General features: G+C 47.8%; 3 protein-coding genes across 6 annotated transcripts; all 3 read right to left on the bottom strand.

Annotated features, from left to right (window-relative positions):
* Positions 1-14958: 14958 nt before the first annotated feature.
* Positions 14959-19600, bottom strand: tnfsf13 (TNF superfamily member 13). 2 transcript variants are annotated; one of them, XM_029247103.1, is made up of 6 exons: positions 18878-19600; positions 18048-18119; positions 17357-17404; positions 16683-16801; positions 16382-16520; positions 14959-16238 (listed from the first exon to the last, which is right to left on the bottom strand). In XM_029247103.1, the coding sequence occupies exons 1-6, from the start codon at positions 19083-19085 to the stop codon at positions 16129-16131; spliced, it is 696 nt and encodes a 231-aa protein (XP_029102936.1). In that variant the 5' UTR covers positions 19086-19600; the 3' UTR covers positions 14959-16128. The 2 variants fall into 2 exon arrangements, with proteins under 2 accessions (XP_029102936.1, XP_029102937.1); XM_029247104.1 differs by lacking the exon at positions 18878-19600 and adding an exon at positions 18567-18777 and having other exon boundaries at positions 14960-16238.
* A 2121-nt stretch (positions 19601-21721) lies between these two features.
* Positions 21722-51258, bottom strand: LOC108920349 (calmodulin-binding transcription activator 2-like). Of its 3 annotated transcripts, none has more exons than XM_018729049.2 (23): positions 51199-51258; positions 46566-46677; positions 46285-46388; positions 45445-45512; positions 44282-44417; positions 43641-43712; positions 43290-43440; positions 42931-43077; positions 39933-42382; positions 37826-37952; positions 36633-36767; positions 35308-35447; positions 34601-34797; positions 29924-30002; positions 28601-28853; positions 28151-28521; positions 27866-28056; positions 27256-27466; positions 26719-26790; positions 25426-25446; positions 24832-25025; positions 24260-24334; positions 21722-24156 (listed from the first exon to the last, which is right to left on the bottom strand). In XM_018729049.2, the coding sequence occupies exons 1-23, from the start codon at positions 51247-51249 to the stop codon at positions 24093-24095; spliced, it is 5421 nt and encodes a 1806-aa protein (XP_018584565.2). In that variant the 5' UTR covers positions 51250-51258; the 3' UTR covers positions 21722-24092. The 3 variants fall into 3 exon arrangements, with proteins under 3 accessions (XP_018584565.2, XP_018584563.2, XP_018584564.2); XM_018729047.2 differs by lacking the exon at positions 51199-51258 and adding an exon at positions 50579-50836; XM_018729048.2 differs by lacking the exons at positions 25426-25446; positions 51199-51258 and adding an exon at positions 50579-50836.
* A 2404-nt stretch (positions 51259-53662) lies between these two features.
* LOC108920237 (uncharacterized) lies at positions 53663-60029 on the bottom strand. The gene is made up of 7 exons (XM_018728853.1): positions 59947-60029; positions 56797-56863; positions 56594-56701; positions 56081-56159; positions 54823-55043; positions 54316-54502; positions 53663-53812 (listed from the first exon to the last, which is right to left on the bottom strand). The coding sequence occupies exons 2-7, from the start codon at positions 56859-56861 to the stop codon at positions 53663-53665; spliced, it is 810 nt and encodes a 269-aa protein (XP_018584369.1). The 5' UTR covers positions 56862-56863; positions 59947-60029.
* Positions 60030-61143: the final 1114 nt, after the last annotated feature.

The raw sequence follows: 61143 nt of genomic DNA on the forward strand, positions 1-61143 counted from the left end.
GGCGTTTACCCTACTTTTACCTTTTCCTTGGGTTTTTACACAATCTACCCTGTGTACTAAGGGGGGGCATCACTACTGTGTACTTAGTGCTAAATGTGGGTCGGAGACAGACTTTGGGTCCCGGTTGTGTCTGTGAGGTGAGAAGCCAGTGGTTCCGCTTCCCAACAGTGGTTCACTAGTGTAATTTGTGGGCTTGCAGCCCGGACTGCCGTCACGTGATCATTAGCCTGTAAACACACGCAGTCTCAAGCAGGGTTGCGACAGAGGGCTCAAGGCTGGAGGGGGAGAGGACGCACCCAGGGCAGGACGCCAGTCCATCTCAAGGCACCCCAAACGGGACTCGAACCCCAGACCCGCCAGCGGGCAGGAGCCGGTCAAACCCGCTGCGCCACCACACCCCCCTGCTCTAAACAAACACTTTCATATTATTCAGTCATAAGTCACCTTGGGCCAAGGTGTCAGGCACATCAATCAATCAATCAACCAACCAACCAACCAATCAGGGTGTAAATAGGAATGCTGTGTTTGATTTATAGTTAAAGAGGATATTGCCTTTTGGACCAAAGGTCCAATATTGTCTTTTACCATAAATCAAACAGATGTGTGGGCTGGTAACACTAGATAGCATCCATCGGAGGTCGCTTCGGACAACGCGGAATCCCGCGCTCTCCGGCGGCTCCGTGCTGCGCCGCCGTGTGGACCGTTTGCTACTGGCGTCCCGTGAACTCGCGGAGCGTGACCAGGCTTTTCACGTTTCTCCTCGTTCTCAACCGCAGGCGTCTCTAACGATCGACGAAACGGAACCGAAGACCCCCCAGGAGACAGAGGAAGCCCTCAATAGAAGCGTTCAATCGGTTCGTTACGCCGCTCCGGTCCACGTGAACGGCGTTTGTGGTCCGTGTCGGTGTCTCCCAGCACAAAGCACCTGCATTTGAATGTAAACATCATAAAGCGAAACACCGGAGCCCCGCAGACAACTGGGAAAACGAGAGGCCGCCGTCGAACCGGAGCTCCTTACGCTGTACGTTTAGTTTCCTACAGAGATTGAGCATCTCGGTGCGAAGCGTGTGCCGTGTATGCGACTGGGCCGCATGTTCACCTGCGCCGGGCGTTCGGGATTGTGGGAAGGCGACCGTTTCTGACCGAGAGCTCGAGCGGAGGTCAAAGGTCGGCGGGTGGTCCGACGGGGTCTCGGCGGGTCACTCGCACAGGCCGGCGCACAATGGGCGCAGCTGGACTTCCAATGGGCTCCTTGTCCCTCTGCTGTGAGTGCCACGGAGGGGGGGCGTGAGCTTCGCTACAGAACGGCCCCTTTGTGTGTGTGTGTGTGTGTGTGTGTGCGTGTGCACATGTGCGCGCTCGAGTCCAGCGCTCTGCCCCGTCCATCTCCTAATTGCGGCCTCCTTTGTCACCCAAGCCCCTCCTTCCTTCCACATTCCAGCCCCGCCCTTTGCTCTTTCTCACACTTTCTTCTGCACGTTCACCCCCCAACGCCCCATCCCTGCATCCCTCCATAATGAATCACACGATTCCTTTAGTGCCGCTCGTATCTGCGGCTCGCTGCAGACACATCACAGCCGCTCTGCCCGTAATGAGATCGGGGTTGGAACCCAGGGAGCCCCCCCCCTGCTGGGAGAGCGAGCGAGGCCCCCTTCGCTCAGCTGTGTCTACGGAGCGTGTTTCTCGCGCCGCCCTCCGATCGCGGCGCCGCAGGACGAGGCCCGACGGGCAACCTGGGCAGGGAGGGACGCTCGAGCGCATCGCTCCGGCTGATGAATGTTTGATCTGTAGCGAGATTTTTTAGCACTTCCTCCCCTCAAGACTCTACCCCAGTTGATGAGCATCAAATGTGTTACAGCGAGGAAGTTACCGCGTTATTGCACGGAGGAGCTCGGCCACCCTCGCGCCACCGGCGCTCGCGACCTCGCTGCGGCTTCCGCGCCACGGGAGACGCGCATTTCCGAGCCGATTTTCCGCACCTTCGCAAGCGAGGCAGAGTCACCGTGTCCCGGTCGGCAGGACGGAGACCGCGGAGGACGAACGCGACCGCAGAACGGGGACGCTGTTGGTGCTGGAGCGAAGGGCCCTGCCCGCACGTGCTCGGCGGACGACGACCTCGCGTGGGGAAAAGACGGATTCATCCTCGCAGCCTCTTGCCTGGTGCTCCGGGGTTTGCGGCAACCGCTTCCCCCAATTAATGACCCGCCTCCCTCCTTTGAACGCGTTCGACATTCGGTCCGAAGCAGTAATTGCATCGGAAGGACCGAAATAGCGGCAGCGTGTTTGAGAGATGCCTCATTAGGATGCTACGATCTGGGAAAAGAGGGTCGGCGCAAACGGCGGAGACGGCGCAGTAGCGATCGCACCAGTGCGGCGAGAGGAGCCGACCCCCCGCGGACCCTGCGGGACCGCCCTCGACCGCTGCGCGCCGCTTCCGGGAAAGGAGGCCCGTTGCGCGGCGCTCTTCTCCCTCTTCTTTGGCCCCTTCGCCCGGTTCCTCCTTCCATTTGTTTGTCGGGCGGCTTCTTTGCAGCACGAGTCTCGCGTTCGCTCTTTGCTCCCCCCGCCCGCGGTCCACTTCGCTCCGCGCGTGGCTCCCGCCAAAGGCCCTCGGCCGACAGACGCGGCGCGTCACGCTAATTCCCCCTCATTAGGGAGCGGGCGCCTTTCGCTCCCCCTGCCCACGAGGGCCGTCCCATACGTCTCGCTCGGCCGATCGACGCATCGCACACGCGCCTGCCCGCGCCGTCGCCGGGGGACGTTCGCAGTGCCGCCGCTGGGGCGGGAGGGCCGTCCCGTCGGCCCGAAATGTTAGAGCCCAATAAATCTTGATGCAGACCGCACCGATATTCATTTTCTGTCTCTATTCTCAGTCCAGCTTCCCACCCCCTTGACGTATGGACACACACACACACACACACACAGAGCTCATATGCGCACAAGGACCCCATGCAGTAAGCAAAGGATTCGGTTACTGATGATGGAAACGCTATAGGTAATCTAGTGCAGGTGTGCTGTTCTATGAGACTTCATCAGAATGGAAAGTCTGTGTGTGTGTGTGTGTGTGTGTGTGTGTGTGGGTGAGCGAGCGAGCGAGCGGGGGGGGTGCACAGTTAGCAGGGAGCTCGGTCTGTTTTCCATCTCCCGGTGACAGCTCCCCCAAACCCTTTGATTGTTGTGAACGCGATGCGCCCCATCGCTGCGCAAACAGAGACCCTCTTGTTTTCGGAATCTTTCGGGTTTTACCGCGCCGCTCTGTCCCCAAACGCTTCCATCGCTGCTACGTCCCGGGTTCGGAAAAAAAACGCCTTGGGGTACGGCGGACGTGCACGCCAGTCCCGGCTGCGGTCGTCCGCCATCGTATTTCCCGGCATTTTAAAAAAAAAAAAAACTCTTTAGTTAAAATAAATTCAAAAACAGTCATTATCTGCAGTTTGTTTTTACGGTTTAGGCCCCGTTCTTAGGAACCAGTTCCCCTGTCCGCTCAACCGTTCTATTTACTTCCATCCAAAACAAGTTATTTTGCAGCCGGAGACGTCGGCATCGGAAGCCGAGAACGTGGGAACGGGCGGAGAGAAACGCACGGATACACACCCCACACACACCACACACACACACGAAAGCTGGTGTGTTTGGATTCCTGGGCACAAACACACTCATCCGCATGACCACACGTTTCTGAAGCGCTCCGGGAAAGCGAGCCGCGTGACCGGCTCTCGGAGGTGGCATCGCATCCTGCGTGTTGTCGCCGGCAACACGGAGTGCCGCAAAGTCGGGCCGACGGTTACGCCGGAGCCGGACCGGGGCTCCCCGATTATATCGGCCCGTTGAGCTCTCGGCTCCCCCCGCCGGTAACCGGAGCGGCCGGCGCTTTTCGAGGCCTTCGCTACAAAACGGACGCAAACAGCAGACGTTCGCCAAGCGGAGAGCGATTCTCGACCTAAATCTAAAAATACAAAGGTATGTTTACAAACTCTGATGCCCGAAATAACAAGAAAAACACAGAGGGAAGTTTCCTGAGGTTTCGCGGCTTTAGGAAGGAAGGGCAAAAAAGCGCACGACCGTCCGGCCTCGACGGCGGGATCATCCGAGCGCTCGAACCGTGGGACTCTCTCTCTCGTCCCGACACAAGGATCGTTCCGGAGCGCGGCGAACGGCGCTGTCAGGGAGGAGGGTGGGAGACCGAGGAGTTGGTGCGGACCCAAGGGCGGGTTCGATTATCGCGCGAGCGGAAACAAGGAGTAAGCGTGGATCGTAGTCGGGGAGAGAGGCGGGGCGATCGAGGCGCGGACGTCGTTCTCGGGACGGGACGGGAATCCAAGTCGATCGGGCGCAGCAAGAGATCCGAAACCGGGAAGGCGGCAAACGGGGAACGAAGAGGGACCGGAAGGGCGAAGAGGCAAACGAGGTTCTTTAGCCGGTTGACTCGACGAGGTTCCGCGGCGAGGCGCGCAGGCTCGGCTCCTTTTATACCCCGTCGTTCCGATTCGGCCCAGGTGTGGGCGTGACAGGAGCGGAGATGGGAAGAGGCCTCGAACGACACGACGGGCTCTTCCGGATACGAGTCGCCGCGTTCGACCGCAATCGGGTACCGGGGTTCGATTAGGGCTTCGAAAGGGACGATACAGAGGGACACGGAACCGTTCCTCCCTCCTCCTTACCAAACTGGATGAACTCGCGCCTTGGACTCATTGTGCATTTTTCCCAAGGTTAATATTTACCCAGCAGGTTCAGCTTCTCCCTCCCAGGAGCTCGAGGGCAACTCGTGACCAGCGGATCTAGAGTCACGAAGCAGGCGCTGAAGCGCTTCGCCGACAAACCCCACCGCTTTTCCTTCGTGAATTAGAGCGGAGCACAATTTAAAAACCCATATTTCTCTTCACCTAAACGCATCCCGCCTCCGACCACACCCAGCCGTGGCCTTTTGCGTTGCTTTCTATTCCTTTAAATTAAAATCACTGCGATTTACAAGGACTTCGCGGTCCCTTCGGTGCCAGCTGTCGGAAACCTTATCGAGGCTCGAGGAAGCCGTGGCTCGAGGCTGCGGTCGAACCGGGGACCCCAGAAAGACGTACGTGATATATGAGACCTGGAGGCTGGGAGGTGGAGATCAAACAGATGGGGCCGGTCGCCTGCTCTGCCAGCAGCTCTTCTCCCGTCCTCCTCTTTTACCGCGTGTCGCCGGGCCCGCGTCCGGGCACCGCCGCCGCTCGTTACTCGTTTCGGGGTTTTCTTTTATTTCTCTGCTTCTTCACAGGTGATGTCACAAAGGGCGGAATGCGACTTGCCGCCGGGGACGCAGGGGAAGACATCCTGCGCCCGCGTCCGGCGGCACTGACGGCGTGACCGAAGTGGAGATGGGATACTGGAAGCTCCCGATGAGTCACGCGCCTCCCGGTTACCGCCTCGGACGGATTCGGTGGTTCGGGGAGGAAAGATTAATGGGAGAAATGAACCCTTCGGAGTTATTTCACAGATGATATACGGCCAAGGGCCACCGATTTGTATCTCCGGATAATTATATATTTGTTTAAGTAACGTGTTCATTAGTTACGGACTACGGGGTGCCATAGCAGTCTGTCACAATGGGAATGGATTGTGTTCTCGTACACCGTGTGTGTGTGTGAGATACTGAATATTGCGTGATGGCAAATCACTCCAAGTAATGAAAAAGATGGGAGCGCACAGGAACGTTCAGTGACAAGACTGAGTCTGAAGAAAGCTGCCAAGAAGTAAGAAAAAGCACACGATCAACAAGTCACTGAGAGCGTTCGGTAAAAGAAAAGATCTGCTGAGCACTGCCCGGGGTGCGGTGGTGTGGCGGGTTTGGCCGGGTCCCGCTCTCCGGCGGGTCTGGGTTCGAGTCCCGCTTGGAGGTGCCTTGCGATGAATCGGCGTCCCGTCCTGGGTGTGTCCCCTCCCCCTCCGGCCTTACGCCCCGTGTTGCCGGGTTAGGCTCCGGTTTGCCGCGACCCCACCCGGGACAAGCGGCTTCAGACGGCGCGTATGTGTGTTCAGTTAGGAGTCCCTATGTTTGAAGGGTCCTTCCTTCTGGTGAATTGTACCTGCAGAACGCCGCGCATCCCGGGTCACTGCAAAGTTCAGGGGAACCTTCCGGACTCGTTAGCTCCCTGTGCAGAGAAGCACAAAAGCTGCTTTATGCAGGACCACCAGTCGGGCTGAGCCGCGTCCAAACCGCGGGATCCATGTAAACAGGCGCTTAAACGTTTCAGCGTGTCGCCCTACTGTACCGCGCCTCAACAATGCGCCTGAGCCCAGCGGGCCCCGCGGAAACGCCCCAGGAGGAGCGTGCGTTGGCTCGGACCTCCGGCGCAGGAAACGGGCTTGACGGCCGCCCCGGTTCCGCAGGCGCTCCGGCTGCTGGCCGTATGATTTATAACGGCTGCGAGTGCCAGGGCTGGGGGGGCGGTGGGATGGGGAGGGTCCTCACCCAAATAAATAAATAAATATGTAAAGAGGGCAGCCAGCAAACGACACAACGTGTTGGTTCCGTGCTGGTCCGGGGGGTCGGCGCGCACCTCCGGCGCGCCGGAACGTTCCGCCCCGTTCCACGGGCCACCGAAGGGGTCCGCCGCAAACGCACGGGGGGCACAGAGGGCGCTCCGTGTGGGAGGTCAGCGATCCGCACTCATTTACCGCTTGTACCGGGGGCTGAGAGGGTAAGAGCACAGTTCGGGGGGGGGGGGGGGACTTAATTACGTGCGGTGCCCCTCGCGGGCGCTGCTGCGTTGGACACAAAACCCCGGCAAATATTTCAGCAATTCGAGGCGCTCCGGGGGGAGGACCGGTCGCAGAAGGCTCACATTTCACAGCGATCTGTTCGCTCCATCTGCGCGTCCCCCTCCCCCGTCCGCGAGGCCTCGGCCCCCCGCTCACGGACCCCCGCGTCCCCCGCCGGCACCGCGAGCGCCGAAGAGCAGAAATGAAAATAATAACAAGAAAAGGAGCTTTCTGTTTGACCAATCGACAGGGGCGCGGCCCCCTTCTCTCACACACACACACACACACACACACGCACACGCGCCACTGCAACTTATTTCACCACACACTGAGTGCTCCAAGAACAGTATGTGTGTCAAGGCGCTTAATATTTAATTTTAGTTTCCCTATTAAGCTCCAGTCCCCCAATCTGCGCTCATTAATTATGGATGAAATCTCCATGAGAACAATTCCCGACACACCGCCGCCGCTACACTCTGCGCCTCTAATACGCGCTTATCTGGGACCTGTGCGGTGCGCCGCCGCTAAGTACCGGTGTAACAGCACGCGTGAGGGGTGTAATGGCTGTGCCGGGGTGAGCACCCCATATGCGTGCGCGTGTGTGCGTGTGTGTGTGTGCACGCCCAACAGGATTGATTTTTGGGAGGAAAGTGGTGAACAAACGGGGGTGGGGACGCAAGGGAAGGGCCTGACTACAGCTGGAGGATATGAAAATGTCCTGATGGTGAGAGCACAACTGTGTGTGTGTGTGTGTCTGTTTTTCCTCCTTTTGGAGGGAGCGGTGTGAAGGAGAGTGACCCTTTTCACTGAGCCTCTGTCAGCCGGCCAGCGCGCGGTCAACGGTCGGCGGAGACGCCGATGCGTCCCCCCTGCCGTCTGCGGCGTGGAGGACGGACTGGGGGACAGGGGGGGGGGGGGGTGCAGAGCAAACAGAACCTCAACCTTCTGTCTTCTTCCTCCTCTGCTTCTCCGTCGTTCCCACACGCTACGCACATCTTCAAAACCGGCTCACGCACAGAATAGCTTGAGCGCGAGCAGCCCGAGTTTGGCTCCAGTCCCACTGCAAACACACAGTTTTCATCCTCGCCGTCATCGTCATCGTCATTATTAGGATTATTGTCGTCGTCGTCATTCTTTCCCACCCTCCGGCTCTCCTCCCTTTGCAAGCGTCACCTGCGGTTTGGGACGCGACTCATCCGGCGCTCGCCCGCAGGGACGGCGAGATGCCCGCCGTCGAGGACAATCCGGCGTGTCCTCTGTCCTCCCCGCAGAGACACGTGGAACGTTAAAGAAAAAAGGGCCTAAATGTCATCAAGAACTCCCATTTATGCAAAAGCCTTTTCCAGCTCCGTGTCTCAGATGCCGAGAACCCCCCCCCCTCCCCCCTCGTTTGTCCACAGTGACTTCACATACCGTATCTCTGTGTTTCCAGAGGACACGTCACTCCCTTTGCTCCTATTGGATGAGAACGGATTGGGTGTTGCTGGGCCCAGGAGAGTCACGAACACATGTCCCGCCGTCCCACGTGAGGACAAACGCATTCGGTCCCCGGATCCTGGCGGCTCCCACCAAACACACTTTACGCACACGACTGTCGAGCGAGACGTGGCTCTCAGAACTGGAGCTGCATTAAATAATAAGATGAACAATGAGGTGCAGCTCCCTTCAACACCCCCCCCCCACACATGAAACAGTTTCAATACACCAGGAAATCAGGAATGAGCTTTTCCCAAACTGTTGCTTTTTTTTTTTTTTTTTTTAACCAACAGACCTTTTTCTTTTTGGAAAATTGTCTCTCCAGCAAGAATTACTGTAAAGTGTCCTGCTGCTGGACGCAGGACAAGAAGGCCAGAGGACAGGGGAGGGGAGGAGAGGAGAGGAGAGGGCAGGAGGTGCAGCAGCCACGGGACCCGGGTTTGAGTCCACGCTTAAGGTGCTGACATTTACTTTGCTGACTTAGCCGAGCCTTTCTTCCAGGGTAACTTACACCGATTCACCCATTTGCACAGCAGGGTCATTTTTACCGTCTCATTTCAGGGTAAGTACGTGGATCAGGGGTACTACGGTGGGAGGTGGTACTCAAACCCAGGTCCGTGAGGGCTGACGTTAATGGCCCTGACCAGCGCACCACCTGCTGCCCCTGAACTGATAGTGTAAAAAATTACCAAGCGGTGTAAATCGGTGTAAATAGCTTGGTGCACAAAGCTAGCAGTGCAACTGGCTTCGGAGAAAAGTGTCAGATGAATGAAGACGTGTAAGAGTGGAACGCGAGAGGTGGGAAGGTGGGCAGGATGGGATCGGATCCTGACGGCAACACTTTGCGTCCAGTACAGTTTTTGGATGCGCAAGTGTAAAGCGGAGACAAAGGAAACACTTTGATGTGTGATTTGGAATTATATAAGTGGCATAATTCCGCCAGGGGTGTGTATGAGTGAGTATGCATGCGTGTGTGTGCGCGCGCGCAGACTAGGGGATCGGGCCTGACGAGCAAGTCGGGCTGCCTCGCAACGCTGCCCCCTATAGGCCAGCTGGGAGCCTGCAGGCGCACTCCCCATCTGCAGCTCGACGCGGCGCGGCGCGGGGTGTGTGTAGTCAGCGGCGCTCAGCTTGGACGGCTGTCTGACACAATGTACAAAGCAGGTTTTTAATATATCTCAAGTGGTGGGGGTTCGAATGTGGGGGGGGGCGTGTAATATGCAAATGTGTCGGGTTCTTCTGCCAGGGGAACCACAAGCTTATATGTGCTGCCAAGGCTGTAAGAACTCAGTGCCAGAATAACAATGGACAATGGATGGAGGGGCCACTCACACAGCAGTGTGTGTGTGTGTGTCTGTGTGTGGAGGACAGCGAGCTAGAATGAAAAGCCTCAGCAAAAGACCCTTGAGAATGTGTATGATATGTGGTCATTTCTGAGACTGTGTTCACACTACATCCATGTGTCCGATCATCCCTACTGTCTCCCCCTCTCACACACACACACACACACACACACACACACACACACACACACACACACACACGTACCCTTCCTTCTTCTATGAAAAGTGCAGAAACTAGAAGCCTGATGGCCTTTCTCCACTGGAGAACAAAATAAAAAAACAAAGTCTCCTCCCAGGCCCTGCAAGGTGTGGGACGCAACCCCATAACCTTGAGCTGTAAACATCCCGTCTGTGAGGGGGGGGGAGGTTCCCCGTCCCCTTGTTAGTCCCCCTCCATCGTGTCCTCAAGGGACTGCAAAGACGGTCGCTGCGCCATCGCGCCCTCCGTGTTCCGCTGCGCCGCTGCGGTTCGTCTTTGCATCGCGTCGAACCCTTCGCGCAGGTGGCTGGTCTAAGTGGGGCAGTGCAGGGAAGAAGCCCCACTCAAGGGTACTTGACCTGTCCCCTGGGACTTGAGCCAACAACATTCAGGTTGTAAGTCACTGTCCCTAAGTGACCAGCCTCCCCTTGAGCGTGCCGCTCAGGCCCAGTTGCCGCGGTAACGAGTCCAGCTGTGCAAAAGGGTGAAAATGAAGAATGAGAGGTAGCGAGAGCAAGTGGCTTTTTATTAATAATAGAATAACCCCCCCGCTGCCCCCCCCCAAGGTCGAGTTTGAGCTCTTCACCATGAAAGGGTGTTTCTGTGAGGCGAACGAGGGCAGCGCTCCCCAGAGGACACAGCGCTCCACACGCAGCGCCGAAGCTGGACCTGAGCGACACCTTCATGTCTGCGGCTCGAGGTGTGGGAGGAGCTTCTCGCCTTTCATCCCGACACACACACACACACACACACACACACACACACACACACACACACACACACACACAGAGCGCCAGCCAGAACCAGACCCATCTGCCTGACCAGGAGCCGGCTACTGGGCTCAGTCCTCACCCCACGCTGGGTTTGTACCGGGGCGACATGCGTGAGCCCCCTCTGGGGAGAGACCCACCGGACATGTGGTGTTACTACACACTTTACCCACTTTACCCCAAGTACCTTGGGGGCTGCACTGATGTAGTCGACCTAGTTACTGTGTTTACTGGGTACTTTCCTGCTGCAATTCAGGTTACACACCTGGCTCAAGGGGCATTGTTTTGGTGTCAGGTCTAGATCCATGTGGTCACTGTTCTACCTGCTGCCTGGTGTCCAGCCCCACTTCACAGCCTCCTGCTGGGGGGGGGGGGGGGACCTTGGCTCACTAACAGTGGACTGTAACTGTCCTCCTGCTGGAAAGCAGATGGGGATGGCACTCGTGTCACGCTCCCAGTACACTGAAACACCACACTCTGCAAGAAAACACTTGTGTGTGTGTGTGTGTGTGTGTGTGTGTGTACGTGCTGGAGTCCCTCAGGGTGAGTTCTGCTTCTAGAGTTTAGGACAATAACCTCAACTCAAATATAGCTGTTAGAACAACCTTGAGCACTGTAACCTGTCCAGGGTGAACACACACACACACACACACACACACACACACACACGAACTACAGGCAGTTCAGGGTAAGTCGAACCCTCAGCGCAGGAGTTGTGGGGCCCTACTGAGTAACGGAACCCTTCCTTCCTTCCACTTCTGACACCACAAATACATGAGCGGCATGGGAACGAGGAGCCGGCTCTCGCACTGCCGCTCGCAGGTGCGTCTCCCGCTCGCACGTGGGACGCACGCCGAATTCGGTGGGAATCGGCGAGGGATGCGACCCCCGTTCCGGCCGGTCGCTGCGGTTAGCGAGTCTTCGTTAACAAAGGACGTCACAGATATGTCACACTTGTGTGCGTGTCATCTATTCATCCATTTATTCGCTCCCCCATTCACTCCTTCCTATCCTGTGATCCTCTCGCTCCTCCCAAAATTCCGTGTCTTCTTCCCCACCTCCCGCGATGATGCCCTGGGTCACATGTCCCACCCCCCACGTCCCCCTTCATGTTTTTTACATCTAACAGCGGAACTTCACAGTGAATGGGGGGTGCGGTCATTATGTGCCATTGCTCGTACCCGACCCCAAAACCCACCCAGTAGAAAGGGGGGGGGGGGGGGATGAAGGAGAAGCAGCGTCACCATAAAGTCATAAATCCAATAATTATCACAAGTCCCATTAGAGCCAATATCTGCTCCTGTCACCAGAGGAACTGAGCCAATGGCAGATGTGGACAAAGGCATCCCTTCAAAGATCGACTGTAGCGTTTCAAAAGATCACACACACACACACACACACACACACACGGAGCAGCGCAGTGACAGGAACCAAACGCATCGCCGCCAAAATGGCTTCTTGCATCTTCTCCGTTTCGGGCCGAACGATTTGGTGTGTGGAGCAGACGGGTGGGTTGGTGGGGGGGGGGGTTTGGGGTTTATCACCCAGAATACAGTGAGATGAAAGCGGCGAAGGACAGAGCATGACGACGGATCTCCTGAGAAATGCAACACCTCATCTGCTCCAGCCTCTGGACCCTCCAGCCAATCAGAAGGTTCTCCCTCAGCCCCCCGATGTCTCCTTTTCTCCATACACAAGTGTTCTTTAAACATTAGGCTCAACAGTTCTGAACTCAACCCCTACAGGACCCGGTCACTCCCTGCAGCCCTGCAAGAGCACGGTGCTACTCCGCCCCTGGCTGCTTGGTGGTCAAACTTATATGGGCCAAAATTAAAAGCCCAGAAGGCCCCAATGTGCTGGAATGAGTTCCCCGCATCCCTCAGAGGAGCTGAATCCCTCCTGCCCTTCGAGAACGGTCTCAAATCCATCTCTTCGAGAGCCACTCCTCTCCTGCCAGCTCCATAAATGATTCCAACACCATCTGCTATAATTATCTATGTATTTTCTATTTGAGTGTCGCTTCTATAGGAGCTACTGCAGGGATGTGAACCAGCAACGTGGCTACATGGTATCAGACGCACAAGCTGTGCGTACATAACCCTGGCCGTCGATCCACTTTGTTGACTCGGCGCTGTATGTTCGATAAGCGAATAAATGTAGATCCTCACTCGCTCGCCGTTTTTGGCTTGAGGTCCGAGACAAGGTCATCGTAGTCCAGAGCCTATCCCAGAAACACAGGGCAAATGGTCACATAAGATGGAATGTCAATCCATTGCAGCATCATCACGCACGCTCACGATCGCACTTTAGAGCCGCCAGTTCACCTCAGATTTATCACTGGAGAATGGGAGGAAACCAGAGCAGTTAGAGGAAACCCATGTGAACATGGGAAGAACACAGACTGAGATGGCTTCGAAGATAACCCCAGACAGAGCAGATGCTGTGAGGCAGCAGCTCTACCCGCTGTGTCTCTTTGCTGCCATAAATGTAGGTTCGTACCTCCACAAACACGGCATCCACAGCAGGGGGTGTCGTGGTTACGGGACGTTCAAGAGTTGGACTTAGAGCAAAGCGGTTGTTAGTTCAAGTCCCAGGAAAGGCCCAGTACTGATGGGCTGGAGTGAGGTGGTCTTGCACAGGGTCTGAACTAGCACCCGTGCTGCAGGCTGCACGTTTGGAGCTCTCGAGACAGATGGAGAAATTCCTGATCAAAGGAACTGGCCCGCAGGAAAGGCTCACACTGCCCCCTGGTGTCCGATCCGGGAACTGCACCAGAGCGCCTCACCGAAATGACGCCGTAACGGTTCACAATCGATCGACGGTGTAATCGATGGTCCAGGAGAATCTCAACCTGCTTGTCAATGCGTGATGATGTTTGTCAGGGGCCTCACAGACCGCCCAGTACTGCTGACCGCACCGCTTCCTAATCCTCGAGCAGCAACATTTGATGGTCAAAACGAAGAGCAAATTGTCAAGCTTCATCTCCGAGGCAAAGACTGAGGAGTCAGAACTTCATGTAAAATAGATGCGCTGTAGAACCCATAACCCTCCACGACGGCGACACAAGGTCGGGCCGTCGAGCCAGAGCCTGAGCGCGACGCGCCGGGAACGGTCACGGCCGTAGGCCCGAGGCCATCCAAAGTGGTCTCCGATCGTGAAAGTGCTGGGTGACAGTGCTGGAGTTCACCGGGAAAGCGGTCGAGATACAACGTCCCTCTGGCTACACGGCCATACGTCACCACGGTTGCTATATACATGATGGCACTGGTTAGACTACTCGGTCTGCACAGCCTTGGGATTCTCCCTTGTCGCTCGAGTCTCTTCTCCCCTCAAGAGGGGCCTAAGGAACGCCTGGAGTGCTGGGTTCAAGGAGCAACCAGGCATGAGGCAGGATAACGCGGACTTACGGTATTTTATCAAAACCTCAAAGAAACCATGAAAAGACGGCATAAGGACATAAACCGGAACCGCTGGGCAGCAGTGTGAGATCGGGGTGACGCTTCTTGTCCTTTGCCACTCTACTCATTTAAATAGTAGTGCTGCACCTGGTTCTCATCAATCAGGTATAGCCAATGATGGCACAGGTGGGCGTGGCTACACTGCTGCCCGTCACAGAGCTCGTCCTACCCCTGAACTCCAGTATCAGGAGGGAGCAAAGCTGCGCTCGTGTGTCCAAAACGGAGCACGCGGGGGGCCCTGCTGTTGCATCTTAATCCATCTGCCGATGACCATCGGTGACCGTTCCCTCGGTCCCTTGCAGAAACACCGCAGACCCCACAGGTCTTCGAGGAGCCGACCTGCCGGTGGAATCTCGACGCAGAGCTTGAGGAATGCCACCCTACTCCCCTCAGGCGATCGTTATCACCAGGCCGAATGTGACCGAGATGACCGTGACCCCTCCAACAATTAGGGTCAGGGCTCTGGACCTGGAGCCAGCGAAACAGCAAAGGAAGAGCCCTTTTCCTTTCGCAGACGCTTCCTCCCTACGCTACAGTAAGGGTGAGAGTGACTATGTGTGTACCTGACTGGCAGGCGCCTGCGGTCGACCTTAGACCCCACACCCACTTGCGTGTTGAACCATATACCCCAAACGCAAGCAAAAGGCCTTCCTGAGGACGAACTCCAGGGATTTTCTCATGGGAACCCGACAAGCTGGGATTTAAATATCGACCTCATGCGATTTGCCCACATCGCACTTCCGACCGCTTTCAAACCCCGCGGTCCGGATGCGTTTGATAGTAATGGGAATCTGCTGGCGAATTCCGTAAGAAAGGGCTCTTTCGCTGATTACTGGAAGAAAAAAAAAAAAAAAAAGAAATTGCAAAATACACAGCATTACAACAGTTCCTGACAGCTGTCACCACCGGACTTGCTGAGATGGTGCGGTTTCATGCAGGAAGCCCACAGTCAGGATGCCGTCTGGTTATAATATATACGCACGCACGCATGCACGCACGCACACACAGAGGAGAACTACGACCAGACTACGGTTTACTTTCACCCTCCAGCTCTGTTTAATAAGAGAACCTGTGCGGTCGTTCGGAGTTGAGAAGCAGCGCCGTTCATAAGAAAAAGAAAAAGAAAAAAATCATCACCACACTATTTTCAGAAATCATTAACAGGCAGGAGACTGGGAATTAACCCCCCTCCCACGTCTATTTTTATGGGACTTCAGATAATTCCGCTATTTGTGCATCCAGTTCGCGCGAATGTTTCATCACTCGGCATTTCAAGCACTCCGTTCATTAGTTCGCTCGCAAGCTGCGATCCGTGCGACTCCACGTGCACAGCTGGCACGTGGCCTCGCTTCGCCGCAGCACGGAGTCAGTATGTAGCTCTCGCGGCAACACTGGTTGTTCGGCCTGCGGGTACAGGTGCGAGCACGGAGCTTGTTCGGACGCGCTGAGGATGCTAGGAATTAAATGGACAGCGTCTGTCCGTGTTGACACGGAAGAGTTATTTTTCTGCGCACATCCTTGTTTCACCCATTTCGGTGCGTTATTTGATTTTATTTGGGTCTCATCGTGGGTCCACAGCAAGTATTAAAAAAAAGGACATTACTGGCAAAAAGCAAAACCCCTAAAAAAAAAAAAAAAAAACAGTGCGCACATATTCATATAAGGCTCACATAAAATCGTCTTTACACCTGCAGGTTCCAGGTTCGAATCCCACTCCAGCTATGGTACCACTGAGCAAAGTCTTTACCCTGAACTCCAGACAGAGTTTCCTTTCGTGTAAATAGGCAAACAGCTGCATGCTGGTTAGTCAAAAAACAGCAAGTGGTTCTGGACAAAGAGGTGGCAGCTAATTGAAGAGCAAGAACTGGTGATCCACTCGGGCTCTGGCCGCGGTTACGCGTCACATACTGTAAAGCACCACTAGAGGGCGGGCGCGTATCGCTTTATGATGCTACGTACTGTATTACTCTTCCAAGTCCTTCTTCACGCCCTACACATTGTTGCCATTTCAAACAGTTTACTTATAAAACTCTCTTCTTCGTATTAAGACACACCGCAGTCAGAGTCGAAAGTTCCACCAGTGGCGTTTCCCCGCGAGTTCTCGGTCTGAGCGATGGGTCCCGTGCGGAGGGCCTGCAGGGTCAGATCTTGTAGATGCCCAGAAAGGTACTGTGGGGCTGAAGGATCACGCCCGCCTTCTTACGTGGGATGGAGAGCTCCAGCATAGACCCGGACTCCAGGTTCTGCACACCTGATGCAGAGAGATGTTGGGGGGGAGGGGGGGATGTCATCATATGGATTTGTGTACATTTCATGAACCCACTGGAGAAGTACTGTACGTGCAGAGCACTGAGGGCCCGTACCAGCGAGATGGTCAGCGTGCTTCACACCCACCTGCAGTGTAACACGTGTTCATCGCCAGGTCGATGCTGTCCGCCATGCTCTTCATACACTTCATTAAGCTGGTCTTGTTGTTGCCCAGAGACTTCTTGATCACATGACCCATGACGAAGGTGGTGTCCTCATATAGGACCTGCCGTAAAAACCCCGGTTTTGGGAAGAGGGAAACCGCGGCGTGCAGCGCGGCTGCATTTCTGGACATCGACATCACTCTTATTGTTTATGGTGTGTCCCCATGTCTCATTCATAAACATCACTGGCTGCTGATTGTCACAAATCCATCGACTTTATCTACCTGACTGTAGATGAAGTAAAGCCCTCCTCTCGTCACGGTAACCGTGTGCCCAGAAACCTGCAGTCCCTCACCTTGACTCTGTCCCACTGTCCATTTCAGCAGCGTCTTGTCCTCTTCATCTGACAAAAAGAAGACAGCGAGACAGGCCCTGTTTGTAGATCGTGTGTGTGTGTGTGTGTGTGTGTGTGTGTGTGTGTGTGTGTGTGTGTGTGTGTGTGTGTAGTCTGTATTATATACTGTACGGTATTTCTTTCACAGGGTGTGCAGTGGCACAGCAGGTGTGGCCGAGGCCTACTCTGTGGTGGATCTGGGGTTCGAATCCTGTTTGGGGTGCCTTGCGGAGGACTGGCGTCCCGTCCTGGGTGCGTCCCCTCCTCCTCCAGCCTTGCGCCCTGTGTTGCCGGATTAGGCTCCGGTTGGCCGCGACCCCGCTTGGGACAAGCGGTTATGGACAGTGTGTGTGTGTGTATTTCTTTCGCTCGACACATACGATATTTTGATGTAACATTTGCTGAATGGAAGCAGAAGGAATATTATAAAGGAGATAATAGCAGACACATAGAGGTATAGAAATGAGAGGGGACCCCACAGGGTGAGATGGAGAGAGGGGACCGACCTCGATAGACTGTATCATTACTCAGATAAACGCAATGGCTCTTTAAAAACGGACTAACCATCAGAGTGGGAGGAAAGTGGGAGAAGGTGCAGAAAAGTGCGCCGCCCTGTAGGACAACAAAACAATGACAAGCAGTACTTACGACATGAAACAGCAACTTTCTGAGTTTGAGATCTAATATTACATGTCAGATATTAAATTCATGCTTAACAGATTTTTGCATCTATATTACTCATTTAGCTGACACTTTTCTCTAAAACAGCTCACAAAGATTAAGCTACCTACAATTACTTGCCACATTTGTACACCAGGGTCATTTTACTAGAGCAATCAAGATACTTACTCTGGATAAATTGTACTACAGCAGGAAGTGGGATTCAAACCTGAGACCTAAACACAATGCCACCTTTGCCCATTTTATCCAAAGCCACTTACAGCTTTGATTTTTTACACAGCTGGGTATTGTACTGTTACAGTTAAAGATAAGTTCCTTGATCAAGAAGATTAGTCATCAGTTCCTCCTTAGCTGATGTTTTAATCCAAAGCATGTTGTGAAACTGAAGTTTATACAGCTGGGTATTTTAGCAAAGCAATGAAGAACAAGTACCCTGCTCACTGGCGCGACAGCAGTAGGCATAAGTGGCTTGAACCAGCAACCTTCAGAGGGGATCTTAACCCCTACGCTCCTCAAAGATAGTGATCATTATTCCTTACGGTGAGTTGTAAACGGGTGAAGTGCAGTGACTCACGGTGCCCAAGCTGGCGTTGTTTCCGAGGCGCGTGGCCTGGCAGGTCCCTCCGGGTCCGAGTCACGTCCTCACCTGGCACGCACCGCCCACACAAAACATCCTGTATTCATCCAGAGGCAAAGGGCATCACTGCCCCCACACAGGGAGCAGCAGGAGCGGGACAAAGAATTCTGTCCCAGGTGTCCATCATGAGGACAGTTAAATCACAGCACTGACAGATAAGCCCAGGCGTTTGCTACTAATGACAACCATTTGTTACTATTTAACAAAAAAAAAAAAATTAAAAAAAAACTCGGAGGCTCTACTTCCGTCCAGCTGGGAATTGAAAAGGGGGACCGACAGCAATGGATGGTGAAACGCGGGGACGCGAAGGAGAAAAACACACATTTCTCAAGTTACACAAATAAAGCAAAGCGTGCCCACTTCCAGGAATGATTCCAGTCCCTTGGTTCACACACACACACACACACACACACACACACACACACACACAATCGATTATCCTGAAACTCTGCTCACCGGCGTGCTTTGCGCTGGCGGACAGAGACGTGGGAAATAAAAGTGTCCTGTTTATTAGACGCAATCGGCTGAGCAGCTTTTCTTCGTACATGGAAATGGGCACCGTTGCCCGATTTACGAACGATCTGCGTGTTCCAACGAGCAGTCCTTTAAAGCAAAGAACACGGTTTTATTTACACTACATCTGAGTGTTCGGAAAGCTCGTGTCCGATTTCCTTACGTTATTTCATGAAGACAGAGACAGCCTCGCGAGCTCATCGCGCAGTTCTATATTCATGAACCAAGACACGTGGTTGAAGCGCAGCTCTCACCTGCGCGCGTTCCCGCGTCCTCCTGCCCCCCGCCTCGGACCTTCAGCTCCCGCAGCTCCGCGCGCAGCTCCTCGATCCGCACCCACTGCACGAGCAGCAGACCGAGGCACGTGGAGGCGACGGCCACCGAGGCCGCGCACAAGGACTGCGGACCCACGCGGGGCACCGGCTGCGCTGGGGTCGCAACCCGGGTTCTGAGCCTGGCCATGGCGGATGCGTGCGAAACGTCACACGCACACACACGCACAATCACACACTGATCCTCAAAATCGCGGACACACACATTCGTGCTCGCGCGCACAGCCCGCGGTGATGCGCCTGGGTCGGACCCGGGTTCTGGAACATGTTAAACACCCCGCTTTGAGGCACTTTCACTTTTGTTTGTTGAAAAAAAAAAGTCCTGGGAGGAGGGAAGACGGGGGAGGGAGCGGGGGTGGTTGGTGGTTGGTGGAGGAGAGTCATTGCACCCTCTTCTCTTATGCTATCCGCCTCTGCGAGGGACTCGGGGGGACGAGACGCGACAAACGCGATCGGGCTGGAAATCGCGGCGCAACTTTGTATCAACGCTTTATCAACCAATCAATTCAAAAAGGAAGAACAAGCCAGATCAAAGTCAATACTCAAAATCAACTTAAAACTCACCTACACCGATCAGCAACAACATAAAAACCACTGACAGGTGAACAACACCGATTACCTCATTACAATGGCACCTGTCACAGGGACAGGGTGGCATATATTAGGCAGCAAGTGAACAGTGGGTTCTTGAATTTGATGTTGGAAGCAGGAAAAACGGGCAAATTTGAGGATCTGAGCGACTTTGACAAGGGCTAAAGTGTGATGGCTAGATGGCAGTCAGAGCATCTCCAAAACTGCACGTCTTGTAGGGTGTTCCCAGCATGCAGTGGTCACTACCTACCAAAAGTGGTCCAAGGAAGGACAACCGGTGAACCGGCGACAGGGTCATAGGTGCCCAAGGCTCACTGATGCGCGTGGGGAGCGAAGGCTAGCCCGTCTGGTCCGATCCCACAGAAGAACTACTGTAGCACAAATTGCTGAAAATCATGAGCAGCATTTAAGGTTATCTGTGTCAGAACACACAGCGCATTGCAGCTGGAAAAACAAGTCCGATCCATGGACCCCCCCCCCCCACCCCCACCTTGCAACTTAAATACCACAGGACACCTGCAGAGGTCTTGCGGAGTCCATGTCTTAGGGGGTCAGAGCTGTTTTGGCGGCACGAGGGGGACCTACACTATATTACGCAGATGGGTTTAATGTTGTGACTGATCGGTGTATAAACCGTGTTCAAAAGTTCAAATTTTAAACCCAAATTCAAAGTGGGAAAAAGTCGATTTAGCACTAAAGATTGAAAGGTCAATTCTTCATTCAAAGATCAAAATTGAAGGTCAGTGCAAAGGGAGACAAATTCCAACACACACACAGTCTGAAACCGCTTGTCCCAAGCAAGGTCGCTGCAAACGGGAGCCAAACACGGCAATACAGGGCGCAAGGCTGGAGGAGACACACCCAGGACGGGACGCCAGTCCATCACAAGACACCCGAAGCAGGACTCGAACCCCAGACCCGCCAGAGAGCGGGACCCGGTCAAGCCTGCTGCGCCACCGCACACCGCACTTCCCATAAATTCCAACCTCGAACACTAAATAAATCAAACCCAAAATCACTTTAAGACTCCCCTTCAACTCAATGTCAGTTACACTCAAAAGTCAAAAGATGAAATAATTCGAAAGAAAAGGCGTCTGAAAACAATGTAAATTAGTAGAAAGCGAAATGAAGTTGCAGTTCGGAAAAATATGATCTAATTCAAACTAAGCATTTCGACAGCCACAGCGTAGAGTCAGTGACTCAGAAGTGGAAATTACTGAGGAAGGAGCGATTCACCGATTTCACTTTGAGGGCGACGCCCCGCCGCCGCGAAGCTCCGCGTTACTTCGTTACAAATTAACCGGCGCTTCCGGCCGCTCACTCGCAATATCTATCAATCAATATTAAATGAGGGTTCCTGAGTCACAAGCTCGCTCCATTCGAACCTTCAACCCCGTGCCTTCCCGGTTTACACCGTCTACAAACGGCCGCATTTTCACACAGAATATTTGTTTAAGGTTGCAGGAGGACACACAGAAATTGCACAAGAGAGCGGTGACGAATCGAGCCGGAATCGTTTCAATCCTTGAAATGAACGTGAACGTGGACAAGCAGCGAGAGTTTCAAATGTCAGTTTTATTATGATCGTCCTTATGAAATATTAAAACAGATCCAATGTCAAGGTAAATAAAATCATTTACAACACAGGAGAAATGTTTTCTGAAATTTAAATATAAATATTTAAACAGTATTTTAAGATGTAGACACATGACATTTTAAGCAATTTCTTGTAAGATTCAAACTCATGCAAAGCAAATAACAAATCAGTGATCACTTAAAAAACACTCCATCTTAAAAATATCAAACAAAAATAATTTTAAATATGAATATGAACATGCACTGAGCAGATGCCAGAATAATTAATAAAACAAGGTATAATATATTCTCCATAATCCAGCAAATTTCTAATTTTTCCCTTAAATATATTCTCAGCTGTCTTATTTTACAGTATTTACAGATTAATGCATAATTATTAAATTCAGTTCTCCTCAATCTAAGTTCTAGTCTTAATATCAGTACTTAAGTGATTTTCATTTTTTGTTTGCTTCTTTTAAAAGTGCAGTGCCCAGCTAACACATGCAGAGTAAATGTGTAAACTAGTTTAATGCCACCTGGATATGCAAAACAAAAAAAAAAAAAAAAAAAAAATATACAGAGTGAAAACAAGAATTTTTTTTTTTTTTTTTTTTTTAAAAACAATCTTAGTTACTTTATTGTGTCATTGTCTGTCGTCAACACCTGGTGTAAAAACACAAACACTGCACACTGGTTATGAATAGAGTGCTCAGAACTGCATTCTAAAAAGCACACACCAGGCCTTCCAACATGCCCCAAAATGAGGTCACACATGATGTCAATCTTCCTACCACCAACAAAATAAAAAGGCACTGCACATTTAAAACTAGAACGGTTTATAAAGAAAAGTTTTGTACACATCACATAAATTACTGACTACCTGTAGATACACAAGCAGAATCCTCTAACTGGCTCTGTGAAGTGCAGGCTAGCAATGCAAGAAAATGCAGTTAAGGACCCCGTGTTAATGGCATTGACTCGTTTCAGGTTCACGACTCACGTTCTAAGGTGTGAAAAGCTCAGGATCCGATGCAGCTTGCGCTGGGCAGCCTGCTCCAGCTGCTTCTTTCCGTGCATCGAGGGTATAAATGTGCACCATGTTACCAAACGATATGGGCCTCAGCGAAAATACAGCAGGCCGCAAAGATGCGAATCCTAGGCCTCAGTCACATCAACATTCCTACTGCAGCACATCTACAGGCGTATCGCGTATTCTCGTACCGATAGTCTTAAGCACTTGTGTCTAGGGAAACCCAGCTAATTCTCAGGTACCGGGACTAACTTCAGCCTTGTTCCTTCCCTCAGCATAAAGGCACAGGTTTGACACCTCCAGTCACGAAACTGCGAGGCATCCTGCACAAGCGGTGAAACCCACTTTGAGTCATGGTGCCATTCATCGTTTGCTCGCCGTTCCTTCATCATGGGGTTAATGGCATGCCAGACAGTACTGCTGGGGTGAGGGACTGAAAGCTTGAGGAGTGTACCCCTCTGTCCTTCAAAAAAAGACCCCCAGCTCCCCTAAACTGACTGAGTGGGTCATCCTGTTTGTACAGCACACCTTCACTTCACCATCACTTGAATGCAAACTGCAGACTGAGACCTGCAAGTCCGCTCAAGTGAAAACGCACAGATTCTCACTCTGCCTCAATCACAACACACACAGACATAAAACCAGTCACACACAGATAAAGACACGAAGGTACAGGCCAATCCATACAAAAAAAGACATTCACAGACATGCATACACTCAAACACACAGCAGAAACCTTTTCCCTGCAATATATAAACAAGTACATGAACACTTGGAGTCTCTGTAATTGAGCACTTAAGTAAAAGTAGCATGTATACCAGTAAGAGTTTTTAATTCAGGTCTTGATCTTCAGTTTAAGGTGGAACCAAACTGAAACCAGACTCAGAGTAAATAAAATGCACAGGTAGCCAGTAGAAATGACCATATTTCAGTGCCATCATACACACAAGGGACCAACTTTAGGTTAACCTTAAGAGACGGGAGGGGAAAATACACACGCGCACAGAGCCGGTATAACGGTATCTCTGCCTCCACAACTCGCTCCCAGGCTTACGTCACAGAGGCACTAGCTGACATTTTCTTTAATCCTTCCTCCCCATTCACTGTAAAGTCTGAAAAGCTAAACCCAGCATTGGTCCAACTATGAAATAAACACACAAACTGGTAACGTTTGGAAGTAAGAAGAGGGGAGGGAAGTAAACATTGACAACCTTGCTGGATTAAGACTTGAATGAGCTTTAGTACTTCGGTTGGTGTGTTAGTTCAAGTTAAAAGAGTTCATCAAGCTGTCAATCAGGGAGAGCTATTTCATCCTCTCCTGTTAAAGTACAGTAATGTAAAAAACATGCCTGTAAAAAGTATATTCAATAAATAAGAATATCAATGACTGTGTGTGTACATATTACACACACACACACACACACACACACACACACACACTTTGCCTATAAGAATACCACAACAGTGCAATACATTCTGAAAAAGCTGTATTCCGACTCTGCAAAGAAAACAAAAGGAGAATCTACGAGCCCGAAGCAGAGAAATGACAAGTTGTAAACTCTCTCTGGTCTCATTAGAAAGATGAAAAATAAGGCAGATGTCTTTGTCTGTTCTTTCAGTTGTTACGTCCCTCTCCCTCAGTGTCAGGAAACAAAGCAGGTGCGAAGGCAAAGCGACGACTGCGGGAAAGAGGGAGAGGATGGGGTGGGGGTGTTGTCGCGTTCAGGGAGTGTGCGGATGTGAGAGGGACTGCGGACTGTCTTTGTGCAGGAGGGAGGAAAGACTCAGAGTCAGTGACCGGAGTCAAGTAAGAGGGCTGCGTTTGTGTACATATGCTTGTGAGAGCATGAGTGTGTGCATGTTTGCGTGTGTGTGCGTATGCACGCATGCCTCATTGGTCAGCGATTGCTTCCCTCCAGCCCCACTGAAAGGCTGTGGCCGTTATGATGCAAGGTTCCTCGCCTGTAGACTCTCCAGTTCCCTGCTCTGCTTTAGCTCCTTGATCCTGTGCAGAGGGAGTGGGGAAGGGGCACAGAGGACACAGTTACGCATGATGGAGTGCAGACAGTTACCTGTTACAGGAAGAGAGCACGGAGTGCACATGATACCGGTGTCGGCAGCGGCGCAGGAATCGCATGATTTTGCGAGCAGCCTGGTCCTGTTTCTTGGTAAGAAATGAACCCCTGAGAGCGAGAGAGAATGTGTCAGTCACATGGCCTCAGGAAGGTCCCACTGAAAGCTGTCTGAACACACGTTAATAGCAGCTACACTGATGCTAACACAAGCCTGCAGGCTTGCCTACGCAATGACTGGAGCTGAAAATCACCCTGGACACAGTAGTCTTTCCCCACTGTAAGAGCTTAGAGTTACTTTGGACGTCCTCCTGAAACCCAGCAATTAAAGTTTTTTTGATTTATTTCTGGGATTTTGGAAGTTGTCCAAGCTGCAGCCCTGACTGTGGTGTAATACAGACACAAAGAATGCCACTATAAGGTGCATTAGGACTGAGTGCTGTGTCATGCACACGTATGTTTTCTGGAGTGGACAAAAGAGAATGACTGGGACTCAGGAAGACAGTCACCTTTCCTGATCATCACCTCGCTTACAATAAAAGCTAAACGTGATCTTGCATAGACACTGACAAAGGAACACTACTTGCTGAAGACACCTCCTGTTTCACCTGATTTTGGTGTTGAGCGCTGTAGGTCCACGGTGGTTCTGCTTCAGCCGCTCGTACTCCTTGTAGCTGCGGTAGTATTGCTGTATCAGAACTGCCGCCCGCCGCGACTGTTGGAACTTTTTTTGCTCGTAGTAGCTGCGGAACTTGCTCTGGATCAAGATAGCAGCCTGCGTCATCTTCTTGTAGAGGGCATACTGATGAACCAGGGAGGGAGAATGATTTCATTTAGGATCACATGCTAAGTCACAAACTGACACACATTACCTAACAAGCGCTGGACATATGCGCACACGCACACACAGACATACATTTTGGCGGGATAAACTATCTATTCTTGTTTATGAGTACATGCAAGGGTGCATCTTTGATATAGAAAAATATTCAGCCCAGAAGATGACTAAATTGCAATTACGTTCATGTGTGTATGCTGACACACACACAAACTTGTCTTCTATTCCTTGTATGATTAAGTCTCAAGTGTCACTTTCAGAATTTCTTTGTACCTTTGTGTGTGTGTGTGTGCGCACAAACTTGAGTCCAGGCCTGCATTGACAGAGTTCAGACAAGAGTAAGCTGCTAGGCGTGAAACTTTACCTTGAGGGCTATCCATGTAAGCTAGCAAGAGGAACAAAAAAAAGGCATAGAGGGTGAGAGAAACAGGAAGTGTTAGTGCTGGTTAGTCACATGCACACACACACACCCAGGCAGCAGAGAAGTACAGGGCAAACGCTTACAGCCCGACACATAGTGCTTAATTGAGGCATAACAAGCAATTCGGCGTGGCGATGAGCTCTCTGGATAATGATTCCACTCCTTCTCTCAGAATAATAACCTTCACACAAATTCATGACCCAACGGACTGCTGATGGAACACATGAGAAAATGTTGCCTGTCATTGGCCGACTCAATTTTCCGCAGTTACTGGAAACAGCCAGAAACCAAAGACACACACACACACACACACACACCCCCAAATGCATGGTCCCACACAAAGAACTGCATTGTCTCAATTTCCCAAGAGTGACTAACCTCTTAATTTTTTAAAATCTCGTTTTCCTGAGAGCTTTTTGGGCACCAAGCAACAGACTAAACAAGCCTACATACGGAAAGTGTTTTTATCCATGTACTTTATATATGTAACATTGCCTGAAATAGAAAGATGGACCATTTCATTGAAATTCTGACTTAGGTTTGACTCAAGCTTTGCTGCTTGCTTATATACTTATGTTGTGATTTAAATACATTCTACATCAGTAGTCAAGATTTAAATGTTGGAGGAAATACAAGTAAAAATGAATACGTATATTCCTAATACTATTATGGTTACTAAAGAAATAATGCTTCTCACAGAATGCGTGGTCCTCTTCTACATTGTTGGTGTGTCTCCCTGCTGATGGACACAGGTACACCCATCCTTTGATGTGCACACTGTGTGAGCCACCCATCTTATTTTCCCATTTAGCTGCAGGCTTCAATGGGTGATGCTGCATGCTTGGAAAAGAGCATCTTGCAGGGGAATAATGGAGAGGCGAGGAGCCTGGCCATCTCACACCCCCAAAGTCACTCTTTGAGGCTGCTGCCAAAAATACCCAATGCCAGGGTCTCTACCATAGGACACACTAATTTAGGGAGGCATCACTTAACAGGACTAAAGAAGACACTTCTACACATAGAAATTCACACATCCAATAGGGGAGCAGCAGCAGCAATGCTTTTCACATGATTCCTCCTTGACTTTAGCCCACTATTATCATTGACAGTTAATTAAAACTCAAGCACAGTACCCTCAGCACCAGAAGACCTCAAGTCTCTTTCAAGACCTGCACAAATGACCTTTCATACCACCATGCCCCCTGCTGCCCAGGCTGTGTAAAACAGGCGGTCTACCTGCTTGTACTTCCTGTAGCACCTCTGTATGACTGCTGCTGCCATGTCCTGCTGCTCCTTCAGTCTGCGGCCCTGGGAAGAGAAAAAAGGAGGGGAGCTCCAGATCAAAGTCTACAGAACTCAGTCCTCATGTGTCTATGTTCTATTACATTTACATTTATTCATTTAGCAGACGCTTTTATCCAAAGCGACTTACATCTTAGCAAAAGTACAATTTATGCATTACATTAAGATAAAGAGACATAGCTGCAGACATGCGACTCAAGTAAACCTAGTTTGTTGCCTACCACTTGCTGGACCGAGGTTCATCGTTCAAGTAGGTGCACAAAACACAGGATAGACAAATCCTGGTACCCGCCTACCAATTTTTTTTTTCTTTTCAATAATATAAGATACACAAGCAACTCTTCTGACAAAGACCAGTCCTGGTGTAACATGTGGATATATGAACCTCACACATAGTGTACAACCCTCATTTAGCTCAGAGGCAGTCATGGAGTGGCAAGTGCAGGGCACGTTTGGTTGTGACACACGCACCTTGTATCTGCGGAAGGCATTCTGGATAACACGTGCTGCTTCATACAGCTCCCTCTGCTCGATGTCACTCAGGGTGAGCAGGGCAAAGTCGCGCTCCACACGACCGCTGCCCGCTGCGCCCAGAAATTCAGCCCAGGAGGCGCTGCTGCTGGGTGGGCGAGGGGAGCGGGGTGACCGGCATGTGGGGGCCAGCGGCATTGGCTGGACACACCTAAAAGCATCATAGAGGTTGACAGAAGAACAGGAGGAAGGTGTGAACTAATTAAACAAGTACCAAGACAGTGCCTTTCACACAAAAACCTGTGATCACATTCAAAACGTAAGCTGTGATTTAGTCCATTTTTTTCAGGTCGAACAGTGAGGGCAGATGCAGTAAGGCTTTCATTACTGGCCTGCAAAGACAGCCCTTCACTGTAATTTGTATGGAGTTCATTTCCAAATCTCCTGAAAGACAGGTGTATTATAGCCAGTGTCTGACAACAGGCAATCAATTATTCCACTCATTTACATACTTTAAATTGTGAATTAATGTGGACGTGATTGGGAGTTTACGCTCATGACTGTTCCCTTCACCACGGTAAACAACAGGATAAAGGACAAGGAGCAGAACCTTGAAGGAGAGCTGGCAGCCATGGTCTCCACCGTGTCAAGGTAGGTGGCCAGCCAGGGCATGGTGCTCTGGATGGCTGGGTTATCCCTCCTCTCCCTGAGTGGGGAATCTGCACTGCGGGGAAACTCTTCCTGCTTGATGCGCTCAGGGGTGGCCTCTATAATCTGCTCTGCCAGTGTCACCATGTCCACCTGGACAGGTGGGTGGGGAAAAACCCAGCAAGTGAGAGAAAGCTTATTACATTCTTTCTGTACAAAGCTCATGCATTCAGGTTCAGGGACTCACCTGAATCTCCTCCACAGCAGGCAGGTATTCCTGGTTCTCGCTGTCCTCACCAAATCCGAGCAGTTCAGCCTCAAAGTCCGAGCGCTGGGAATGTGGCGTTCCAGGGAGGCTTCCAGCCGACTCAAATTCCATGGGCAACGTGGGATCGCGGGGTTGGCCTGCTTCACCAAAAGCTTCGTCCCAGGGCGGGAGGGAAAGTGGTGGAGAGGGCGGTGGCGAAGAAGTGGACAAGGATGGGGCCGAGGTGTCCATGGGGTCTGCAGGACTGTAGAGGGGTGAATCCAAAGGGACTGAGCCACTGGAATATGCCGAGCTGGGGGAACGTGATGGGGCATCGCCGGGGGAAGCCAAGCTGCTGGAGGAACTCAGTCCTGGAGTGAAGAGGTGAAACAGTTGAGGGGTAGGGCACGAGGAATTCTGGTACTAAACAAAGCACCTGCTGGTTCAAACCTGTGTCAGGGCTTGTGGAAAGCGGAGAGGGTGGAGGCGGCAGAGGTGTTGTCTGCCCTGGGTTGAATTCTTCCTCTGGCAATGCACAGTGGGCACGCAGCTCCTCCAGGCAGAGGGCCAGTCGGGTGTGGCCCCGGGAACGAGCCACACCCAGCGGCAACCGGCCCAAGGAATCAGGGATGTCTAGGGCCAGACTGTTCCAATGGAAGAGCAGCACAGCTGCCTTGTGGTGACCCAGAGCACAGGCCCACATCTGTGCCAGGAGATGAAGGGGAACAGAAACTATTAAAACAGCCCTGCAAATCTTTGACTAAATTTATATGCACTCAAGCACTTTGTTATACTGACAAATATGTGGAGAATTCTGTGGTACATGAAAAACATGCCCAAATCAAAGCCTTTTACTGCTGGTTGAAGTAAGACACAGAAAGAGGGAGAGAGATTTCCCTATGATGAACTGGTGTCCCATCCAGAGAAACACTGCCTTGCACGCTATGCTTGCAGTATAGGGTCCAAACCTCTGTGAACCTGTGCTGGAGTGCCAAGTGGTTACTGCTGATGGAAGGAAGGTTTTACTGTTGGTTCGCACATTTATTACAATGGTCAAAAATTCTGAGGTGATGATCAGTTGATCAGTCAGAATAGCAGCAGAGTGAAATGGTTTCAGCAGAACTAGATTTAGAAAAGTTACTTTGATAAGGAAGAATTATTGGTCGCCATTCTTCCCTAAGATGAGGCATCTATAATATAAATAGACAAAAAAAAAAAAAAATAAATAAATAAAAAATTCTGTTTCAAGACACACGTGGGCATGCTCCACAATTCCCATGCACTGCTGTTTGTGCATGTGGCATCTGTGGTGACTGAGGGGAAAGTAGTAGTGGCCCAATCTAACAGGGTCTGGGAATTTAATCTCTTCACTTATTTACATTTGTGGGCTGTAAATGTTCATACCCAGAGACTTCACTTGAGCCTTCTTTATTAAAAGACACATTTTGTAATATTTATTAAAAGCCACAATCCCCCCTTACATGCTGTTCTGAGTGTGTTTCAACATCCTCTTAAAAAGAAATATCTGAAAGTCCAAAAATAAGTTTACATAAGAACTTAAAGCATTCTCTTGAGCTCATGTTCCCTTTTAAAGCACAACCTAATAATGAACGCATCCCTTTTTGAATACACACTAAAAGTACTCTCTCAAAGTAGGAGTTCTATATACCAAAGGTAGTACTAAACCCAGAAAACGCCTCAACAAATCATTCAGTACATTTGTTAACTAATCAATTAGTGAAGTTCTTCACTTGAATACAGCATTTCGCTCACCAGTGGTGTGCAGGAAAAGTGGTCCACGTTGAGAGGGTCCACTTCTTGTTCCAGGTCCAGGCTGCCTGGGTTTACGGTCCTGAGAGAGTAGTTGGGGTCACAAGTAAAATGAAAAGGCAACACATCAATTTCTCTGTTACTGATCACACAAACTGAACAGCAGCGTTTTCAGGTCACTGCATAACAAAGACACATACAACATACTGTACTATAACTTAAATGATATATTAATAAGGGGTAAGTTACATACAGCAGCAGCTAAAAAGAAAGACCACAAAAATGATACAAAAAGAAAACCGCGATCCTGAGCCACAAAAGGTTAATTTTTTTTTTTTTTTTAAACAGAACATGCAAGATTCCTGCTTTATCTTTAAAACCAGAGAAAATGTAATTAAAAACAAGCCCAAAACACCGTAACTGCTCCAGACTTAATGTGTGTTCAAAATCAAATTATACATTGCACATTTGTGCACTCCTTTTTGCCATCTCCATTCAATGACTCTAAATTGCCCTGTGTGAGAGAGAGAGAGAGAGAGAGAGAGAGAGAGAGAGAGAGAGAGAGAGAGAGAGAGAGAGAGAGAGAGAGAGAGATTGCCCAGTTTTGGACTGCTGTTCCGTCTAAAGTGTACCCCACGTTACTTTCGATGCTTCAGCAATAGGCTTCAGGCCACTGTCGCTCTATACCGAGCTAGGAGTTATAGATAATTGATAAGATTCTGCTTTTTGTTATTTCTCTACCCTTTCTGGATCGGGGCCTTGGCTTGCGTGATCTAGGGATCTCCAGAGCTATGTTGTCGGGAGCACTATGCGCCTGGTAAAGTCTCCCAAGGCAAACAGGTCTGGAGTGAAGATCCAGACTAACATGATCCAAAAACCTCCATGGAAAAAGTAAACAGGAGAATGTTTACCCTACCCGGAATAAGGTCACTGGGACCTACCACTGGAGCCAGGACTGGGGGTAGCGTTCCTAGGCGAGCGTCTGGTGGCCGGGCAGCCCACGTAGCCCAGCCGGGGTCAGCCCGAAAAGGCATTGTGGGGAGGCCATGTGGGCCCACCACCTGCAAGGTCCAGCATGGGGTCAGGTGCAATGTATACCTGGTGGCGGGAGGGTGGTGCATGGGGTCATAGCCCCTCGCAACGAAAACTGGCTCTTGGTACATAGAATGTCACCTCACTTGGGGGGAAGGATCCGGAACTGGTGTGGGAGGTTGAGAAATACCAACTAGATATAGTTGGGCTCACCTCCACTCACAGCGTTGGCTCTGGAACCAAACTCCTTGATAGGGGGTGGTCCCTCTCCTACTCAGGAGTTGCATGAGGTGAGAGGCGCCGGGCGGGCATGGGGATACTCGCAAGCCCCCAGCTTCCTGCCATACAGATGGAGTTTGCTCCGGTGGACGAGAGGGTCGCCTCAATGCAACTTAAGGTCACAGAGAGGAAAACTGACTTGTGTATGCTTGTGCACCAAACAGCAGTTCAGAGTATTCAGCCTTCTTGGAGAAGGTAGGTGGGGTTCTGGACAGGGCCTCACCTGCAGACTCAACAGTCCTGCTGGGGGACTTCAACACTCACGTTAGCTATAACTGGGAAATCTGGAGTGGGGTGATTGGGAAGAATTGTTTGCCCAACCTAAACCCGAATGGTGAAATGTTTTTGTACTTCTGTGCTAGCCATGGTTTGTCCATAACAAACACCATGTTCGAACACAAGGATGCTCATAAGTGTACTTGGTACCAGAGCTCCTTGGGCCAAAGCTCAATGATCAACTTTATAGTCATTTCTTCTGACTTGAGGCCACATGTTCTGGAAACTCAGGTGAAGAGAGGTGCTGAGCTGTCAACTGATCACCATCTGGTGGCGAGTTGGATCAGATGGCAGGGAAAACTGATGGACAGACCAGGTAGGCCCAGGCGTTTAATGAGGGTGTGCTGGGAACGAATGTCAGAAGACCTTGTCCAGAATGATTTTAACCCACACTTCCGGGAGAGCTTCTACCATGTCCCGGAGGAGGTAGGGGACATGGAGTCTGAACGAACCCTGTTCAAAACCTCCATTGTGGAAGCAACCAGGCACAGCTGTAGCCAAAAGCTTGTCAGTACCAGCCAGGCCGGCAACCCGAGAACCCGCTGGTGGACACCGGTGGTGAGGGAAGCCGCCAAGCTTAAGAAGGAGGCCTTTAGGGCCTGGTTGGCTCTGGGGACTGCTGACTCAGCAGACAGGTACTGGCAGGCGAAAAAGGCAGCAGCAGCTGCAGAAGCAAAATCCCGGGCATAGGGGGAGTTTGGAGAGGCCATGGAAAACGACTATCGGTCAGCTTCAAAGAGGTTCTGGAGAACCATCCGGCAGCTCAGAAGGGGTCGGAGGAGTTTCGCTCAGGCTGTGTTTAGCAGGAGTGGAGAAACTCTGACCTCTGAGGAGGACATTGTCGGGAGGTGGAAGGAACACTTTGAAGAACTCTTAAACCCAAGTGATATGCCTCCATTACAGGAGTCAGGGCCAGAGGCTTTTGGGCTGTCAGAGTCCATTTCCCTGATGGAAGTCACTGAGATAGTTGGTAAGCTCCACACTGGCAAAGCACCAGGGGTGGATGAGATTCACCCGGAACTGCTTAAGGTTCTGGATGTTGTAGGGCTGTCATGGCTGACATGCCTCTGCAATGTTGCATGGACCTTGGGGATAGTGCCTTTGGATTGGTAAACTGGGGTGGTGCTCCCTGTCTTTAAGAAAGGGGACTGGAGAGTCTGTGCCAACTATCAGGGCATCACACTTCTCAGCCTCCCTGGGAAAGTCTATGCTGGGGTGCTGGAGAGGAGGCTCCGGCTGATAGCTGAACCTCAGATTGAAGAGGAACAATCCAGATTCTGCCCTGGCGGTGGAACAGTGGACCAGCTTTTTACCCTCTCACAGATAACTGAAGGGGCATGGAAATTCGCTAATCCAGTTTACATGTGTTTTGTGGACTTGGAGAAGGCCTATGACCATGTTCCCCAGGAAATTCTGTGGGAGGTACTTCGGGAGTATGAGGTACCGGGGTCACTACTGCAGGCCATTCGGTCCTTGTACATACAGAGAGAAAGCTGTGTCCACATACTCGGGATTAAGTCAGGCCTATTCAGTGTGGGTGTTGGACTCCGCCAAGGTTGTGCCTCATCTCCACTCCTGTTTGTGGTTTTCATGGACAGGATATCAAGGCGTAGTCGAGGTCAGGAGAGCATTCTGTGTGGGAGTCGGAAGGTGACGTCTCTGCTTTTTGCAGATGATGTTACCCTTTTGGCACCGTTACATGGCTGCCTCCAGCACGCACTGGAATGGTTTGCAGCTGAGTGTGAAGCGGTGGGGATGAGAATCAGCACCTCAAAGTCTGAGTCCATGGTTCTGTCACGGAAAAGGATGGTATGCCCCCTCCAGGTAAGGGGAGAGTTTTTGCCCCAGGTGGAGGAGTTCAAGTATCTTGGGGTCTTGTTCACAAGTGAGGGAAGAAGGGAGCATGAGATCGGCCACAGACTGGGAGCAGCGGCAGCAGTAATGTGGTCGCTGTACCGGACTGCAGTGGCGAAGGGGGAGCTGAGCCATAAGGTGAAGCTCTCCATTTACCGGTCGATCTACGTCCCTACCCTCACCTATGGTCATCAACTCTGGGTGATAACCGAAAGAATAAGATTGCGGATACAAGCAGCCAAAATTAGTTTTCTCTGCAGGGTGTTGGGACTCTCTCTCCGTGACAGGGTGAGGAGTTTGGACATCCAGGAGGAGCTCAGAGTAGAGCCGCTCCTCCTTCACATTGAGAGGAGCCAATTGAGGTGGTTTGGGCATCTGATAAGGATGCCCCCTGGGTGCCTCCCTTTGGAGGTATACCAGGCACGGCCAACTGGGACGAGGCCCCGACATCGGCCCAGGACCTGCTGGACGGATTATATCTCACAGTTGGCCTGGGAACGGCTGGGGATCCCCCAGGCTGAGCTGGAGGAAGTTGTGGGGGATAGGGGCAGCTGGGCCTCTCTGCTCTCCCTGATGCCACCGCGACCCTTTTAGGACAAGCGGGACAGAAGATGAAATGAGTTATTTCTCTAATGCTGGCTTTCATTTTGTTTTACTCCCTTGCTCTTTTATTGTTTTAACTTTAAAATGTTATTTGCAGTGAGAAAGTAAATCAAGTTAAAAAGATCAGTGATTTGTACTGATACTGCCTTTCAAAAGAATTCTAGGCATTTTAACACTGAGATCTAAGCTAACTGAATTATCCTCTTTGTCTTTTCAACTTTGGTACTTTCCTTAAACCTTTTTCATTCTTCATTGTGCCGTGTATTAATTGCCCTGTACTTGGCTAACACTTGCGTATTTGAACTTTATGTAGTCCTACATACTGTTCTGTGTTGCACCATGTTTCTCCAGAGACCAACATTTCGTTCCACTGTATACAGCTAAACAGACGAATGACAATAAAGACCACTTTAACTTGATCCTGTGGGGGCTAATTATTATGAAAGATGTTGGTTTTAAACTATGATGAAAGTCAGTCTAGCGATTCCAGAGAGATCCTGGCAAGCTTGTTTCAGCACAAAGCGTTTCTTATAACAAAGTGCTTGAGTGCATATTTGTGCAAATATTAGGGCACAAATTACACGTACATGTAAACTCTCATAATACGAGCATTCTTTTTGTAAAAAAAACCAGTACCTCCAGTGAATGAGTGTGTGGATCAGCTGGGTATAACCCTGAGCAGCTGCCAGGTGGAGGAGGGTCATCCCGCGATGCCGGGTAGAGTGGAGGAGCCTTTCTCCGCTGTCTGTGGGCTGACCTCCACTTGCCCAATGTCCCACGGCCATCATCCTCTCGCATATCGCCACAATCCTCTGCTCGAACCAGAGACCGGACTTGGGGAAGGATATGAGAGAAACTCTGTGACAATGGCTTAAGCTCAACATGATGTTGTAAATATCAGTATGAGGGATTTATTATGAAATATAACTCCCTTTCATGAATTAATCAAAAACAAGAAAAACACCATTAGAAGAAAGAGCGGAAATAAGGAAAAAGTAGCATTCTCATTTCAACGAAGTAAAACATCTGACAAATTACATTTACGGCTATTTAAATACAACAGCTAAGCAGCTAGCTTCCGTTAAATTCACTTCCTATTTAATGCCTGGAACCCAAACAGGCTGTTCTCTCTCTCTCAGCTTGATGTAGTTCCTTCTTCCCCTCAAAGCAGAAGGACTTTGCATTACAACCCCTTCTGAAAAGCCTTCTTTCTGAAATTGACACTTACCATTTTGCAACTATGCAGGCATCTTAAGTGTCAGCCAGGAACCACAACACTAATAACAATGTTGCTGGCATTGTTTGCAAAGGGGATTCTCAGCACTCTCCACCTGGCTGCATACCTGAGGAGCCTGCACCCTCTCTTCTGTGCCTGGCACTGAACGTGCAACCTGCTGCCGCTGACTGTCACTGGCAGCCATCTCTGCCATCCTCTTCTCCATCTGTTCCAGGCGCTCCAGGATGGACATACGGAATTGGTTGTCTGTCAGCAGGAAGGACAAGTTTCTTCTTACAATGAATTGAGTGTCACCAGTCACATATTCATTTCACTAAGGACAAAGGAAAGCAGATTAGCATTCAGGAATCACCGGCTGGGTGCACACCCTTCCATCTCCACCCTGTGTTTGTGTGCTATGAGATGAATGTGCATTCTTGTGAAAGCTCAGTGCAGACTATTACACCATTTGTTTCTATTAACAAGAACTCTGAACAAGATAGGAAGAATGTTAGCCACTACATCCAGCATTGTGCAAAGCACATAGCACTGGTTCTACACAGTACGCGGACTGGGTGTTTGAACGTCGGTTACAATGATAGACTAAACATGGAAGAGGCACGATGATGAGGACCATTGGGTGGTCTCAGTAACCGTTTGGCACCTTCCGTGTGACTACAACAGATCCGAAAGGACACTTTGGCTGACCGGCCATTCTGTTCACTTTATTTTTCTATCACAGCCTTCCTGAAGAAGGTACCTTACAGCTCCTAACAGAGCACAGAGAGCAATGAAACACTATTAACTAGAAACGTGATTTGTATCTATCGATCCGACACTTTTCTCCAAAGCAGCTTATACTGTTAAGCTACTTACACCGATTCACCCATTTATACAGCATGGTAATTTTAACTATCAATTCAGCTACTATACCATGTTGAAGCATGCTATAGCAGGAAATAGGATTTGAACCTGTGACCTCCAACAACAGTTGACAATAGCTCTAACCGCTACACTTCCTGCTAACCTTATACTCTTAGCACTGTTTTCTTAAGATGCAGGATCACTCAAACACTCCTAAACCCACATGCTCCCTTGTGTCACCTTACAAAGAGTCCCAATTTGAGTGTGTTTAGCTGAAGTTTGCTTGGCCTTGTGGTGTGGAATAATCATCTCTGAGTGAAGAGTCCTGGTGTGCGCTGGTGAGTAGGGCTCCATTCACAATGTACATGTGGAGACCAGGATCCCCACATAGGACCAGGCTTTGTCTTCAAGGTTGTTCAATTTTCTCCCAGGAATCAATAAAGTACTCATCTATATGTCCTGTTCTTCAATCTCCTCACTCTCCACTGATTTCTTATAGAAGTAACATCAATTACCTTTTGGTGGATTCAAACTCAAAGTCAGAGAGAGTGGGACAAAAGGACAGGACTGAGGTGCAAAGAGCCTCACCATCCAGGGAGAGCCAGTCAAGCTGTGATGAGGGCAGAGAGGAGGCGCAGCGGGGGCGATACTCAAAGAGCACAGAGGAAGAGGCCAAGCCCGTGTCTTCCAGCACCCGGAGTGTGACCAGTCCTGCTGCATGAGCTGGGCGAGTGAGTGAGTGAGAACATTTATTTCAGATGGAAAAAGTCATAACCACTGATGCAACATTTCAACAGCTCTTGTTAGTGCTATTCAGTCATCAGTTCTGTTTATCTGTACAAACTATACCACATTATTAAAGAGGAAAGAAATCTGGGATTATGACAAAGCTGTTCAGTACAGGGGTCAAAACACTTTCCCAGAACTAAAGATGTGAAACATCTCACACAAAAGAACCCAAAGTGGATACACTTTCAGAACTGTTGTGTACGACTGCCCCCTAGTGTTAGTATAACGCACTGAAGATGACTTTTTTCCCCCCATGCAGCTGTATGTATGAAGACTAACGTCTACTTACCACTTCTGACAACTCAGGGGTTCTAAGCCAATAACCAGTGTGATGGACAGACAAGTGAGCGTTGAATAACTCATTGGCAACGTAGAAAACATGCCATAATAAAACGTATGCACATGAGTCTAAAAATACATTGGCTATTTTCCACACACTAGTTTAAATAGCATTTTCTTCACATCTGTTTTGTAAAATTTGTGTTGCAGAGCAAAAGAAACCTGTAATTACATGTGTAGCTGATACATGGTAGTTGAATCCACCCAAAACTAATAATAATGATTTAAAAAACAGCACAGACTTTGTTCAACATGTTTCCACAGTGTTTAAAGGTTATGGCCAGCATTTCTAAGCACTATTGATCAAGGACAAAATGATGCATGTTGGAGATATTTCAGTTAATTGAGACAGAATAGGAAGCTGTAGAAAATTTTACTAAGTTTATATGTATTTAATTTGAATGTAGTTCAGACTTAATGCAAAAAAGCATTTTTATTTATTATAGGTTCATGTAAGGTATTTGCATAATCTAATCTGTGAATAAAAGATGTCTGTACTACATAGCTTTCATCAACTGTGGCTCAATAGCAAAAATTACATTGGACTTACGAACAAAATAGGAGTTACAAACATATTTAGTCCGAAGTGTGTTCTTAAGGCAAGGTGCCGGTGTAAAGATTCATCTGTGCATATATGCACGTACGCATCTCACCAGGGCAGTAGCAGCGCAGCACTCCTGGCTGGATGAGTGACGCAGGCACGGTGCTGCGGTCAAACACGCAGGAGTAGCGGCCTGCTGTCTGCGTCCAGGGCCCTGTGATAAGCACCTTCACACCACCCTGCGGGAGCAGAGCACATGCATCTCAGCCATTGCTGCAAGTCCTGTGCACTTTCGTGAGATGGAGGTGGCCACATGGGAAAGATGAAGGTTCAAGACAACAGGTTCTTCCAAATGAAAATGGGAATGAAGCGACTTTATCAAACGTGCGGGGGGGGGGGGGGGGGGGGGGGGGGGCAAAACCAAAAAAAGCAACAGAAATGTCTAAGGCTAACAGAAATCTTAGACAATAATCCAAGGATCTACTCAGCCATCTTCAAGTTCCAGTCTTCAGTCTCTCCTTCCTCAAACTAGCTGCCTTAAATTCTTTTGCTGAACTGTGTTGACAGTCAGCAGCTGGTTTCCTTTAAATGAATTAGCATGGAGCAACACTGAAGCATTGTGAAGATCACACCACCATCAAAATTAGTGCTCCAGTCATTAAAAATTTGTCCATTTTTTTTCTGCAAAATAAGTCCTGGAATTATCTTTTAAACACAGAAAAAGTTTAATTCAAAGCAGAGTTCAGAAAATCTGCACTACTCTGGACACTTCTAAATCTATACTTTAGTCCTGCATGTACACGATCATTTACAGATGACATATTTGAACACTCCTTTCTTCTATCCCCTCTCTGTCTCACTTATTTTTCCTCTTTTTTTAGTTTTATTCTGTTCTTTGACGGCACAGCAAGTAAGTTTGAATCTAGCTGAGTGTATCTGAAGTATCCAGGTTCTGATGTTTGTGTAGATTTCCTTCAGGTTTCATACCACAGTCCAAAGACATGCGCTTCAGGTGAACCGGTGACTCTACATTGCCCACTGTGTGTGAGTGAGAGAAAGAGAGAGACACTGCTCTGCCAACAGACTGGAATCCCATCCAGGCTATACTCTGCTTCATACCCACTGCTGCCTGAAAAACTGCAAGCCAGCATTAGACAAGTGACAGTTGACAGATGCTGTTGCTTTTTTATTGTTGTAAGTTTTAATTTTCTGATATCCTATTTATTGTAAATTGCTTTAAAGCTGAAACCTATATCACTATTTTAAAGAACTTTAAAAAGCTGCTTTAAAATGCACTAGATAAAATGAAGATTTATATTACTGTAGCATTATCGAACAAGACAATTTTTAATTACTATAATTACTTGGAACATTTATAACCCTTCTCTGTAGAATTATTGGTAAAGTGTCATTTGAGATAAATGTATGGCAAACAAATCCAACAAAAAGACTGATAATATTGCCTTGAAGAGAAAACTCTGCTTTACCACAAGTTTTCAACAGACAGGTAAGGCTTTCCTTTTTTTTTTTTTTAAAAAAAACTGAGCACTTTAAATCTTTTTGCCCCTCAAGGACTTGTTATGACAGTTCATAGTTGAAAACAATTTATAGAAGTCAGATGCTTACAAGACAGCATGGCTACAAAACTGAGATGCACAGGAAAACCAACATCATGTATGGGGGTGGGTGCTGCTCACCTTGGGGTGCTCAATTTCACAATTGTTGTTCTCAAGGTGTTTCTCCTCAGTATGAGTTGAAAGATTTTTATGCAAATGTTATGCAAATTATATTTGCTCATTAGTCTGAATTTTCATGATATGAGCCTTTTTTAAACAAGGGAAACGTACTGAGCTCCTGTGAAACCAAAAACTACACTCCTATTGTCGTAAACTACTCTGGACAACATACCAAGCTACTTCGACATCACAGCACACCTTTACAATAAAGCTTCTTTGATCAGTAACAACTGATGTCAGTCATTGCAACTCATCATATGGACTCACTATCATGCACAGTGTCACAACAGAAATCCACCACTTCCTGTACTTACCTACTGCATCATCATATATAGCCTCAAAAAAAAATTACTTGGGAAGATAAAGAATAGTGCTGTTAAATATAAATGTCTAATTTTAGTCTTCGTTTAAAGGCCTGCTGGGAGCGATGGAGATAAATCATGTATATGTTCATACATAAAGCATAAGGAGCAGTACGCTCACCTCTGGGTAAGACCATTCGGGGGAGAAGTCTGTGATGGTAGCTAGAGGTCGCTGCTCTGTCCCTGGGTCGCTGCTCTGTCCCTGGGACGTTATCGAGGTGGTGAAGTCAGGGAACGAAAGCGAGGATGATACTGAGGTGGACTGTGGGGGCATTATGTAGTGCCCTTCTGAGGCTAGGTGTTCAGAGTGTGACTGAGAGGGTGAAGGGAAGGGGAATGGGACCGGGTGAGCCTGGAGCTCAGGTGCAGTCCCCTCAGTCTGGTTTGTCTGGCAGTCCTCAGCAATGAGCTCTGAGATTAGGTCTGGGAACTGGCTGTCAAAGGAGATGACAAAGGGGTTGCTCTGCTCTGCTCCCGCTGGGGTGCTCCTGCTGTTCACGGATAGATCCCCCAGTGCAGACTTGCCTGCATTGCTGCCCCCATCACCCAAGCTGTTGGTGTCCATGGGTGTCTCCTCCACCTCACAGCAACCTAGGCTGGAAGAGGAGGAGGAGGATGGAGGGGGAGGTAGCTGCTCTTCTTTCACCTGTATCCAAGGGTTGCGTAGCCCATTGTGACTGCTCCCAAAGTCTCCCAGAGGGCAATCTCGAAGGGCCTCCTCTTGCTGTGTCTGTGCTGGCTGACTAGCAAGGGGCTTCTTTGGGAGGACCAGCAGCTGGTGTCCAGGCCCTTCCCGCTTTAGGCTCTGCTGGGAGAGCCCCCGCTGAGCAAATGGTAGCTGTGGGTCCAGCTGTGGTGCCTCTTCGCACCTCTGACCATATTCCTCTGGAATCTTCCGCAGTGCATACTGCAACACATGAACTGATTGATCCTTCACTTCCAGCTCTGGCTGCTCAGAAGGGACAGTCTGATCCTGCTTTTGCTGCTCAGGATGCTGCAGTACCAGGAGTAACCCATCATTCACCAGCTGTGGGCCACCAGGCTGTGGAACTGTAGTGCTTTTAAGCTGTGAAGACTGTGACTCGGCACACTCTGGCACAGGGTCCACGCCCTGCTCCGAGTGAGGTGGCTCTGGTGACAGGAACCCGCCTAGAATCCCATCCCTGTCTAAGTTTTGGCCCTCTCTCTGGCCATCTACTCCCACCACGGCCGGGTCATCAGCCTCAAGCCCCTCAAGATTACCAAAGCTCAAGGAGGGCTCCAAACAGAGGGGCAGTTCAGGGGGTGCAGTATGGGAAGGTGATAGGGCAAAAGGTGGGTGGGGGGAGAGAGACAAAGAGCAAGCAAGGGATGTAGAGGTGGTGACAAAGGAGGTGACTTCCCGTTCGCCATCCTTCCCTCGCTCTGTCTCTGATGAGAATGAGGATAGTGAGGAAGGGGAGGAGGAAGATGGGGGTGAGGAGGGGGAGAGGGACAGTGAGGGGGCACATGGAGATGACGAGAGAGGTGGGGACAGAGAGGATGGGGAAGCCTGCAGGGTAGAGAGGGAATTTGTGTGGGAAGGCCCCCCATAGGTTTGCCCCTGCTTAGGGCTATTGAGAAAGGAGTCTGGGTCAAACGCTGGGGGAGTTTCAAGGGTAGGGGCAGATGGGGGAGGGGAGGAGGAACAAGGTGGTAGGGGCTGAGGGGCAGCCGGCAGGGGAGACGGAGCAGGTGAGGGTGGGTGAGGGGACAGCAGAGAGAGCGGGGCAGAGGAATCACTCCCAGGTAAGAGACGGTCAGTCAAAAGAAGGCCCCCAATCACAGGGCTGGGCAGCAATGTGAGACTGAGGGTGGCCACGCCTGGTGTGGGGGTGCTGCTTGAGTGGGGGCGGGAGTTGGTGACAGAGATTGAGGTGCAGGGCGTGGAGGCAGGGGGAGGGGGTGTCTCAGAATTGGGCGGAACAGGTGATAGAACCAGGCAGCTGGATGGGCCAACTGACAAGCGGGGGGAAGCCGGGTTCACACGGTTGAAGCTCAGCTCCCTTTTGGAGTCCTCTCCATCCTTGGCCCTGTTGATGGCAGTCGTCATGACAATGACAGCATTCTGGGGCAAGGTCACAGTTGCCAGGCTCCTCTGGTTTCCATAGAAACCATTGCGGGCAGTGCTGCTGCCATTGCCGAGCGCTAGGGGAGGGGCTTGATGTGGTTGAAGTGGGCTAGAAGAAGTAGCAGAAGAGTCCGTGGAGCCCGGTGAGGACACAGTCTTCAACTTGGAGACCCCCACACTGTCCTGGGGCACTGGTGGACTTCGCACATCCAGCCTCTGAACCACCGTCACCGGGGCTTGCGGCTGGGGAAACGAGCCAGCCGTCTTCCCTCCACCACTTCCACTTCTGCCGTTTCCTCCTCCAGTTGGCGTGTCCTCCTCCTCGGCTTCACGGCTGCCCCCGCAGCACACTCCCTCGCTGGCAGCCAGGTTCTGGACCTCTGCCAGGGCATGGCAGGGCAGGGGGCGTGCTGGCAGTTTAGGGGAGATGATGCGGTGTTTGGTGCTGTTGCAGCGGTGAGGAATGTTGGCCCCCGCGGAGGCTGGAGGAGAGAGAGGAATGGAATGAAAGAGGGGACAACAGAAAGAGACCAGCTGAGAGCTGAGAGAGGGAGGTTGATCAAAGCGAATGCCAACGTTCAAACCTCAAAAGCAATGTCTCATCTACTGTTTCCTGCCCACAGTTATCCGTTTACAGAATGCACCTCTTGTAAATCGTTATTCCAGGTGATGCTTGTAAGCCTCTTCACAGTAATCCCTTTTGTCAAGCAAAAGATACAGGTATTTTGTATGGGTATTTTACCCATTGTCTTTTAGTTTTTCCATCTTTATCACCAAAAAACTCCCCATCATCCCCCCTCCCTCATCATTCTCCTCTTCATCTACCTGTCCCCATCACCACTCCCTTTTTCCACCCTGTCCATTGGCAATGCCCCCCCCCCATCTATTACTCCTCCCCCTTTACACGCTGTACGCACAAAGGTATTTTTCACTGTCTGCTGATTAAAATATTGGTAAAAGCAACTGGCACACTGTACACAGTTAATTGATAAAACATTTTCAGGGAAAAATAGGAAGCGGGGGTTCTCACCGAGGGCCGTGCTGCAGAGGCAGGCGTGTGTGCGGGGCTGAGGTTTCGTCTGCTGGGAATCCATGATGTGTTGCACCAGCTGCTCAATGGAAAACTCAGAGGTGCCGTTTGCATTGCCATTGCTGCAGGACCACTTGATGCTGTGAACTGGATCGGCGCAGAGACAATGTCCGTAGGCGTGAGAACTATACGAACTAGCCATGCACTCGTTCATCCACACACACAAGAATAGCCATATATCCAGTCTCCTAATCTGTCTTCAGCTTCATCTTTTTGCTTTGTGGACACAGGGACCATACACTCTTAATGGACCCCAACATCTCTCCGACACTGACAGCGAGTGCACGGCTGGTACTCACACATGGGCTTGAGCTGAGAGAGCAGCTCCTCCCTGGTCCAGCGCAGGCTGTCCCGTCGCTCGGCCACTGCACACAAGAGCGGACGGCTCACCTTCCCACAATCCTCCAGGGATGGCACATTCAGGTAGTGTACCAGCACGATGTCTGGGTTCTGAACATGGAGAGAGACACACGAACCGCTTCTTAATACACTACACAACGTCATGCAGTATCAGCATGCTATTAGGTCTTCCATGACACTTTCCAGGTTAAAAGAGCACAATTAATAAAGAGGTTCTATGCACACTAACAAATAGTGCACTGTAGCCATTTTAACAGAAACCAGCAAGGCATTTTATGGCTTTTTCTCACCTGCAGTAGCCAGTAGCATCTCCTGTGGAATGTTGGGACAATGGAGGAATGGACGTAGCAACCATAGAGACACTGCAGAAAAGAAAGTGATTTTTTGTTAAGGGCCATAATCATTTCTGTTAATTGGTCTGAGGACCACACATTTAAATTAAAGTGACACAATCTTAAATGCATAAATTAAAAATATATTTTTACTTTATTTAGGTGGTGTATATGTCCAGTGTAACTTCATTATGTGACAGAATATATAGTATATATCAATTTCACAATTTTTTTCAGCCTTGAAGGAACATGATGTAGCAACATCGCTTGACTGTTTCCCTCTACAACTATGAAGGAGTGCAACTGACCTTTTTGTTGCTTATAAAGTGTTTTTCCAATTGGCAGAAAAGTCATATAAACTTCATTAATGGCATAAATTTCACTTGCTACTTAAAATACTTATAAACCAGGTGAGCAAGGGAAAATGTTGGTGGGGAAAACCTTCATTATGTACATTTAATTTATACTCCTATGAAATTATACTTTAATCACTAAAAATTTTATACAGCACTGACAATCATTTTCATTCAGGGTGAGCCAGGATTGTTACTGGCCATCGCAAGTTGCCATTTTTTATCTGTATCGCAGGGAACACTCACCTCCATGCCCTGCACCTTCAGCTTCATGTGATCTTCTCGTGTTGTCTTCCCATCTTTCCTCTTCTTCCAGCAGTAGCCATCCTTGCGATACTTCACCTTCTTCCTGTTGTACAGTATGACGGAGCCGTTCACAGGCCTGGAGGAAGAAAAAGTATGGAGTGAAGACCATCAGTTTTGTTACATTAGACCCCCCCCCCAAAAAAAAAAAACACAACACTATCAACTGGCTATTCAACTTACAAACAGAACTGTGACCAAAAGTCTGTAACTCAATTTGTTAATAAATCCAAAGTCCTTTCTACCACAAAGTCACAATCATTAAAATTTAATACAGACATCCCCTGTTTTATTCTCCAGTTATGTTTCATAAAAACCTCTAATAAAGCTAAGGCATATGAACACTACCCTTGCCCTTTAATACTCAGTACACTTTTTTTGCATTATCTTAAATTTTCCACAAACAGCTAATCAGTCGACAGTTGACCCATTTGTGTCTTAAGCACGTGTAATGTTTTTCAGCTTCTGGCCACTTTCAGCTTTCTTTAATGTCTGCACAATCAAAAGGTTAACAATGCAGTTGTCCCTTGATTTATTCATTAAGTAGATTCTGTATAGGATTTGGATAAAGCTATAGTACAGAGAAAGTGTGCTGTAATAATTTTAAATGTTTCTCAGTTTTGACTACATTAAAATTTAAACTAATTTAAATGACTGAAAACAAAAATACTTCTTCCATAAACAGGTACAACGCTCCTTGTTCAGACACTCAAACTGCAGAAACAAAAGTGACATGACCGACGGCACTCCCACTCCTGTTATGTGAGTGCGCCTTAATGCCTACTAGCAGAAGGTGGAAAGTCCTACTCTAGACAGGAACATCTCTCTCGAAAAATGTGTAAACGCTCATAACACATGGAGCCAGTATATATAGAAGTATTTTAGTGTAAATTTCTAAAGATCTTTAAGCTAAGTAGCACAGCAATCAGTCCAATGTACTGCTGTAAAGATGCAGAAAGACTGCAAATGAACTGAACGCATTTGCTTGCTTGTTTAGCTGATTAGAAATGCAGGAGAGAGGTATGCAAATGGGTCAAATAATGTCAAGGGTCAGGTTCAAAGAAAAGGAGGATTGAAGAGATGCAAGAGGCAAGTGAAACATCTACCTGGTCTTCAGCGAGCAGGATAGCCATTCTTCATGTCTGTCAAACGAGATCAGGTAGGATGCAATCTCCTGCAACGGTATGCAAGTTCACGTTCACGTTTGCCGAACAAAAGTTTTTCTGTTATGTAGCTTAGCTTTATAAGTTACATTGACTTATTTTAGCATTTATACAGCAGGGGTATTTTTACTGTATCAGTTCAGGGCAAGTACCTTGAGCAAGAATACTAAAGCAGGAGATGGAACTCAAACCTGGGTGCTTGGAGTCCAAACTAGGCAGTTCTAACCACTACACTGTGGTCATTTACCACCACTATTTCATCCTCTTCTCCTTGCATGTGTGTCATACCTCCCTCTGTCTCTAACGTTTGATTCTTGTAATCTAACCAACAATTTTTACTCACAGATTCAATACTTCCTCACCAATTCAGTGGATTTTTTTGTCTTTCATTTACACTATGCATTCACCTATCCAACCAACCCTCGTCTTCTGTTTCCTTTCTATCTTCTACCTTCTCTGACTCCTTTCTGTTTCAGAGCTCTCACTCTACAAAAAATGCAGTGCCAGAGGTGCTATCAACAATCTGTGATTTGTTCTCCCTGGCAGCTCTAGTCTGAGGACCCAAGAACTGGATCCCGGCTTTGGTTCCTCTCAGTCGGTATTAAATTTTCGTTGCCAGAGCCTTTAGATGCACAAAGTAGCGCAACGATTCTCCCGTTACGTAAATCAATTTGCATATTCAAACACACGCAAGGAGGTTCTCCTCAGATTGTGGTTGTCACTGGCGATACTGTTGCATCAATGCTCTACCCGGCCTGTCCGCCTCCTCCTGCACACACCCACCTCATTGGTGTTCCAGCGCAGTCTCTCTTTGGGCAGGGCAGAGGGACGGGGGAGGCACTCCAGGAGCTTGTTAGGCAGAAACACCTTCATCTGGCTGCTACTGTCTGTGCAGAGAGAAAGAGAGAGAGATGAGGCTCTTCAACAGGGCTATGCAGCGGGTGTTCTCACAGTGCGGAGGCATTAAATCGGTACCAGCATGCTTTTCTGGCACAGTAACGCAAAGTGTTTTCTAAGCATTTGTTACCAAAGATAAACTGTCAACATATCCATGCCTCTCTTACCAGACTCAGTGGTTGTCTCCTTGTTGTTCATGGTGAAGCAGCCCCGGCAATGAAGCGCTCCTCCAGCCAGCAGGGGGCTCTCACACACTCCAGCGTGTCCTGCACACTGTTGCTGTTTCAAAGGGAAACGGGAGACAAGACATGCTCATACTACAAGTTGGCACCTGCGAAACCATCACAACATGCGCCAACAGGATACCAAATGCAGGAGGAACAGCAGAAAATCAGGCGATAACATCACAGGATTTTGTTGCTCGAACCCATTAAACAGCATTTGTTTGTGAGAGCCAGGTGCTCCATCCCACCCACTCACTCACTCATCACTTGCAATAAAGCCGAAAAATTGACGTACACAACTCCGAACCTGTGTACACACATCTCGTTACCAGTGGGAGAACAGCTTGCACAGTATGTTCAGTGCCTTACCCTGGGCACTCGTCTGGCGTGTACAACTCTACAGCTTACATAACCAGTAACCACTGACGGAACAGGACCTCCAGCTGTGGAAGAACACTGCCCCAAGATCAACAACGGCCCCATTCATCTTCCCTGTTCAAAAAAAAAAAAACACTGCTAACCCCACTCATAGAGCATGGTCACACTCCCACAGTGGATGAGGAATGGGTTCTTGTACACAAACACAAGTTCAGACCCTGAGACATAGAAAGTTTGAAGGAACCGCCCACCACAAACACACAATACATTCCCTTCATGCAGACCAGAGCTGGCCTCAGAAAAATGTTAGAGCCACCATGCTGACCAAACCGAAACACACTAGGATGTTTAGCGTCACAGTAGAATTTGAACAAGCAACACCGCGAGTTGGAGGAATACACATGAAAAGGCATGGTGTGACACCTCCACAGGGTCACCTCAACATCATAAACCCCATCCGGAAGCTACGCGCTCCATAAGAGGCTAAAAGCCAGATTTTTTTTTTTTTTTGTTTTTTTTGGTCCACTCCAAAAATGCACCCATCACGTGTTGCCACTCCAAAGGCTATTTACACTCCAGTACCAGACTCCCTCTTCGATCCTCTTCCATTTGAACCTTCGCCTCCTCTTTTCCACCTTTCCTCGTTGCTTGGATACCACATTATCAGGCAACCAAATCTTGTGCGGCGCCTGCTGGCGACAGAGGACAAGACGGAGACAAGCGACAGTGTGTGTGAGAAAGATGCTTTCACACTTCCATGAATAACAATGTGAACATAAAGGAATTTATGCCATCCACCGACTGTGCATCTACACAGGGATAAAACGGCAATGACTGTCAAGTGATGTAACAAAAGAACCTCAAAGATGTGGCAAGTACACCTCACCTTAAGGCATAAAAAACAAAACTTTATGCTAAATAGAAACAAATATCCTCCTTTTGAGGGAAAGGAGATCCTCTGAGGTCACAAACATGTCATATTTGCTCTTCTGAGGAACTCCGAGCCCATAATCGGTAAACAGAACTGATGAAATAAGATGTTTATTTTTTAGGGTTTGTTGTGACAGTTCTCGCAAAAGACTGAATTGCTCTGCAAGCAGCAGGCGAGATGCCGGAAAGCTTCTTGACACAGCATCTTGTTCAATATGCTTCACATTGTGTCCACAGAGAGAACTCCTCAAATGGAAACAAACAGGAGGTTATTATTTATTAATTTGTTACATGTTTATCTAAAACAACTTACTATGTCAGTTTTGTATACTAAGGTGTGTACAGTTATTTGCCCATTCCTAACACTGAGTAATTATTACTGCATTAATTCAGGTAAGTACCCTAATGAAGGATACTACAGCAAGAAGCGGGATTTGAACCCAGAACCTTACAAGTACAAGACAACTGCTGCGAACATTATATTACCTACCATCGAGGTAGAAATCCACACACAAATACAGCAAACGTGGGCACAACTATAGAGCACCTCCTGAGAGCTAAACAGATGACATCAAACAAGGCCGTGTCCTTAACCATTGTGCTACTAACGGCCTGTACACACAAAGTAAAGTTTGTCAGAAGAGGTTCAGGCAAAACATTACAACTGGTCCTCAACAAAAAAAGACAACAGCCAATTCAAACAACGCGTCACACACCGTTTTAAAACAACAATACTAAACTCGCATGCTCTGAATCAATCGGTCAGACATCCTGCATCCTTTAATAACTGGCTACATAAAAATCTGAATGTAATTATGCTTAATTAGACATTTTAAGCTTCAGTGTTTTGTGAGTAGCTCAAAAATGGACCTAATTTGCTTTATGTAAAATGGCAACATCACAGCGCAGGGCTGCCATCAGAGGCAGCACCATGAGACATCCTAATTTAAAGCTTAATTACCTCAGTACCTAGAGGACGAATGTCAGGCCCATCATTAAGAAAACTAGAGCAGCACAATGACAGGAACAATTTAACTGTCATTAGCATATTAAATCAATCATGAGTCATGTTGCGAGACGTTCGGCTCGGGACCCAAGAGAGGCGGAGAACCCTCACGGGACTGCAGCTCTCCAGGAGTTTTGTTACTGGATGTAACTGGACCCACCAGGGGTTCAAAACCCACATGGGGCAGCAACAAACTGGCCAAGGGTGTGAGACCCGGTTTACATTATTTCAAGCCTCTCAAATCTCATATTACTCCAGTGGTCACTCCAATACACATACATTTCTGGGTTTGTTTTGAATTTGAGTCCACATGTCTTCACGTCGTCTAAAGACCGAAGACAGTACCAGAACATGCATCCCTTCATCTGCTCTTATCACAGGTCACTACCTTTATTTTTGTTGCGCTCTTGCACTCTCCCTTGTGTTTAAACAACATTCCCTGACCTTTTCCAAAGGAAGACCATTTTAAACAGTGGTGGGAATAGACCTCCACTCACTGCTCGCCCCCGTTTTTTCCTTACGTGGTTTGTATCGATCAGCACTGCTCTTGCATTGGGGGGACACACTGCAGGAGAAATCATGTAGCATTTGAAAAAAAAGGTGGTAAGACAAATGGCAATTTTCTAAAATATATAAGACAGCATGTCTCATCATCAAACTGCTTTTAATATGCCCTCTCTGCAATCATGCTGACAAATGAGTGAGTTGATACAAACTCCAATTCTTGCAGTCAATTCAGACTGTGTCAGGAGTTCAAAATCCACTTTTTCAAAAGAAAAATTGTAAAGTGGAGCTCCCCTTTACATGGAGAACTTAATATTCCAAAAAGTTATAAAAAAAGATGAACCCTGAGTTCACTGAGCTATTAGCCTTGTAAAACTATCCAGCGTCACCATTACTGTGTGTACCTTCAGGATATACACCATTTACTAAGTCCTTTTCTGCTCTGAATACTGAACCATGATGCTTCTACCTCAGTCCATTTTTCCGTGACTCATACATCATAAAAAAAAAAAGATTGCCAGCATGGTAACACTGTTAATGCAACAGACGCCTTGAGAAACAGTCACATAAGCCGGACACCAGTATAACAGCCCCCTTAGCAACCACAATACTTAAATTAAACTTTTTCTTTGAAAGAGGGGGCATGCAAACATATCTCTGTGTACAGTATATACGTTCAACAAGCCACCGTACGTGTTAAAATTAATAATTAACACAGGAGGAGAAGGCCACGGTACAGTGTGGTTCGTATGACAGAACCGAAATGTTACCCAGAGGCCCAGTCAATGAATGAATGAATGAATGAATGAATTGCATGCAGGAGCACCAAAATACACACACACATACATATCAACAAGAAAGGCTTTATGGCAGCAACACACACGTACAGGTCACGTCCTGGGAACGTCCCCGCGTGTAAGAGCAGGCAAAAAGCCATCTTCGGACGGGCGGACTTTCCTTCAACACAAGCACTCAACGTTCCAGAGCTGTCAATATGAGCCAAAAGCGATGTGGCAGGTAATCGATCAGGCTGGGAATCCCACCGGTGAGCAGTAACAAGAGGAGTGGTATTACTCTGGTTCTGTACTAGTCAGTGTAAACACTTTACACAAGTGCAGGCCAAGCTGGCCTTCCTCACCAATGCTGCACATGTCCAATGGAGTCCAAGGGTTCCAACCAGAGATAGGTGCCCGTTTCTTCCGCTACCCCAGTGACTGGGTGTGTGCGCTGTCCTCTCCCATTGAGACCCCAACACAGACAGAGCGAAGGCTGCAGCACACCCCAGCGTCGGGGCCACGAGCTTCATCCAGCAGCAACCATAAAGCAGCACCACGGAGCTCACTGCTCCGCACGAACTGTCACTGTGTGGAAAGCCAGCAACAACAGCCACACGTGCGGTTAATTATCTTTACACGCGTCCACGCGCCGGGTTGCAGCACGGCCGTGCCCGTGGCATTCTGATTCTCGCGCGCGTATACGATGGACAGGACAGCACATCAAAGCAGCACACGGAAGCACGTTAACGCACATTCCGGCACCACGCCGAGGAGGAGTACATCAAAGCTCCGCCGACGCTGGAACCCCGGGCGCCGTCAACACAGGAGACCCGACAGGCGCGCAAAACATGGCAAGAACGCGCGGGCCGCGAACGGCAACCCGCCCCGCCGAATGGCTGCGTCAAACAGCGCGGAAAGCACAAGACAACGTCGCGACAGAAACGGGGAATACAGGAAAGAAACACTGCGGATCTCCGCTCACCTTCCGCCCTCTTCTTAAGAGCCGCCATCTTCTTCTGGGCAGTGACGTCATCGCGCGGGGTGTGTGTGTGTGTGTGTGTGTGTGTGTGTGTGTGTGTGTGTGTGTCAGAGAGAGAGAGAGAGAGAGAGAGAGAGAGAGAGAGAGAGAGAGAGAGAGAGAGAGAGAGAGAGAGAGAGAGATTCCCCAAGAATCGAGGAATGTAAAGGTTTTAAAATTATCAAGCCAGCCTTAAAATTACACAAAGGGAAAGAAGACCACAGTAATAGAGGGGAAAAAAAATAATTATTATACATATTCTTGTTATATGAACCAATACGTTTGCACTTTAGCAGACGTTTTCATTTCTATACAATTTGTATTATTTTATGACTTTTCGAAACAGTTGAATTTACATTTACTGTGAATTCCTGTAAAATGTAATTTACCAGTATTAATCTACTTGTAACAACTATTGTTGTTCATTTTTCTGATGCATTTGTCAAAAGCTGCTGATACCTGTGTAAAAAAACAGGATATTGTTATTGTAACAATTTAGCAAGTGCCTTCTTGCTTGCTCAAGTATACTACAGTAGATGGGAATGGGATTTGAATAATCATCTTTCTGATCAAAGACTAACCGCTACACTACCCCACCCAAAGCACTATGACATATCTATGGAATGAGACCAGGAAAAACATGAAAAATAAAAATGTAAAATCTGAAAGGTAGTAATAAGTTCTGAATCGTTTTTTAAAATTAAACTATACAGTTTTTCTGCCTAGTGCCCTGTTTTTCCCAGACAGCCTCCAGATTGTCACAGCCCTGCCAAGGACAAGTAGGTATCCAGTGAGTTACTTAGTATATAGCTCAAACATATTCTACATGTGTTATTTATTGTACCATATATGTACATGTTAAAAACAAATATTGAAACAGGAACAATATATCAAATAACATTACATTCTGGAGGCATTCACAATGCAAACCTCTACCCAAAATCAATTATTAAAAATTAACATCTTTTATATGTGATCTACTATCTTCATTATTAAAACACCTGTTAATCAATAAAACAAAATAGCTACACATTTTCTTTCTTTAGCCATTGAAGACACAACTGCAAAATGTAATTGTATTATAACAAGCTTTTAATACAAGCTTCACTTGTTTTTACAGTACAACATGCTTTCAGAACTATGGATTGTTGGATTAAAAAAACTTTTTAATTTAAATCCAATACAAAGGAAAGAAATAATTATAAATTAGTGATTAGTAACGACAAGCTTTAACCTACCACACAAAATACATTTGAACTCAGATTTTACAGCTAACTAATGTTCAGTGAAATGAACTGACAACTTTCCCAATTAAAAACCTTGAATTAGTCCACTAAAATCCCTTAACAGTGACCATAGCTTTCTTTACACTTTAAAGTGAAAATTTTTCAATGCTGTGAGTATGAGCATCATATGAGAGTCCTGTAAACTGAAACATATCCACACGGTAGCAGAAGTCTTTGGCATCATTTACAGCAAACGCAGCAAGCGAGGGTGCATGGACCTCACGTTTTGACAAAGCCCAGTGTTTCATTCACACACCATATGCGTATACATGAACTGTGTGAGAGAGCAATAAAGAAAACAGCATACCATACAGGAAAGAAGATCAGGTTGTATGAAATTAGACTTTGCTACTGTATACAGGTACTCACTCAGTCATGGCAGCTGTAGCACCCCCCTGTGGTATGAAGCTCAGCTGCTATTCTTTTCCAGCCAGTAGGTGTCAGGACTGTCACAGGAAACTGAGGAATGCTCCTGTTTTTCTTTTAAATCCAGAACCTCCACAGAAGGAGATGACCTTTTGAGATCAGTGAGCGATGTACCTTATAAAAGAGTGTTGATTTCTCACTACGACATTACAAATAATTTTGACTGTGCCACTGAGGCAAAATGCCACGTCTAACAAAAAAGGAATTATCAGAATGTGGCATTCTTGTACATATGGATTCTGTGGGTCAGAGTCCTCCAGGACAGAATGGCTTGCATTCCAGCTGTGTGTTTAAAGTTTATGCACTTGTTGTTTGAGCAAATGAGGCATAGCCTGCTAAAAGTATATGCATTTTTTTGCCTTTTTTCTGCACCTTCCTTCAGTGACCCTGTGACCTTCCTGGACACCCAAGTGTAAATACAGAGGTGTATATTTCAAATAACATCCTTATATTTCATGTTAAAGGACATGGAATAACGTGTTCATGTTTAACCTACATGTTGTCCAGTGTTTTGTTTTCTTACATAACAACCTCCAAACAATGCTCAAACTTGTATAGTAAAAAACTCATTAAAAAAAATTTAATTTATTAACGTATCAGCATAAAACTGAACAAGGCAAGCATATGGCAGAATAAGCTTCAGGCTATACGACAGTATTTAACTATTAAATTCTACAGTTCTATTATCATATCAAAAATATGCAGTATTCTGTAGCTTACTTAAATTTCCAGAATTCCTTCTGGGAACTGTATGGTATGTAGTGACTACCATGGACCTGCCGTTCAGCATTTGCTAAGACAAAAGACAGCATAGGATTCCCCCCTGGAACAAGACTTAGCTCCTTTTCATATCCACCAAATGTCACCTGCAGAGATATAAAAAAAGAAGTAAAATTGTTGCTGATGGCAACAAAAATTTCGATATATTTTTAATAAAGCTTGACTATTAAGGGTCTTAAAAGGCATTTGTTTAATTTCTCAAGTTCGTGTATAAAGGTGATAAGGTCAAGACATGCACACAATCACTTTTCTGGGGAACAACTGTAAATGTAGCTTATATAGGATATTTGTCTATAAGATATAAAATGTTAGACCCTCTCAGAAGCTTATCTAGTTTTGCCCAACATAGGAGGGGGGTAATTGCTTTCACCACTGACACTAGTCATTTACAAGTGAATTCTCTAATCTTGTTTTTCTAGCAAAAGAAAAGGCGGTACTTTCCATTCCAACATACCGTATTTTCCTCATGACCTTTCAAAAGCTTATTAATAGCTTTGCACTTTAAACATCTACATATACTACAATATTAAGCTGTGTACATGTGAACACACAAAGTCATTCTGAACACACTGTGTCAGTCAGACTGTACCTCCTTTTTGTCAAACACTGGAGGGAATAAGACACCAGTGGCGGCATTATGCCCCCACCCAATACAACTATTGGAGCCATCTGGGGTCTCCAGGTGGCCAGGGCTCATGGTCACCAACATGGCCAGTTGCTCTGTTGCGTTACTCTTACGATCTGCAGCAGAACCCCACCACTTCTCTTTTTTCAACCTGTCAAAAATACACATCTACTCACAGATGGGTGTGTGACATAGGTGGATCACTTTTTCACTATATTAGTTGTTCTTGGCCTTGTTAACACAGAACCAGATGCCAATTAAAAACCTATCACAGGAGGTTATCTAGCACTTATATGCTTTCATGCATAAGGAATTACAGAATAAATGCTTGCAATGTATAGAATAGATCATACATTTTGTCAGACTGACAATAGTCACCATTTATTAATAAAGCTGACATTTGCTACACAGTGATACTTTGTAATTGCCAATCTTGTAATATTTAAGCATGGTCTGCCACCTCTCCCTTACTGGTCAATGGCATCCTGTCTCTTCTTGAGGTCCCTGATGTGATGCAGCACCACTGCCCCCTTGTGCTGCATTGCATCAGTGCCCTCAGCTGCTGCTCTCCCTCCCCCTTTCTTTCTGCGGCCCATCAGCTCAGCAGGGGTGGGAAGTCTCTCCAGGCCTGGTCCTGCATCCCTTAGCCATCTGAGGCCTTCAAACGAGGCCTGCTCCATGGTGCCACCCACCTTCATGAAAAGAGAGAGTGAAATTCCTCATGAGTCCATCAGGGGGTGGAGTAGGAGCAACTGAGCCACAGCCTATTATAGCTGTAACCTTGTACAAAGGGACTGTCTGTTAAACACAGCCAAGGTCATAAACTAATGTTCTGTATAATAAGCATCATGGACAATGAAACATTCGTAGACACGGTAAATGAATATATAGATTATGCTGGAAAGTTGCTGAAAAACATTTTTGTATTTCTTTCCCTTTGGTCAGAAACAATGTGTGAAAGAAACGAGTTATTCTTGGGCCTGATTTTAACGTAAATTTTGTTTCATCTGCCTATTACTCAGTTGAGTGCATTCAGTTAGCAACAGAATCCTTTCTTCGTTGGGTTGTTAAACCTAGAAATTTCCCAGCTTTACCACTTATAGCTTGGAGTATAACCCTTTCAAACTGTAAGAGCTATCTGAAGCAAAGGCATTAAATAGATTATCTAAACAGAGCCAGTTTCAAATTCAGATGAAAAAATATTAGAGGAAACATCTTTAGGCCTTGTAAATAAGATCTAGATATGTCAACATTAGGCTTTGTAGATAAAAATACAGGTGGTCCCCGATTTACGATGGAGTTACGTTCCCTGAAACCCATCATAAGTCGAAAATATCGTAAGTCAAAAATGCATTTAATACACCTAATACAAACCTGTGTGTGACAGAATGGGAGAGGCAGATCACTGTTGCTGCCCAGCATCGGGAGAGAGTATCGCTCTATATATTGCTTACCTGGGAAAAATTCTAAATTCAAAGTACAATTTCTACTGAATGTCTATTGCCAGCTCACCATCATAAAGTCAAACCATCGTAAATCGGGGTTCAAGGTTAATGGATATCTGAACATCAAATGTAGATTTTTCAGAAAAAAATATTTAATTGATGGTAACACACTGAATTGGACAAGTTGTTTTTGATAATGGACTGATTGAATTATGTATCTAACTGTATAACAATTTATCTATAGTACTGATATGCTCACAACATGCACTATGCAGTAAACTTACAGCCTCAGTTGACACGTCAATGTGGTTCTCTGTCCAGAGAAACTTGTAGGGGGTGGTGGGAACTTCAGATCTTTCATTGCTTGACATTTGGGGGCAGAGTGCATGAGAACATGTACATATGTATACCGAAACACAGACACTCAAAGCAATACAAAGAGAATGTGTGTGTCATCCGTACATTCTACTGTCCCCAGCAACCATTAACCACTAGTCAGTAACTAGTGGCAACACCAGAGGAACTCTGGCAAAGTGAAATAACATTTATGCAACAATATTAAATAGTCTTACATTTTGCATGTTGGAAGTTGTAATGAAAAGTTTATTAAAAACCATTTATATTTAGTTATATTTGGTGCATGTCAACATGTTCAGCTCAGCTAAATGAGTGTTATTAAATGGGGATACGTGGGAATCAGCATGATCCAATAATTTTGTTAGAGTGACTCCACAGAGTGATTTTACAATGTATTTGCTTATGAGAGCAATAGTTAAAAAAAAATGAGTGATAAAAACCTGTTCCAGAAGTCAAAGGTGGCCTGTGGTGAGGACCAGGGCTGCAGAAATGGGGGCAAGAAGGCAGCTTTCTCCATCTCATACCCACGTCGAACTGTCTGGGACCTCCTGAGCCAAAAAACAAACACACATACAGAAACAGTGGAACTATGCCACATTCAGTAGGTCTTACATTTACAGTTACTTTCTAATGGTTTACTTACTTTGCAAAAGAAAGAAACTGATCGTTGTCTGTCAACAATTCTCCAGTAGCAGTGGGGTGAAGCATTTCTACAGGGAGTTAAATGGAGGCAAACAATGCTTTGGAGAACTGAGAGTCCTCAAAAACACAACAGTTGTTCTTAGTGCACAATTATCCATCCAGTGTGACAGCAGACTACATGGTGATAGCACATTAGGGTTTTGGTAATGTCTAAATGGACAAAGCTGACAAGGCACCTTCCAGTGTCTTGGAAGGTTTATTCAGCACCTAACACTTTCTCTTGCCATTTTGTAGCATCAGACAGATTTTCAAACAACACAGGAACCAGGGAGTGATGTAGTGGTTAGAGCTGTTGTCTTACACTTGAAGGACCCAAGATCAAATCTCTCTGTAGTACCCTTGATCAAGATACTTATCTTGAACTGATAGAGTAACAATTACCCAGCTGTATAAATGAATAGTGACTAAGTATCTCATTATTCAAACCTAACAATTTAAGATCATTTGGAGAAAAGCATCAGTTAAAGGAATGAAAAAAATAAACATACTGAAGACAAATTCTGAAAAAGTATGAAACTATAGTCATAGTGCAAAAATCCGGCCTCCTGCATTAGTTGCTGAGCAAGATGGGAACTTAGAACAGCTACTTCAATAATGTCTAAACAAAGTACAGAAGTTAGTGGCTGAGATGGAAGATAATGTACACAGATCAACAATCTTCAAGGTACTCCACAAAAAAAGTTTCATAGCAGGGTCATGATAAATCTAAGTACAATGTTATGTCCTGAATGCAGAGGGGTATCTATGGCACAAATCACCAATGCACACCTATTCAGGTATCACCATCTACACCATGTATGGGAATGTTAAGGGGACGCTTTTCAGGAACAGGCACCGGCAGTAAGGGTTGATGAAAAGACAAGTGACTCACTACTGACTCTGCCCAACTACTTGTCCAGGCCATGGTGACTTCTCATCTGGACTGCTGCAACTCTCTTCTGTGTGGCCTTCCTGCTAATGCTATCAGACCTCTGCAGCTTCTACAGAATGCTGCTGCACCAGTTGTGTTTGATTTTCCAAAGTGCTCCCATGTATCTCCTCTACTCATCTCTCTGTACTGGCTTCCTATAGCTGCCCCTATCAAATTCAAAACCCTGGTTACTGTGTACAAACGCATCAATAGAACTGCTCCCGGCTATTTACAGGACTTGATCAACCGGTACACCCCAGCCAGGCCCCTTTGCTCATATACTTCTGCTCGCTTGGTGGTCCTGCGCACGAAAGGCAAAGCTTGAAGGTTCTCGGTTCTGGGTCCATTGTGGTGGAATGACCTTCCCTTGTCACTCAGAACTGCAGAAACTCTGTTTTCAAGAAGGGTCTGAAAACTCACCTTTTCCAGATCCATTTCACCCAAGATCTCTTCAGATCATCTATGGTGTTACTGTTCATGCATCATAACTCCAGAAGCATCCCCAGATACAACCTTTATTCAGCCATTACTCTGGTATTGTACTGCTCATTTGCGTATAATATTTAATTTAAAAAAAAAAAATTAAAAATTGGTGTGGGTATCGGGATTTGTCTATCCTGTGTCTTATGCACCTGCTTGAACGATGAATCTTGGTGCAGCAAGCGGTAGGCAACAAACTAGGTTTGCTTGAGACTTTCATGTCTGCAGCTATGTCTCCTTCTCTCAACGTACTGCATAAATTGTACTTTTGCTGAGATGCACGTGGCTTTGGACAAAAGCGTTTGCTAAATGAATAAATGAAAATGTAAGTGGTGTTCACAGACACCGCTTGAGCAGTTTTGCTAGTAGGTGCAACTGCGAAAAAAACTGTTCCAAATCAGTGTCTCAAGTTAATACAGGTTTACCTGTATTAAAGTTTAAAGCCTGCCAGAGAAGGTTCAACAGGGGACAAATACTTATACCCCCTTTAAATTGAGCAATTTTCAGTACTTTCTGGTTTACTGATTTTTTTTTTGTGACCACTGTGTCAAGATGACTATGTATGTGACTAACAAAAAAAAAAAAAAAAAAAATATTCTGCAAAAAATCATGTTTGTCTGCAAGTTTCAGTTTGAAAAGGGCACTTTTTATTGGTACCTAAAAGCAGTTTTCAAGACCCTGAGGCTTCCAGCTACCCTTCTTTCCGCCTGTTCCCAGGGCAGCACCAAAAGCCTGTATAGAATTGATGCCCTGTTGTCACAGCAAAATACAATATTGCAATGGCAGCAGTGAAAGGAGTCGAGACAACAGGATGTGCACATGCATTGCACATACAACGTCAACGTGCATTTCGCCTGCTGGTCTCCAACAAAGCGGGTTCAACACCAGGGCTCTCCCGCTTCCGCCGAATCAAATGACCCACTAACTCCACTGGGCGCGCGACACCGCTTGGGCTATTATCAGTGTGGTACCGAGCCACGGTTGCTTGGCAACCTCAGTGTAATAAAAATGACAAGTGTTTAAACAACAACAGTAATAATAATAATAATAATAATAAATAAAATACCACCTTTGGTTTGCATTACCGGAACTATGCGGGTGTCACTGACATGACATCTACTCTAACCTCCCCCACAATCTCGCTATTTGTTTTACAATTGTTACAACAAACTAGTAAAAATTGAAGAACTAACTTTAGTAAATAAAGACCCCTGTGAATAAAACGGTCCACAGAGAAAAGGATAGCCTTAGCGACAACGCCACAGCTCGCTAGGACCTAGGTATCACTTCAGTTCTTAATTTTTAATTTGTTGACAACATTTACGAAATTCCTATTCTACTCATACTATACATTTAACTGAAAAGGATATTTAAAATACAAAGACTAATGACAATTATCCAAAAGACTAGTGGTGTAAGAAAACTAAAACTTAATATTGTTATTCAGTCATTTTTAATACTATGTTATTGTCATAATTTAAGTGTTTCCATATAACTTTCTCGAATTTTATACTACAAACTGAGGCAACTGCTCCTCTCACCGAATCTGTGGAACGAAGTTAAGGGTCAGAGAGAAAGAGCCGTCAGAACGGACCATCATTGAGCCTAGGCTGTAATTTCCTGGAGTATTGTCATATACTTTTATTATTCTTTTTAATTTTGACGATATTTAATATAAATAAGTAAGGCGGGTCCTCTCACCGAACGTCGCGCGAAGTTCTCTGGTCAAAAAGCCCGCCTAAACGGAATGGCGCGCGACCGGCAGCAGCTGCAATGCTGGCTATTTAACCATGATATATTACGATCACTTTATTTGGTCAGCGTACCATTTCCTTAAAACACTATTTCGTCTTTTCTGTGACCGCATCTGCACCACGTCCACATGAATAAGCAGTACTGTGCATTCCGTGTGACATTAAACCGTTTTGCGCAAGTGGGTATCGAAATAATTCGTGCGATTACGAGTAAAGAACTTTTAGTGTTGCTAAACATACATTTGGCATTCTCCTTTTTTGTTTTAAGCAAAAATGTTCAAAATAAACAGGCTGCGTGGAAAAGCGAATAGATGTGGACTTGTGAAATGCGGGTACGAGGTTTTCCACAGTACCGCGCGCGCGCGCGCACGCACACACACACACACACACACACACACACACACACACACACACACACACACACACACACACACACACACACACACACACACAGAACAGCTCATGTATCCCGACCGACTGCAGAACGCGAGCGGACAGGAAGCACCTTGCTTCCTCCATGTGCTCCACATAGACCCAGATACATTGAGAAATACGTAGAAAACATGTCTCACGACGCACGGAGAGTAACCTCGGGGGACGCTTCTGTTTTGAACAGACTGTTATATGCTCGAATCCCAAGGCTTGGCTATTCTGCCATTGTGAAATCACAGATCCTAGACTGCTTCGGAAAGAGATGGGCATGTATAGTACATCATCATGTGTGCCTGTACACATGATTAAATTCACGTTAAAACGCGGAACGGTGGCACAACGAGGAGCGCTGCTGTCTCACAGCGCCTGGGTGGTATGAGAGAAGGTGGGTTCGATCCCCCAGTCTGCGTAGAGTTTGTACGTTTTTCCCGTGTCTGCGTGGGTTTCCTCCGGGTGCTCCGGTTTCCTCCCACACGCCAAACAGATGCTGTTCAGGTTCCCCCATAGTATAATAAGTAATCATTTTCTTGTGAACCACCCATTTGTATAGCTGGCTAATTAAAAACGTGTTCATCACACATGATATGCGGGAACACCTGCTGCTACAACCACTGTCTTACAGGGAGCACTTACGCTAATAATTGTTTATAAAGTACTACTGGATCAAGTAAGGCAAGGAAAGAGGAGGGGGAGAGAAAAGAAAAGAAAAAAA

The sequence above is a fragment of the Scleropages formosus genome, chromosome 21 (genome assembly GCF_900964775.1).
Source record: "Scleropages formosus chromosome 21, fSclFor1.1, whole genome shotgun sequence".
Classification (NCBI taxonomy): domain Eukaryota; kingdom Metazoa; phylum Chordata; class Actinopteri; order Osteoglossiformes; family Osteoglossidae; genus Scleropages; species Scleropages formosus.

What these genes read in the sequence shown, in the direction of transcription:
- tnfsf13 (XM_029247103.1), bottom strand. Translation starts at nt 19,085, where the DNA reads ATGGCCAGGCTCAGAACCCGGGTTGCGACCCCAGCGCAGCCGGTGCCC. An exon ending in ACTTTCCTCCCACTCTGATG is followed by an intron (nt 16,802 to 17,356) that starts GTTAGTCCGTTT and finishes TCTTTTTGTCAG; the next exon opens with ATGAAGAGGACAAGACGCTG. An exon ending in TTTACTTCATCTACAGTCAG is followed by an intron (nt 16,521 to 16,682) that starts GTAGATAAAGTC and finishes TTTTTACGGCAG; the next exon opens with GTCCTATATGAGGACACCAC.
- LOC108920349 (XM_018729047.2), bottom strand. Translation starts at nt 50,746, where the DNA reads ATGAAGCTCGTGGCCCCGACGCTGGGGTGTGCTGCAGCCTTCGCTCTG. An exon ending in CTGCTGTGGAGGAGATTCAG is followed by an intron (nt 28,057 to 28,150) that starts GTGAGTCCCTGA and finishes CCACCTGTCCAG; the next exon opens with GTGGACATGGTGACACTGGC. An exon ending in ATGCCTTCCGCAGATACAAG is followed by an intron (nt 26,791 to 27,255) that starts GTGCGTGTGTCA and finishes TTCTCTTCCCAG; the next exon opens with GGCCGCAGACTGAAGGAGCA.
- LOC108920237 (XM_018728853.1), bottom strand. Translation starts at nt 56,861, where the DNA reads ATGCTTCACCCCACTGCTACTGGAGAATTGTTGACAGACAACGATCAG. An exon ending in AGACAGGATGCCATTGACCA is followed by an intron (nt 54,503 to 54,822) that starts GTAAGGGAGAGG and finishes TATTTTTGACAG; the next exon opens with GTTGAAAAAAGAGAAGTGGT. An exon ending in CAGTGTTTGACAAAAAGGAG is followed by an intron (nt 53,813 to 54,315) that starts GTACAGTCTGAC and finishes ATATCTCTGCAG; the next exon opens with GTGACATTTGGTGGATATGA.